This window comes from Salmo salar, chromosome 05 (assembly GCF_965601325.2).
Source record: "Salmo salar chromosome 05, fSalSal1, whole genome shotgun sequence".
NCBI classification, from domain to species: domain Eukaryota; kingdom Metazoa; phylum Chordata; class Actinopteri; order Salmoniformes; family Salmonidae; genus Salmo; species Salmo salar.
Window position 1 is genome coordinate 12,785,690 of NC_138295.1, and position 72,089 is coordinate 12,857,778.

Consider the following 72,089-nt stretch of genomic DNA (forward strand, 5'->3'; position numbering starts at 1 on the left):
ATTTTTGTTGTTATTCTGTCTCTCACTGTTCAAATAAACCTACCATTAAAATGATAGACTGATCCTTTCTTTGTCAGTGGGCAAACGTACAAAATCAGCAGGGGATCAAATACTTTTTTCCACCACTGTAGGACAGACACTTCAAAAACGTATTCCTTATTCTTTTTATATCTAGGAGATATTAATCCTTATTTTTGTTGGCACAAAACAATACCTCCATACTTCCATTCATTTTTATGGGTTACCTTCAGACGAGTCCCGTGACACTTGTGGGGGTCGTAGAGCAGAACGGAGAACACCATCGTGTTTGTGATATTAGTTTGTAGGCCAAACAGTTTGGACGTTACAGATAGAAATTGGCACATCAGCGTTACCGACTTCAGACGAGTCCCGTGGGGTTTGTAGGGGACGTAGTGTTTGTGAGAGTCTCATCTTTCGGAGGCTACAAACGTTTTTGTGAGAAGACCGATTTCGGGATGTCTCATGGTTTGACAAACACCACTGTTGCTAGGCCACCTTGCACCGCTGTTGCTAGGCCACCTTGCACCGCAGATGCGGAAGGGCGATATCAGCGGATTGAAACGCAGCCCATGCTGCACGTCATTCCTCATCTGGATTCATTTTAATTCAGACCTGAATTAAACTGACAATTAGCCCCATGGTCCCACTATATAGAGAATCAGCCCTATGGCCCCACTATATAGAGAATCAGCCCTATGGCCCCACTATATAGAGAATCAGCCCTATGGCCCCAATATATAGAGAATCAGCCCTATGGCCCCACTATATAGAGAATCAGCCCTATGGAACCACTATATAGAGAATCAGCCCTATGGCCCCACTATATAGAGAATCAGCCCCATGGCCCCACTATATAGAGAATCAGCCCTATGGCCCCACTATATAGAGAATCAGCCGCATGGCCCCACTATATAGAGAATCAGCCCTATGGCCCCACTATATAGAGAATCAGCCCCATGGTCCCACTATATAGAGAATCAGCCCTATGGCCCCAATATATAGAGAATCAGCCGCATGGCCCCACTATATAGAGAATCAGCCCTATGGCCCCAATATATAGAGAATCAGCCCCATGGCCCCACTATATAGAGAATCAGCCGCATGGCCCCACTATATAGAGAATCAGCCCTATGGAACCACTATATAGAGAATCAGCCCTATGGCCCCACTATATAGAGAATCAGCCCTATGGCCCCACTATATAGAGAATCAGCCCCATGGCCCCACTATATAGAGAATCAGCCCTATGGCCCCACTATATAGAGAATCAGCCCTATGGCCCCACTATATAGAGAATCAGCCCTATGGAACCACTATATAGAGAATCAGCCCTATGGAACCACTATATAGAGAATCAGCCCTATGGAACCACTATATAGAGAATCAGCCCTATGGAACCACTATATAGAGAATCAGCCCTATGGAACCACTATATAGAGAATCAGCCCTATGGCCCCACTATATAGAGAATCAGCCCTATGGAACCACTATATAGAGAATCAGCCCTATGGAACCACTATATAGAGAATCAGCCCTATGGCCCCACTATATAGAGAATCAGCCCTATGGAACCACTATATAGAGAATCAGCCCTATGGAACCACTATATAGAGAATCAGCCCTATGGCCCCACTATATAGAGAATCAGCCCTATGGCCCCACTATATAGAGAATCAGCCCTATGGAACCACTATATAGAGAATCAGCCCTATGGCCCCACTATATAGAGAATCAGCCGCATGGCCCCACTATATAGAGAATCAGCCCCATGGCCCCACTATATAGAGAATCAGCCGCATGGCCCCACTATATAGAGAATCAGCCCTATGGCCCCACTATATAGATAATCAGCCCTATGGGTCTATATCGGGGATAGGGTGCCATTTGGTACACAACCAGAGTCACACTATACACCGAATGTACAAAACATTAACAACACCTTCCTAATATCTTTTGCCCTCAGAAAAGCCTCAATTTGTTGGGGCATGGACTGTCGAAAGTATTGAAAGGGTTCCACAAGGATGCTGGTCCATGTTGACTCCAACACTTCCAACAGTTGTGTTAAGTTGACTGGATGTCCTTTAGGTGGTGGACCATTCTTGATACACACGGGAAACTGAGTGTGAAAAACCCAGCAGCATTGCAGTTCTTGACACAAACCGGTGCACCTGACACATACTGCCATACCCAGTTCATAGGCACTTAAATGGCACATACACAATCCATGTCTCAATTGTCTCAAGGTTAAAACATCCTTCTTTAACCTGACTCCTCCCCTTCATCTACTCTGATTGAAGTGGATTTAACAGTTACATCAATACGGGATCATAGCTTTCACCTGGATTCACCTGGTCAGTCTGTCATGGAAAGAGCAGGTGTTCTTAATGTTTTGTACACTCAGTGTACAGTTTGGTGGTGTTGATATAACTGGTAGCTTTAAGAATTGGCTTCCTATTTCTCAACAAAGCATCCTTCACTCATGCTGCCAAACATACCCTCGTAAAACTGACCATCCTACCGATCCTCGACTTTGGCGATGTCATTTACAAAATAGCCTCCAATACACTACTCAACAAACTGGATGCAGTCTATCACAGTGCCATCCGTTTTGTCACCAAAGCCCCATATATTACCCACCACTGCGACCTGTACGCTCTCGTTGGCTGGCCTTCGCTTCATAATCGTCGCCAAACCCACTGGCTCCAGGTCATCTACAAGACTCTGCTATGTAAAGTCCCCCCTTATCTCTGCTCACTGGTCACCATAGCAGCACCCACCTGTAGCACGCGCTCCAGCAGGTATATCTCTCTGGTCACCCCCAAAGCCAATTCCTCCTTTGGCCGTCTCTCTTTCCAGTTCTCTGCTGCCAATGACTGGAACGAACTACAAAAATCTCTGAAACTGGAAACACTTATCTCCCTCACTAGCTATAAGCACCAGCTGTCAGAGCAGCTCACAGATCACTGCACCTGTACATAGCCCATTTATAATTTAGCCCAAACAACTACCTCTTCCCCTACTGTATTTATTTATTTTATTTATTTTATCCTTTGCACCCCATCTCCTTTGCACCCCATTATCTCTATTTCGACTTTGCACTTTCTTCTACTACAAATCTACCATTCCAGTGTTTTACTTTCTATATTGTATTTACTTTGCCACCATGGCCTTTTTTGCCTTTACCTCCCTTATCTCACATCATTTGCTCACATTGTACATAGACTTATTTTTCTACTGTATTATTGACTGTATATTTGTTTTACTCCATGTGTAACTCTGTGTTGTTGTATGTTGTTGAACTGCTTTGCTTTATCTTGGCCAGGTCGCAATTGTAAATGAGAACTTGTTCTCAACTTGCCTACCTGGTTAAATAAAGGTGAAATAAAAAATAAAAATAAATATAACTGGTAGTTTCAGTCTGAGATGATATAACTGGTAGTTTCAGTCTGAGATGATATAACTGGTAGTTTCAGTCTGAGATGATATAACTGGTAGTTTCAGTCTGAGATGATATAACTGGTAGCTTTAGTCTGAGATGATATAACTGGTAGCTTTAGTCTGAGATGATATAACTGGTAGCTTTAGTCTGAGATGATATAACTGGTAGTTTCAGTCTGAGATGATATAACTGGTAGTTTCAGTCTGAGTTGATATAACTGGTAGTTTCAGTCTGAGATGATATAACTGGTAGCTTTAGTCTGAGATGATATAACTGGTAGTTTCAGTCTGAGATGATATAACTGGTAGCTTTAGTCTGAGATGATATAACTGGTAGTTTCAGTCTGAGATGATATAACTGGTAGTTTCAGTCTGAGATGATATAACTGGTAGCTTTAGTCTGAGATGATATAACTGGTAGTTTCAGTCTGAGATGATATAACTGGTAGTTTCAGTCTGAGATGATATAACTGGTAGCTTTAGTCTGAGATGATATAACTGGTAGCTTTAGACTGAGATGATATAACTGGTAGCTTTAGTCTGAGATGATATAACTGGTAGTTTCAGTCTGAGATGATATAACTGGTAGTTTCAGTCTGAGATGATATAACTGGTAGTTTCAGTCTGAGATGATATAACTGGTAGTTTCAGTCTGAGATGATATAACTGGTAGTTTCAGTCTGAGATGATATAACTGGTAGTTTCAGTCTGAGATGATATAACTGGTAGTTTCAGTCTGAGATGATATAACTGGTAGCTTTAGTCTGAGATGATATAACTGGTAGTTTCAGTCTGAGATGATATAACTGGTAGCTTTAGTCTGAGATGATATAACTGGTAGTTTCAGTCTGAGATGATATAACTGGTAGTTTCAGTCTGAGATGATATAACTGGTAGCTTTAGTCTGAGTTTTGGTTTTGTCACATGTATTTCAAACACTTTATATTAGCAACTGTAGCATTGTAGAGACATCTATACAACTAAAACACTATTATCATAAAACACCAATCAAAATCAGTAGATATGACGTGTTAGAGGTTCATTCATTGGATCGCACAGTCCAGTGATCTCTTGATTCATTTCTTCAGAGAATAGGGTTTATTTGAGTATTCTGCATTATTGAGTGTAGTGTATAAATTATATCTGTAGTATTGTACTGTGTAGTGTATAATTCAATCTGTAGTATTTTCTGTGGTGTATAATTATATATGTAGTATTGTGTGTAGTGTATAATTACATATGTAGTATTGTGTGTAGTGTATAATTATGTAGTATTGTGTGTAGTGTATAATTATATTTGTAGTATTGTGTGTGGTGTCTAATTATATATGTAGTATTCTGCTGTGGGGTATATAATTATATCTGTACTATTGTGCTGTGTAATGTATAATTATATCTGCAGTATTGTGTGTAATGTATAATTATATATGTATACTGCTCATATATAACTACAAGTCAATCACACTTCTGTGAAATCAAACTGTCCACTTAGGAAGCAACACTGATTGACAATACATTTCACATGCTGTTGTGTAAATGGAATAGACAACAGGTGGAAATTATAGGCAATTAGCAAGACACCCCCAATAAAGGAGTGGTTCTGCAGGTGGTAACCACAGACCACTTCTCAGAACCTCTACTTCCTGGCTGATGTTTTGGTCACTTTTGAATGCTGGCGGTGCTTTCAGTCTAGTGGTAGCATGAGACGGAGTCTACAACCCACAGCTCATCCAGGATGGCACATCAATGCGAGCTGTGGCAAGAAGGTTTGCTGTGTCTGTCAGCGTAGTGTCCAGAGCATGGAGGCGCTACCAGGAGACAGGCCCGTACATCAGGAGACGTGGAGGAGGCCGTAGGAGGGCAACAACCCAGCAGCAGGACCGCTACCTCCACCTTTGTGCAAGGAGGAGCAGGAGGAGCACTGCCAGAGCCCTGCAAAATGACCTCCAGCAGGCCACAAATGTGCATGTGTCTGCTCAAACGGTCAGAAACAGACTCCATGAGGGTGGTATGAGGGCCCGATGTCCACAGGTGGGGGTTGTGCTTACAGCCCAACACCGTGCAGGACGTTTGGCATTTGCCAGAGAACACCAAGATTGGCAAATTCGCCACTGGCGCCCTGTGCTCTTCACAGATGAAAGCAGGTTCACACTGAGCACGTGACAGACGTGACAGTCTGGAGACGCCGTGGAGAACGTTCTGCTGCCTGCAACATCCTCCAGCATGACTGGTTTGGCGGTGGGTCAGTCATGGTGTGGGGTGGCATTTCTTTGGGGGGCCGCACAGCCCTCCATGTGCTCGCCAGAGGTAGCCTGACTGCCATTAGGTACCGAGATGAGATCCTCAGACCCCTTGTGAGACCATATGCTGGTGCAGTTGGCCCTGGGTTCCTCCTAATGCAAGACAATGCTAGACCTCATGTGACTGGAGTGTGTCAGCAGTTCCTGCAAGAGGAAGGCATTGATGCTATGGACTAGCCCGCCCGTTCCCCAGACCTGAATCCAATTGAGCACATCCGGGACATCATGTCTCGCTCCATCCACCAACGCCACGTTGCACCACAGACTGTCCAGGAGTTGGCGGATGCTTTAGTCCAGGTCTGGGAGGAGATCCCTCAGGAGACCATCCGCCACCTCATCAGGAGCATGCCCAGGCGTTGTAGGGAGGTCATACAGGCACGTGGAGGCCACACACACTACTGAGCCTCATTTTGACTTGTTTTAAGGACATTACATCAAAGTTGGATCAGCCTGTAGTGTGGTTTTCCACTTTAATTTTGAGTGTGACTCCAAATCCAGACCTCCATGGGTTGATAAATTGGATTTCCATTGATTATTTTGTGTGATTTTGTTGTCAGCACATTCAACTATGTAAAGAAAAAAGTATTTAATAAGATTATTTCATTCATTCAGATCTAGGATGTGTTATTTTAGTGTTCCCTTTATTTTTTTGAGCAGTGTAGTATTCTGTTGTGGGGTGTGTAATTATATCTGTAGTATTGTGTGTAGTGTATAATTATATATGTAATATTCTGCTGTGCAGTGTATAATTATAGATGTAATATTGTGCTGTGTAATGTATAATTATATATGTAATCGTTTGCTGTGTAGTTTATAATTTTATATGCAGTATTGTGTGAAGTGTATATATCTGCAGTGGGACTGTAATACTTATTCAGAAGGAGCACTGCTTGGTCAGCAGATATACTCTGTATGTAAACACACAGCTATGTGGCTGGAGACTGGCCTGTCTGTGGTCTTCACACTCACACCTACAGACATGAACATGTTCAAACATTAACATAAACATGCACACACACATAGATCTATGATGTACCGCACACAGATCCATGATGTACCACACACACACACACACACACACACACACACACACACACACACACACACACACACACACACACACACACACACACACACACACACACACACACACACACACACACACACACACACACACAGATCCATGATGTACCACACACACACACACACACACACACACACACAGGTCTATGATGTACCACACACACACACACACACACACACAGATCTGTGATGTACCACACACACACACACACACACACACACAGATCTATGATGTACCACACACACAGCTCTATGATGTACCACACACACAGATCTATGATGTACCACACACACACACAGATCTATGATGTACCACACACACAGATCTATGATGTACCACACACACAGATCTATGATGTACCACACACACACACAGATCTATGATGTACCACACACACAGATCTATGATGTACCACACACACACACAGATCTATGATGTACCACACACAGATCTATGATGTACCACACACACAGATCTATGATGTACCACACACACAGATCTATGATGTACCACACACACACACAGATCTATGATGTACCACACACACAGATCTATGATGTACCACACACACAGATCTATGAGGTACCACACACACACACAGATCTATGATGTACCACACACACAGATCTATGATGTACCACACACACAAATCTATGAGGTACCACACACACAGATCTATGAGGTACCACACACAGATACAAACATTGCCTCAGTGGCCATAACAATCTAGTTACATCTCCTCCCACCACATGTACATGCATGGCAGAAAGTGGACAGATCTCTTGAGTTCGGGCCACCATGGTTGATGTGACTTGATTTCTTATCACTGGTATGAGCATGCATGGCAACCAATGATAAGCCTCTTATAATTGTTTGAATTAGTTTGATAAACCTCCTGAGTACCCTGTTTGTGGTTGGGAACTAATCAAACAGCAGATCAGGATAACACAATCTTTGCAAATAGTGCATTTCAGTTTTTATTTATTTGTGTCCCGGATAGAGCGACATGCCACTTGATTTAGGAATCCACAGTGCGGAAAATCCACAATCTGTTGTCTATCCACTATTTGTCTTCTATCTACTATCTGTCTTCTACCTACTATCTGTCTTCTACCTACTATCTGTCTTCTACCTACTATCTGTCTTCTACAGTGCCTTGCAAAAGTATTCACTCCCCTTGGCATTTTTCCTATTTTGTTGCATTACAACGTGTAATTGAAATAGATTTTTATTCGGATTTCATGTAATGGACATACACAAAATAGTCCTTGTTTCCAAAAATTCAAAAAAATTACAAACGGAAAAGTGGTGCGTGTGTATGTATTCACCCCAGTTGCTATGAAGTCCCTAAATAAGATCTGGTGCAACCAAATACCTTCAGAAGTGACATAATTACTTAAATAAAGTGCACCTGTGTGCAATCTAAGTGTCACATGATCTCAGTATATATATACACCTGTTCTGAAAGGCCCCAGAGTCTGCAACACAACTAAGCAAGGGGCACCACCAAGCAAGCGGCACTATGAAGACCAAGGAGCTCTCCAAACAAGTCAGGGACAAAGTTGTGAAGAAGTACAGATCAGGGTTGAGTTATAAAAAGATATCTGAAACTTTGAACATCCCACGGAGCACCATTAAATCCATTATAAGAAAATGGAAAGAATATGGCACCACAACAAACCTGCCAAGAGAAGGCCACCCACCAAAACTCATGGACCAGGCAAGGAGGGCATTAATCAGAGAGGCAACAAAGAGACCAAAGATAACCCTGAAGGAGCTGCAAAACTCCACAGCGGAGATTGGAGTATCTTTCCATAGGACCACTTTAAGCCATACACTCGAGCTGGGCTTTACAGTAGAGTAGCCAGAAAAAAAGCCATTGCTTAAGGAAAAAAATAAGCAAACACGTTTGATGTTCGCCAAAAGGCATGTGGGAGACTCCCCAAACATATGGAAGAAGTTACTCTGGTTAGATGAGACTAAAATTGAGCTTTTGGGCCATCAAGGAAAACGCTATGTCTGGCACAAACCCAATACCTCGCACCACCCCGGGAACACCATCCCCACAGTGAAGCATGGTGGTGGCAGCATCATGCTGTGGGTATGTTGTCGGCAGGGACTGGGAAACTGGTCAGAATTGAAGGAATGACGGATGGTGCTAAATACAGGGAAATTGTTGAGGGAAACCTGTTTCAGTCTTCAAGAGATTTGAGACTGGGACGGAGGTTCACCTTCCAGCAGGACAATGACCCTAAGCATACTGCTAAAGCAACACTCGAGTGGTTTAAGGGGAAACATGTAGATGTCTTGGAATGGCCTAGTCAAAGCCCAGACCTCAATCCAATTGAGAATCTGTGGTATGACTTAAAGATTGATGTACACCAGCGGAACCCATCCGACTTGAAGGAGCTGGAGCAGTTTTGCCTTGAAGAATGGGCAAAAATCCCAGTGGCTAGATGTGCCAAGCTTATCGAGACATACCCCAAGAGACTTGCAGCTGTAATTGCTGCAAAAGGTGGCTCTACAAAGTATTGACTTTGGGAGGGTGAATAGTTATGCACACTCAAGTTTTCCGTTTTCCTGTCTTATTTCTTGTTTGTTTCACAAGAAAAAATATTTTGCGTCTTCAAAGTGATAGGCATGTTGTGTAAATCAAATGATACAAACCCCCTAAAAAAATTTATTCCAGGTTGTAAGGCAACAAAATAGGGAAAATGCCAAGGGTTGAATACTTCACAAGCCACTGTATTCTCTATCTGTATTCTACCTACTATCTGTATTCTATCCACTATCTGTCTTCTATTCACTTTCTGTCTTCTATCCACTATCTGTCTTTTATTCACTTTCTGTCTTCTATCCACTATCTGTCTTCTATCCACTATCTGTCTTCTATCGACTTGCTATCTTCTATCCACTATCTGTCTACTATCTGTCTTCTATCCACTATCTGTCTACTATCTGTCTTCTATTCTGTCTTCTATCCACTATCTGTCTTCTATCCTGTCTTCTGTCCACTATCTGTCTACTGTACTATCTGTCTTCTATCCACTATCTGTCTACTATCTATCTTCTATCCACTCTCTGTCTACTATCTATCTTCTATCCACTATCTGTCTACTGTACTATCTGTCTTCTATCCACTCTCTGTCTTCTATCCACTATCTGTCTACTATCTATCTTCTATCCACTATCTGTCTTCTATCCTGTCTTCTATCCACTATCTGTCTACTGTACTATCTGTCTTCTATCCACTCTCTGTCTACTATCTATCTTCTATCCACTCTCTGTCTACTATCTGTCTTCTATCCACTATCTGTCTACTGTACTATCTGTCTTCTATCCACTCTCTGTCTTCTATCCACTATCTGTCTACTATCTATCTTCTATCCACTATCTGTCTTCTATCCTGTCTTCTATCCACTATCTGTCTACTGTACTATCTGTCTTCTATCCACTCTCTGTCTACTATCTGTCTTCTATCCACTCTCTGTCTACTATCTGTCTTCTATCCACTATCTGTCTACTATCTATCTTCTATCCACTATCTGTCTTATATCCTGTCTTTTATCCACTATCTGTCTACTGTACTATCTGTCTTCTATCCACTCTCTGTCTACTATCTGTCTTCTATCCACTCTCTGTCTACTATCTGTCTTCTATCCACTCTCTGTCTACTATCTGTCTTCTATCCACTTTCTGTCTACTATCTGTCTTCTATCCACTCTCTGTCTACTATCTATCTTCTATCCACTATCTGTTTTCTATCCTGTCTTCTATCCACTATCTGTCTACTGTACTATCTGTCTTCTATCCACTATCTGTCTACTGTACTATCTGTCTTCTATCCACTCTCTGTCTACTATCTGTCTTCTATCCACTCTCTGTCTACTATCTGTCTTCTATCCACTCTCTGTCTACTATCTGTCTTCTATCCACTATCTGTCTACGATCTATCTTCTATCCACTATCTGTCTTATATCCTGTCTTTTATCCACTATCTGTCTACTGTACTATCTGTCTTCTATCCACTCTCTGTCTACTATCTGTCTTCTATCCACTCTCTGTCTACTATCTGTCTTCTATCCACTCTCTGTCTACTATCTGCCTCTTACTAAGATCTCATCTTCTTCCAGGCATTGGGCGTTATTATTTTTGGTGTAATGGCTCTATTCAGCCTGAAATTTGCTATGAGTTTTATTGGAAACCTAAGCCTTTCTGCGAAGTGCTGTTGTTTTACTTTGATCTGAAGTCTCTGTGGTTTTTTCTTTAAAAAAAATGTAACTAGGCAAGTCAGTTAAGAAAAATTCTTATTTACAATGACGAACTACCGGGGAAAAGTGGGCTAACTGCCTTGTTCATGGGCAAAATGACAGATTTCTAGAAAACTGTGCTCTAAAAACTCTGTTATGATTCTCAGAGTTCCGCTTCAACCCGCCTCTACCCCTGAGCATCAAGAGAAAGAAGAAAAATGTGCAATCAATCAATTGTTTAAATCCTTCATTATCTGAGCACATAAGTTCATTAAAGCCGGCAATCAGCTGAAATTACTCCTCAAGTTCACTCATGTATTTAAGGAATTAGCTTCTGTAATGGGTGGGTTTTTCCTAAACACAGAACCATTGTCACCAAGCAGGGAATGGCTTGAGGACTTGAGGGCTTGATATGATCACACAGAATGAGGAGGAAATATGTTTTATAGTCATATCAGCCTGTTTTCAAGTTTAGGCTTTAATGTTGGTTTCTCCCTAAGTAATTAGCGCCTGTTTATGCTAATTGAGTAATTCCAATAGAAAGATCCAATCCATTAACTCACAGTGGGTGCGTTTGGCATCCTATTCCCTAGTGCACAACTCGTAGAGCTCTGGTCAAAAGTAGTGCACTATATAGGGAATAGGGTGCCATTTGGAACACAAACCGTTTTGGAGTGAAAACAATGTCCCTTTCATTATTAAACACTGCACAGCAGCTCTGCGTGTGAACACGGCTGTATGCACAACACATTTCTACAGTAACATAACCCACTCTTATTGTATAGAGCTGTTGCTTCTGTCATTGTGGTTGTTGTGAATTATTGTATAGTATAGTTAAGGTACACCACATGACCAAAAGTATGTGGATACCTGCTCGTCAAACAGCTCATTCAAAAATCATGGGCATTAATATGGAGTTGGTCCCCCTTTTGCTGCTATAACAGCCTCCACTCTTCTGGGAAGGCTTTCCACTAGATGTTGGAACATTGCTGTGGGGACTTGCTTCCATTAGTGAGGTCGGACACTGATGTTGGGCAATTAGGCCTGACTCGCAGTTGGCGTTCCAATTCATCCCAATGGTGTTCGATGCGGTCTAGGTCAGGGCTCTGTGCAGGCCAGTCAAGTTCTTCCACTGCGATTTCAACAAACCATTTCTGTATGGACCTCACTTTGTGCATGGGGGCATTGTCAAAGTTGGAAGCACATAATCATCTAGAATGTCATTGTATGCTGCAGTGTTAAGATTTCCCTTCACTGAAAATAAGGGGCCAAGCCCGAACCATGAAAAACAGCCCTAGACCATTATTCCTCCTCCACCAAACTTTACAGTTGGCACTATGCATTGGGGCAGGTAGCATTCTCCTGGCATTCGCCAAACACATATTTGTCCATCGGACTTCACCAGATGGTGAAGCGTAGGCTTGTGTGAAGCTGCTCGGCCATGGAAACCCATTTCATGAAGAACCAGACGAACAGATTATTTTTCCATGTTACGTGCTTCAGCACCCGGCGGTCCCTTTCTGTGAGCTTGTGTGGCCTACCACTTTGTGGCGGAGCAATTGTTGCTCCTAGACGTTTCCACTTCACAATAAGAGCACTTACAGTTGAACTGGGCAGCTCTAGCAAGGCAGAAATTTGATGAACTGACTTGTTGGAAAGGTTGCGTCCTATGACGTTACCACATTGAAGGCCACTGAGCTCTTCAGTATGGCCATTTTACTGCCAATGTTTGTCTATGGAGATTGCATGGCTGTGTGCTCGATTTTATACACCTGTCAGCAACGGTTGTGCCTGAAATAGCTGAATCTCCTGATTTGAAGGGGTGTCCACATACTTTTGTATATATATAGTGTACGTTTTTATTAACAGATACTGTAACAAGCTCCCTTCCAACCTTGAACAATCAAAACTCCTCCAGCAACATTACTATTGTACTGCATTTTGCATCACCTCATACAATATCACTTCTCTCCACTCTCTCTCTCTCTCTCTCTCTCTCTCTCTCTCTCTCTCTCTCTCCCACTCTCTCTCTCTCTCTCTCTCTCCCACTCTCTCTCTCTCTCTCTCTCTCTCTCTCTCCCACTCTCTCTCTCTCTCCACTCTCTCTCTCTCTCTCTCTCGCTCTCTCTCTCCACTCTCTCTCTCTCTCTCTCTCTCTCTCCCACTCTCCTTTCCTCCGTTCCCATGTGTGTGTGAATGATAATCCTTCCTTTATAACTGGAGGTGAAAATGTGCCTGACACCGAGCAGGCACCGTTATCATCCCCACCAGTGTTCTTCCTCTGAGAGGAGCCAAGAGGAAACCCAAAGAAGAGGCAGGCAGGGTATTGATAAGGTACTTTCTCTCTCTAATTCCCACCACAGCCATTTACAGTCCCTTGAAATCAAAGGAAGGTTTCTGTATGAAAGGAAGGTTTCTGTATGAAACAGGAAAGACCATGTTTTGGGCCAGAGTGCTGTCTACAAACTTTTCATTCAGGCAGCTCCCAAGAGCACAATTGCTTTGGAATAAAAAGTGTTCCTCATTTCTGGCCTTTTCTTTTGTTCGCACATTCTATTGAGTGTCTGCCTGCCTGTCTACGTGTGTGTGTGTGTGTGTGTGTGTGTGTGTGTGTGTGTGTGTGTGTGTGTGTGTGTGTGTGTGTGTGTGTGGTGTGTGTGTGTGTGTGTGTGTGTGTGTGTGTGTGTGTGTGTGTGTGTGCGTGTGTGTGTGTGTCACACAAATTAGCCTACCCTCTGTGTGTGATTTTCAGGGCAGTTATTAGTGTTGTAGAATGCACGATCAGCTAGGAGTGAGTCCCTAGCGAGGTTACTTAGGATCTTAATTTGATCACCCTGTTGCTGTAGAACTTTCCTGCAATGCAGGACATTTTGTAGTGTGTTTGAGGTTTAAAAATGCTTTTAGCCCTACCCTCACGGAAAATATATCAACTCCTAAAGAATTTCCATGAATTATAATCCACATAATAATTCACCTTTCTTGATGCTGCAGGATTATTTTCATGCTGTAGCAAACTGGCTCAAATGAAGATCCTACATCTGCAAGCACACACACATAGCGGACACTTCAGAGAAGTCTATAACCCTCAGAGCGGCTGTGGGCAGACAACTAGAACATAATAGAGGTGTTACATCTACACTGGATACATACCCCCTAGCATGACTCTGTACACACATTACATCCAATCACATCTAAAGCCTAGTTAAGAGATCTAGCCAACGGATGTGCTGTTGTAAAACTGTGTCTTATGAAACCGAATGTCCTCACTAAGACATGCAGGTGAAAATAGAGATGGAGAGGGATTGTCGTTGTGTGTGTTGATAGAGACCTTGGATGGTTCCCTCCTCTCTCTCTTCCTTCCTTCCTTCCTTCCTTCCTTCCTTCCTTCCTTCCTTCCTTCCTTCCTTCCCTTCCTTCCTTCCTTCCTTCCTTCCTTCCTTCCTTCCTTCCTTCCTTCCTTCCTTCCTTCCTGTGCAGAGGAGTGCACAGTGTTGTCTCAGAGATCCCACAGGGAACATATAGGTGTGTGTGTGTGTGTGTGTGTGTGTGTGTGTGTGTGTGTGTGTGTGTGTGTGGGAGACCAGACCTGCACCACTTTTAATAAACACCACAATTACCGCAGCGTGACAATTATTATCACTGAATCTTTCTCTGGAGGAAGCTCTGCAGAGTGGTCAGTGTCTGGCACAGCCACAAACCATAACCTTAACCCTAACTCTAACCTTAACCACACTGCTAACCCTAATGGCTAACCCTAACCTTAAATTAAGATTAAAAAGCTTTTTATTTTCTATAATTTTTACGATGGCCCTTCTACCGGAAATCGCTCAGTCCTGCCTGCAGGGCAATATTCATGACAATAAACATCAACCTGCACAATTACCCCTTCTGCATTCCATTTCTATAACTGAGTTATTGATTCCGGGGAGAGAGGGAATGAGAGAGGATAGAGAGAGTGAGAGAGGAGGAAGTGGAGGTGAGTGAGGCGGGATAGTGAGAGTGAGAGAGGAGGGAGAGAGAGCGGAGGGAGAGTGAGTGAGAGAGGGTGAGTGAGAGAGAGAGGAAGGAGAGTGAGAGAGGGGGGAGAGTGAGAATGGAGGGTGAGTGAGAGAGGGTGAGTGAGAGAGGGTGAGTGAGTGAGAGATGAGGGATAGTGAGAGAGGAGGGATAGTGAGAGAGGAGGGAGAGTGAGTGAGAGAGGAGGGAGAGTGAGTGAGAGAGGGTGAGTGAAAGAGGAAGGAGAGATGAGGGAGAGTGAGAATGGAGGGTGAGTGAGAGAGGGTGAGTGAGTGATGAGGGATAGTGAGAGAGGAGAGTGAGAGAGAGAGGAGGGAGAGCCATATGATCAATCTCCCTGCTGTGTTTAACCATGCTGGGACAGGTTCCCCTTCTCTGAATGTAACTCTCTCCACCTCTTCGTCTCTCCCTCTCTCCCCATCTTCTTCTCTCCCTCTTCTTCTCTCCCTCTCCCCTTCTTCTTCTCTCCCTCTCTCAATAATATTGAGTGAGAGGATCTGCAGTGAGAAATGGCGGGAGGGAGAGAATAAGAAGGGGAGAGGGAGAGAAGAAGGGGAAAGAGGGAGAGAAGAAGAAGGGGAAAGAGGGAGAGAAGAAGAAGGGGAGAGAGGGAGAGAAGAAGAAGGGGAGAGGGAGAGAAGAAGGGGAAAGAGGGAGAGAAGAAGAAGGGGAAAGAGGGAGAGAAGAAGAAGGGGAGAGAGGGAGAGAAGAAGGGGAGAGGGAGAGAAGAAGGGGAAAGAGGGAGAGAAGAAGAAGGGGAGAGAGGGAGAGAAGAAGAAGGGGGAGAGGGAGAGAGGGGGGAGAGGCAGAGAGAGAGAGTGAGAGAAAGAGGGAGAAAGGAAGAAAGAGAGGGGGACGGAGAGGCAGAGGGGGGGATTATGGTAATAAAAAATAATCACGGCCCTCCCTCATTAATTTTCATTCATGAGAACCCACTCTTCCAATGTCATCACGTCAAAACACAATTGATTTGTGTAGCTAAATCTCTCTCTCCCTTATCTGTCTCCCAGCCACTCTCTCTGTCTGTGTCCCTCTCTCTTCCTCTCTCCCCTCTATATCGCTCTCATTGTCCCCCCTCACTCCCTCTGTCTCTACCCCATCTATCCCTCTCAATCTCAATCCTCTCTCTCTCCCCTCACTCCCTCTCGCTCTCCCTTCTCCCTCCTTATCTCATTAAATTGCATAACCTGCTGTTAAATTCAAAACCAACAAGGTTGAATGAAAGAGATCATGCTTGGAGGTTGCTGTGATTCATACAGTCTAAATATAGGGATAAATCATGTTGACACAATGTCAGTTTAAGCTCGTGTCCCAAATGGCATCCTATGCCTTACATAGTGCATTACTTTTAACCAAGTTCCACAGGGCTCTGGTTAAAAGTAGTGCACTGTGTAGGGAATAAGGTGCCATTTGGGACGTATCCTGAAACCCTCAGACACAGCAGTAATGGCAGACGCCACTCAGATGAACCAAGGCACGATGGGACAGGGCGAGACACACACACACACACACACACCCACACACACACACACCTTGGCCCTGTATGGCTGTGTTCTGCTATAGCCCAGTCTAATCCAGCCATGGTACTATAGAGCCACCCAGCTTGTTCAGCAGACAGCCCTGCTGGAACAACACTGGAACTCATTGTTATTTCTCTAACCTTTTTACTCAATTCCATCTCTCTGGTTCTCTGCCCATTCCTCTCTCTCATCTCTCTGGTTCTCTGCCCATTCCCCTCTCTCATCTCTCTGGTTCTCTGCCCATTCCTCTCTCTCATCTCTCTGGTTCTCTGCCCATTCCTCTCTCATCTCTCTGGTTCTCTGCCCATTCCCCTCTCTCATCTCTCTGGTTCTCTGCCCATTCCCCTCTCTCATCTCTCTGGTTCTCTGCCCATTCCTCTCTCATCTCTCTGGTTCTCTGCCCATTCCCCTCTCTCATCTCTCTGGTTCTCTGCCCATTCCCCTCTCTCATCTCTCTGGTTCTCTGCCCATTCCCCTCTCTCATCTCTCTGGTTCTCTGCCCATTCCTCTCTCATCTCTCTGGTTCTCTGCCCATTCCCCTCTCTCATCTCTCTGGTTCTCTGCCCAATCCCCTTTCTCATCTCTCTGGTTCTCTGCCCATTCCCCTCTCTCATCTCTCTGGTTCTCTGCCCATTCCCCTCTCTCATCTCTCTGGTTCTCTGCCCATTCCTCTCTCATCTCTCTGGTTCTCTGCCCAATCCCCTTTCTCATCTCTCTGGTTCTCTGCCCATTCCTCTCTCATCTCTCTGGTTCTCTGTCCATTCCTCTCCTTTCTCTACCCTGTATCTATCTCTCCTTCCCTCTCTCCCAAGCTCAATATAGGCTTACCCTGGACCCATTCCTGACTAGGGGGTCATATGTATCAAGCGCCTCAGAGTAAGAGTGCTGATCTAGGATCAGGTTTCAACTTTTAAGTTTTAATGTCAAGTGCACAAGTACAGTGAAATGCCTTTCTTGCAAGCTCTAAACCCAACAATGTAGTAATCAATAACAATGTAATACAAAAAAATAAGATATGGTAGAAAAATAACAGTGAGCATACTATATACAGCTCCCCCCAAGTCCATGTAGTCACATTCATTATGATCTAAAAGAATTCATTATGATCTATAGAATCAGCACTGCTACTCTGAAACACTTAATATGGCCACAGAACAGGAGCCAATCCTGTCAGGAAATTAGGTGTATGTGCAGTGATTTTCCACTGGGCAAATCAATATTTTCTCTGGTAGGCACGACCTACCTGGCAGGTCAAAACCGTTACATGTTTCCTCAATCCACAAATGCTGCCAACAGACCTATACACACACGCACACACACACACGTTTACACTCAGCATATGCTGTTGCTGTTCTTCATTTTACTCTTATTATCTGTCCTGATGCTTAGTCACTTTACTCTGCCTTTATGTACATTTCTACCTCAAATACCTCGTACCCCTGCACATTGACCTGGTACTGCTTCTCCCTGTCACAGGAGGCTACAGAGGGGAGGACGGCCGTGTGTTTTATGTATGTTACCATTTTACTCATTCCGCTCCAGCCATTACCATGAGTCCATCCTCCCCAATTAAGGTGAGAACCAACCTCCCGTGCTCCCTGTATATAACGTCATTCTTGCGCACCGATTTCCTCGTGTTAATAGTTACATTTTTTGTCATTGGGAAGGGTCGTAATTTCAAGGTAAAGCCATACACCTGTTGTATTCATCACACGCTGATGGGGGTACGGGAGTTGGGCTGTTGGGGGTACTGGAAGATTGGGAGTTGGGCTGATGGGGGTACTGGAGGACTGGAGTTGGGCTGATGGGGGTACTGGAGGATTGGAGTTGGGCTGATGGGGATACTGGAGGACTAGACGTGGGCTGTTGGGTGTACTGTAGGACTAGAGTTGGGCTGTTGGGTGTACTGGAGGACTAGAGTTGGGCTGTTGGGGATACTGTAGGACTGGAGTTGGGCTGTTGGGTGTACTGTAGGACTGGAGTAGGGGCCAGTTTTGGACCTGGTCCTTGAATCCGGGAACTGGACTATAACTAGGAATTACTTGAGAGCTAATCAAATGCTAATCTGCCATATAGCAGCAGCCCTCTTGTGTCTATTCAAGTGTTTTTTATTTGAAATATTATAGGTGTTCTTAAATGGTTTATATTCATTGAATTCATGGTCAAATGAAATGACTATCTCCATCCTGGGTTACACACTGGTCAGTTCCTTGGCCATTCCCGCCCAGTTAGGCTTCTAGTAAACATGGATCATCAAAGTATAAATGTACTTATGGAGTGCACATCATCATCAGGAAATTAAAAGTGAATTAATGGAATGATTAGGATGAAGATTACTGAATCCTCCTCTGGGTGAGTTGTTAATATCTGACACTAATTACACAAGACTAACACAAAAGGTGTATTTTATTATCACATGTTTATAACTTGGAAGGTATACATTTCAGTTTAATAAAGACTGTCGTTAGTATTTACACATATAACATTTATGTAAAATTTCATTGTTCAATACCATAAAATACAATTCATACATTTATGCCTAACAAATTTAAAAAAAAACAGTTAGTTGAAAGTTCCACGAATACCATAATTGATATCAAAATAATTCATCTTTTATATTTCTTGTAACAGTGATGTAAGTGTAATGTTCTATCAGTGTTACATCACCGTCCCAAAGAGAAATCTAAAGTTCTTTACTCTTTTTAGAACACTTGTGTTTCTTTAGATTTCCTGACTGACTGAAGCTCCTCCCACACTGAGAGCAGTGAAACGGCTTCTCTCCTGTGTGAATGCGCTGGTGTGTCTTTAAGTCTCCTGACTGACTGAAGCTCTTCCCACACTGAGAGCAGTGAAACGGCTTCTCTCCTGTGTGAATGCGCTGGTGTGTCTTTAAGTCTCCTGACTGACTGAAGCTCCTCCCACACTGAGAGCAGTGAAACGGCTTCTCTCCTGTGTGAATGCGCTGGTGTGTCTTTAAGTCTCCTGACTGACTGAAGCTCCTCCCACACTGAGAGCAGTGAAACGGCTTCTCTCCTGTGTGAATGCGCTGGTGTGTCTTTAGAGGCTCCTGACCGACTGAAGCTCCTCCCACACTGAGAGCAGTGAAACGGCTTCTCTCCTGTGTGAATGCGCTGGTGTGTCTTTAGAGGTCCTGACCGACTGAAGCTCCTCCCACACTGAGAGCAGTGAAACGGCTTCTCTCCTGTGTGAATGCGCTGGTGTTTCTTTAGATGTCCTGACTGACTGAAGCTCCTCCCACACTGAGAGCAGTGAAACGGCTTCTCTCCTGTGTGAATGCGCTGGTGTATGATGAGATTTCTCCCTGTTGTGAAGCTCTTCCCACACTGAGAACAACGGTGTGGTCGTGGCTTGTCCGTCTCTCTCTGTTTCCTGGTGGGAGCTGGGTTGAATGAACCTGTAGTGCTTCCATGGTGTTGTGAGCTGCTGGAGGACATGAGATTCTCTGATCTGATCTCTCCACTCCTCAACAGTCTGACATACTCATCATGGTGACATCTCTTTATGTGCTTGAGGAGGAAGATCTGAGAGGTGAAGGAGAGCGGACAGCCAGAGCACGAGAAGATCTGGAAAGACTCAACGTTCACATCTGTGAGAGATGGAGGGGAGAGAGAAATAGTAATTAAATCAAGTTCACAACGTGCATAATCATTATTTTTCTAACACACCTGACATGAACAGAGAACTCAGGACCAGTATGATAATACACAACACAAAATATATTTAACATCAATGATGAGTTTCAATTGAGAAATAAGTAATAATTATGTAATATGAAGTAAATAAAATGAATGTAAGAGGAGTGAACTGAGGAGGATGTAGCAAGGGCAGTGCTCGTGTTGTTCCAGAGGAAGAGAGAAGGGGATGAAGAGAGGAGGTTAAGGGGAGAGAGTAAAGTACCTTTAGCAGAGCTCTTTTTGTCCCAGAGGTAGTCGAAGACAATGCCCAGGTCTCTGGCGTACTCCCCTCCGTACCAAACCAACAGCTCCTCTCCAACAGCTATGGGCTTACAGCAGCGGTACAGAATCCCTCCTCTGTACTGGAAGGCCACCAGATTCTGTTCTTCTTCACTACGAGCACAGTTCACATACCTGAGAGAGAAGTAGAGGGTTAATAATGTTCAAGAAATACATTAAGATTATCAGCTATCAAATAGAGACAGGTAGGTAGGTACAGAAACAGAAGGAGGAAGAGGACCGTGAGACTTCCTCCGTACTTAGAGAGAAACAAGAGGAAGAGGACTGTGAGACTTCCTCTGCGCTTCAGTGTTGCTCACCTCATCCAATTGGAGTGAGTGTCTCTCCCAGCATCAATGTAGTCGTCCCAGTGTCTGCTCTTGTAGATCTGAGGAAAACAACAATTCATATTTACAGTTTTGATCAGGTTGGGAAAAATGTAAGCACAGTGCAATGACACACACACTCCTCTCACCACCCAGGAGTATCCACTCTCCATGGCCTGGTCCTTGTCTGTGATCTCTCCTTCATAAGGTCCATAGTGGGCTCCTGCAGGCACAGTGTTTCCTTGGTTGAACACACCCAGTCCTGCTTCAGGGATGCCGGATGTCCTGACCTCCAGGCCGGATGGCAGGGTGAGTCTGGCCCTATCAGGGGCTCCTAAGGGGACAGGGATGTCAGGGACGAAGAAGGCAGGACCATGAAGCTCACACTCCTCCATGAAAAAAGACTTGCAGTCCTCACAGTCTGAGAGAGAGAAAGATAAACAGAACATGTTAAACATCAGTTATCATGATGATGAAGACGCATTCAAAATGTAAAACACCAGAGTGGTTGAGAGAGAAAGATTACATGACTCACAGAGGTAGTGGTCATCTTTGGGGACCTCCTCCTCTGTGTAAGTGATTCTTGGTCTGTCTCTCAGGTTTCTACCGCGCTTGTATGTGTTTAGTGCTTTCTGCCTTTCCAGCCACTCTCTCTTAGACAGACCTGGTGCAGACAATGCACACGCACACTTAAGTCAATGTGCCCCATCTTTTCTCTCAGACCAAATAAAATCTTAATATCAAACTCTTAACAGTCTATTCATGTCTGTCCCTGTTACCTGAGGTTGATGGTTTGGGGTGCAACAAGGGAGTCCCCCTCTGAGTGAGAGCTGGGGTGTCTGCCCCTCCTCCCTGAGTGGAACGCTCTGTCTCCCCTCCACTGGTGCTGGAGGTTGCTTCACTCTGACCCTCCTGGAAAGAGAGGAGGGTTCAAACTGACCACTGGGTCTGTGTGTCATCACTTGGCCTTTGTTTTGTAGCATCATTAATGAAAAGATTGTGTGTTGTGTTGTGTGTATGACAGTAACACACACCTTGTCTCCTAGCCCCTCCTGTTCTCCACTGTGTGTGTCTGCTGTGCTGCCGTCTCTGAGGAAGACCACTTTTTCAGTCAGCTCCTCCAGGAATGGCTGGGGTGGTTCTGTCCCCATATTACTGGGTCCTGCCTCCTCACCACTGAGGGGCTGGGCGTTATGACAAATATCACAATGATAACTAGACAGAGCCGGCAACCCTCTTCATCTACAGTGTGGCAATTTCCTACAGAACCTGATACACAGTGTAAGTACTCACACCCCTTGCCTTTTTCCACATTTGACACACACACACACACACACACACACACACACACACACACACACACACACACACACACACACACACACACACACACACACACACACACACACACACACACACACACACACACACAAAATACCCCATAACGTTAAGGTTTTTGAACATGTTCACAAATTAATTAAAAATGAAAAGCTGAAATGTCTTAAGTATTCAACCCCTTTGTTACGGGAAGCTTAAATAAGTTCAGGAGTAAAAATGTGCTTAACAAGTCACAGAAGTTGCATGGTGGTAGAATAAGTGTTTAACATGATTTTTGAATTAGTACCGCATCTCTTTACCCCACACATACAGATAATTGTAAGGTCCCTCAGTCGAGCAGTGAATTGCAAATACAGCTTCAACCACAAACACCAGCGAGGTTTTCCAGTGCCTCGCAAAGAAGCGCACCTATTGGTAGATGGGTAAAAAAAAATAAGACATTGAATATCCCTTTGTGCATGGTGAAGTTATTAATTACACTTTGGATGGTGTAGCTATACACCCAGTCACTACAAAGACAGGCATCCTTCCTAACTCAGTTGCCAGAGGGGATGGAAACATTTCACAGCTTAGAAATGTTCCATACGCACAAAAAGCTGATTTCTCTCAAATGTTGTGCACAAATTTGTTTACACCCGTTTGTGAGCATTTTACCCTTTGTCAAGATAATCCATCCACGTCACAGGTGTGGCATATCAAGAAGTGAGTTAAACAGCATAATCATTACACAGGTCCACCTTGTGCTGGGGACAACAAAAAGGCCACTCTAAATGCGCCGTCGTGTCACAACACAATGCCACAGATGTGTCAAGCTTTGAGAGAGCATGCAATTGGCATGCTGACTGTAGGAATATCCATCAGCACTGTTGCCAGAGAATTTGATGTTCATTTGAAGAGTATTTATGTTTGTAATAAAGCCCTTTTGTGGTGAAAAACTAATTCTGATTGGGTGGGCCTGGCTGCCAAGTGGGTGGACCTATGCCCTCCCAGGCCCACACTAGGCTGCGCCCCTGCCCAGCCATGTAAAATCCATAGATTAAGGACTAATTTATACATTTTAATTGACTGATTTCCTTATATGAACTGTCATTCTGCAAAATGTTTGAAACTGTTGCATGTTTATATTTTTGTTCAATATAGTTACTCCACAATACTAACCTAAATGACAGAGAAAATACGGAAGCCTCTACAGAATAAAAAAAAAAGATTCCAAAACATCCAACATGGCATTAAAGTAAGAGTAATATGGCAAATAAATGTACTTCATGTCCTGAATACAAAGCGTTATGTCTGTTATTCGAACTCAATCAGCATGACAGAGTGATCTCCAGCCTTGTCCTCGCCAACACTCACACCTGTGTTAACTTTTTTAGGATAGGGGGCAGCATTTGGAATTTTGGATGAAAAGCGTGCCCAAAGTACACTGCCTGCTACTCAGGCCCAGAAGCTAGGATATGCATATAATTGGTAGATTTGGATAGAAAACTCTAAAGTTTCTAAAACTGTTAAAAATAATGTCTGTGAGAATAACTGAATTTATTTGGCAGGCGAAACCCCGAGGACAAACCATCCAGGATTTTTTTTGTTATTGAGGTGACAGTATTTTCAATGGGTTTTCTATGTGGATCTAGATTTCAGGTAACTTATTAGATATTTTGTAGTCATGTTGCGCGAGTTGGAACCGGTGTTTTTCTGAATCAAACGCGCCAAATAAATGGACATTTTGGAGATATAACGACGGAATTTATCGAACAAAAGGACCATTTATGATGTTTATGGGACATATTGTGTCAGAAGAAGATCTTCAAAAGTAAGGCATGAATAATATCGTTATTTCTGAGTTTTGTGTCGCGCCTGGCGGGTTGAATTATGATTGTCATGTGTTTGTTTGATGGGGTGCTGTCCTCAGATAATAGCATGGTTTGCTTTCGCCCTAAAGCCTTTTTAAAATCTGACATGGTGGCTAGATTAACAAGAAGTTAAGCTTTAATTTGGTGTATTACACTTGTGAATGTATGAAAGTTAAAAATGTCTAATATTTATTTTTTTATTTTCGCGCTCTGCCATTTCACCGGATGTTGTCGAAACGTTCTGCTTGCGGAACCCCTAGCCGTAAAAGGTTAACGAGAGAGTCACTGACATGATGTCAGCTGGTCCTTTTGTGGCAGGGCTGAAATGCAGTGGAAATGTTTTTCGGGGGGATTCAGTTCATTTGCACGGCATAGAGGGACTTGGCAATTAATTGCAAATCATCTGATCACGCTTCATAACATTCTGGAGTATATGCAAATTGCCATCATACAAACTGAGGCAGCAGACTTTGTGAAAATTAATATTTGTTATTCTCAAAACTTTTGGCCACGACTGTAGAGCACCCGCCCAGCACTCTAACATCCATGGGAACAGAGAGGGGTTGAGTGGGGATGCCCAGCTCGGATGCCAGGGTAACATCCATTAGACTCATATCGGCCACCCGAGTCGATGAGTATCTGGAGAGACTTGGACTGGTCGCCCCACAGCAGGGTGGCATGGAGAGGGGGGCGAGTAGGGGGAGAAGCAACATTATCTTTAAGACCCACCAGAGTACTCAATCCTACCCATGAGCTAGGTCTCTTGAAGGGACTGGTAGACACAATGACCGGCAGTACCGCAACACAGACAACTCTGGGTGTTAAGTGTGCGTACGCATTCGGCTGGAGACAGCCTAGCCCGGCCGAGCTGCTGCGGCTCGGGAAAGGGCAAATTGGCAGTCTTCGGAGGCTCTTGGAGGAACTCGGGTAAGCTCTGATCCTCTCGGGGACTCCCGGAGTTCATCAGATGCAAATGGGATCCTTGAGTGAGCAATTGGCACTGCAATCGAATACCTCCAGACTGAGGCAGATGGCGGATTGTTGCTCCCACACCACCGTGGCCCAGGGGAGTGCCCTCCCGCACATCAGCGTAATAATGTACGCCATCTTCGAGCGGACCGAGGGGAACAAAGGTGGCTGCAGCTCGAAAACGAGGGAGCACTGGGAGAGAAAGGCCCAGCAGGTTCTGGAATCTCCATCGTAGCGCTCCAGGGGAGGTAAGCGGGATTCCCGGGAAACCGGGGTGATGGCGCTGTTACCAGCTGGGTTACTGAGGGGCTGGGAGGTTACTGTCGTGGTAGGCAACCCACGGAATTGCTCCCGCAAAGCGTCCAATGCTAGGTCGTGACGGTCGGCCACGTCCTGGAACCCTTCCATCAGACCACAAAGCAACTCCTCGTGTCTACCAATGAGGGCTCCTTGGGAGGTGATGGCGTTGCAGAGCTGGTCTGCTGGGTCAGTCATGGCCAGTTTGTACTATCAGGTTTCAGGTAAGACCGAAGTGCAGGCTGTGTTGAAGTAACAATGTTTATTGCAACAGGGGCAGGCAAACGACAGGCCAAGTCAGGGGTCAATAATCCAGAGTAGTGGGGCCAAGGTACAGGACGGCAGACAGGCCCAGGGTCAGTACAGGCAAGGGTCAAAACCAGGAGGACGAGAAAAAGAGACACTGGGGAAAAGCAGGAGCGGAGACAAAACGCTGGTTGACTTGAACAAACAAGATGAACTGGCACACAGACAGAAAACACCGGTATAAATACCCAGGGGATAAGTGGGGAAGAAGGGCGACACCTGGAGGGGGGTGGAGACAAGCACAAGGACAGGTGAAACAGATCAGGGCGTCACAAAATCTAAACTGGATTTGCTTACCAAAACATTGAATGTTCCAGTGGCCTAGTTAGTTTTGACTTTTAAAAAAAAGGCTTGAAAAATCTATGTCAAGACTTGGAAATGGCTGTCTAGCAATGATCAACAATCAAATTGACAGAATTTAAGAATGGGCAAATATAGTACAATCCAGGTATGCAAAGCTCTTAGACACTTACCCAGAAAGACTCACAGCTGTGAATCCTTATGTAAATGGAATATTTCGGTTTCCCTTTTCAATACATTTGCTAACATTTCTAAAAACATGTTTTCACTTCATCATTAAGGGATATTGTGTGTAGATGGGTAAGAAAAAAATATATTTAATCAATTTTGAATTAAGGCTATAAAACAACAAAATGTGGAATAAGTGAAGGGGAATGAATACTTTCTGAAGGCATCATAATTTAATTCATTGGTTCACACTTCATAGCGCCTTGAGAGCACAAGTATCTGCTAGTGTAGTGCTGAAGAGAAACAAAAACTCACCAGATATAATAGTATGCACCTGTGCAGGTATTTTAAAAAACAGTTACCTGTGCAGGTATTTTTTACAAAACACTTACCTGTACTGAAGGTGTAGCAGGATTGTCAGGCTGAGGTACTCCCCGAGACACTGCTGGTCTCCTGGTTGGGGGTCGGAAGCTCCGTGGTGCTGTGGGGACAGATCAGAGAACTAATATAAGCCTTACCTGGCCACTAACAGACCTCTTCTATTAGGGACGTCTAACGTTCAGCTTGCAGCAGATCCTTTGGACGCTCTAGTCTAAAGCGCCAGGTTAAATTGTGTTCAGGAAAACATGTTTTAACTCTAAAATGGTTAAACTAGTGAGAAATGTGATTACTGAACAAATCTGTGAGTTTGCTTCATTACTATCATCCTAACATCAGATATTGAACCATTTTGCCATATCTAATTAATGTATGTTACACTACTTTTTATGAAGAGGTTACTACTTTACACCCCACATTTTAACATCAAATTGGGGGAAAATACACTTCCTTTTTACCTCAGATTGGTAATGTTAGTATAAATGTTTACAGTCCACACAATGACAAAAGATCATGTATTTGATCAAATATATAACAGATTAATATCTTTGGTTTTATACTGTTGATTTTGTTAATACACGCTGGGGTCGTTACCATTTTCTTTCTCAAATGGCACTGATAATTCGTGGAATTCTTTTAAAATGTTGCTGGCCACAGTCTAGATAGAAGCTTTGTACAGGTTCTCAGCTAACCAATATATATACAGTGGGGAGAACAAGTATTTGATAACCTGCAAAATCGGCAGTGTTTCCTACTTACAAAGCATGTAGAGGTCTGTAATTTGTATCATAGGTAGACTTCAACTGTGAGAGAAGGAATCTACAACAAAAATCCAGAAAGTCACATTGTATGATTTTTAAGTAATTAATTTGCATTTTATTGCATGACATAAGTATTTGATCACCTACCAACCAGTAAGAATTCCGGCTCTCACAGACCTGTTAGTTTTTCTTTAAGAAGCCCTCCTGTTCTCCACTCATTACCTGTATTAACTGCACCCGTTTGAACTCATTACCTGTATAAAAGACACCTGTCCACACACTCAATCAAACAGACTCCAACCTCTCCACAATGGCCAAGACCAGAGAGCTGTGTAAGGACATCAGGGATAAAATTGTAGACCTGCACAAGGCTGGGATGGGCTACAGGACAATAGGCAAGCAGCTTGGTGAGAAGGCAAGAACTGTTGGCGCAATTATTAGAAAATGGAAGAAGTTCAAGATGATGGTCAATCACCTTCGGTCTGGGGCTCCATGCAAGATCTCACCTAATGGGGCATCAATGATCATGAGGAAGTTGAGGGATCAGCCCAGAACTACACGGCAGGACCTGGTCAATGACCTGAAGAGAGCTGGGACCACAGTCTCAAAGAAAACCATCAGTAACACACTAGGCCGTCAAGGATTAAAATCCTGCAGCGCATGCAAGGTCCCCCTGCTCAAGCCAGCGCATGTCCAGGCCCGTCTTAAATTTCCCTGCTCAAGCCAGCGCATGTCCAGGCCCATCTGAAGTTTCTCCTCTGGACCATCTGGATGATCCAGAGGAGGAATGGGAGAAGGTCATGTGGTCTGATGAGAAAAAAATTGAGCTTTTTGGTTTAAACTACACTCGCCGTGTTTGGAGGAAGAAGAAAGATGAGTACAACCCCAAGAACATCATCCCAACCGTGAAGCATGGAGGTGGAAACATCATTCTTTGGGGATGCTTTTCTGCAAAGGGGACAGGACGACTGCACCGTATTGAGGGGAGGATGGATGGGGCCATGTATCGCGAGATCTTGGCCAACAACCTCCTTCCCTCAGTAAGAGCATTGAAGATGGGTCGTGGCTGGGTCTTCCAGCATGACAACGACCCGAAACACACTGCCAGGGAAACTAAAGAGTGGCTCCGTAAGAAGCATCTCAAGGTCCTGGAGTGGCCTAGCCAGTCTCCAGACCTGAACCCAATAGAAAATCTTTGGAGGGAGCTGGAAGTCCGTATTGCCCAGCGACAGCCACGAAACCTGAAGGATCTGGAGAAGGTCTGTATGGAGGAGTGGGCCAAAATCCCTGCTGCAGTGTGTGCAAGCCTGGTCAAGAACTACAGGAAACGTACGATCTCTGTAATTGCAAACAAAGGTTTCTATACCAAATATGAAGTTCTGCTTTTCTGATGTATCAAATACTTATGTCATGCAATAAAATGCAAATTAATTACTTAAAAATCATACAATGTGATTTTCTGGATTTTTGTTTTAGATTCCGTCTCTCACTGTTGAAGTGTACCTATGATAAAAATTACAGACCTCTACATGCTTTGTAAGTAGGAAAACCTGCAAAATCGGCAGTGTATCAAATACTTGTTCTCCCCACTGTATATAAAATGTGATTACTGAACAAATCTGTGAGTTTGCTTCATTACTTTCATCCTAACATACTTCAAATAATATTTTTGCAGGAATCTCCTTGCGAATGATTTTGCCGAAGATTGTATCTTCGCCGGGCTGGGCAACCCGAGCTTTTGCTATATATATATGCACACACATATACACACACACGGGGTCATTTAGCAGACACTCTTATCCGGAGCGACTTACAGGAACAATTAGGGTAGTGCCTTGCTCAAGAGCACAGAGAGATTTTTCACGTAGTTGGCTTGTGGACTTGAACCAGCAACCTTTCAGTTATTGGCCCCACACTCTTATTAACCTTTTATGGATAGGGGGCAGTATTTTCACAGCCGGATAAAAAACGTACCCGATTTAATCTGATTATTACTCCTGCCCAGAAACTAGAATATGCATATAATTATTAGCTTTGGATAGAAAACACTCCAAAGTTTCTAAAACTGTTTGAATGGTGTCTGTGAGTATAACAGAACTCATTTGGCAGGCCAAAACCTGAGAAGATTCTGTACAGGAAGTACCCTGTCTGACCATTTCTTGGCCTTCTTGATCATCTCTATCCAAAACAGGGGATCTCTGCTGTTACGTGACACTTCCTACGGCTCCCATAGGCTCTCAGAAGGCGGTAAAAAGCTGAATGGTGGCTTTGCAGGCCCTGGCTGAAAAACATTAGCGCATTTTGATAGTGGTCGATCAGAGAACAGAGACTGGAGGCGCATGCACGAGGCGACCCCATGTTTTTATTCTTTCGTCTTTGAACGAAAACCACGACTCCCGGTCGGAATATTATCGCTTTTTTAATTGATTGATTTAAAAAATGTAAAAAATTGATTTTAAACAGCGGTTGACATGCTTCGAAGTACAGTAATGGAATATTTCGAATTTTTTTGTCACGAAACGCGTCGGGCGCGTAACCCTTCGTCACCCTTGGATAGTGTCTTGAACGCACGAACAAAACGCCGCTATTTGGATATAACTATGGATTATTTTGAACCAAACCAACATTTGTTATTGAAGTAGAAGTTCTGGGAGTGCATTCTGACAAAGAACAGGAAAGGTAATCAAACTTTTCTAATAGTAAATCTGAGTTTGATGAGGGTCAAACTTGGTGGGTGTCAAAATAGCTAGCCTGTGATGGCGTGCTATCTACTCAGAATATTGCAAAATGTGCTTTCACCGAAAAGCTATTTTAAAATCGGACATAGCGAGTGCATAAAGGAGTTCTGTATCTATAATTCTTAAAATAATTGTTATGTTTTTTGTGAACGTTTATCGTGAGTAATTTAGTAAATTCACCGGAAGTGTTCGGTGGGAATGCTAGTTCTGAACGTCACATGCTAATGTAAAAAACGGGTTTTTGATATAAATATGAACTTGATTGAACAAAACATGCATGTATTGTATAACATAATGTCCTAGGCGTGTCATCTGATGAAGATCATCAAAGGTTAGTGCTGCATTTAGCTGTGGTTTTGTTTTTTGTGACATTATATGCTAGCTTGAAAAATGGGTGTCTGATTATTTCTGGCTGGGTACTCTGCTGACATAATGTAATGTTTTGCTTTCGCTGTAAATCCTTTTTGAAATCGGACAGTGTGGTTAGATAAAGGAGAGTCTTGTCTTTAAAATGGTGTAAAATAGTCATATGTTTGAAAAATTGAAGTTTTTGGATTTTTGACGAATTTGTAATTCGCGCCACGCCTATCATTGGATATTGGAGCAGGTGTTCCGCTAGCGGAATGTCTAGATGTAAGAGGTTAACAGCTAGGCTACCTGCAAAGTTTCCATGTGGACTTTGAATAGTGTTACTTTTAACAATGCTACAACCCAAGAGTTTGCCCCTTTTTCTATTTATTTCAGCATGATATCGATGAAAGTGATTAACAAAAAAAGCATTATGTTACACTTACCGTGTTGGCGACCCACTTTAATAAAAATGTAGCTAGCTGTCTTCTACAAATTGTCTAACCAGTGATATACACATTATTCCCAGATGCAATGTTTTTGAGCTGTGTTAGTTTTAACAGGAAGTGCACGTCACACCCTGATCTGTTTCACCTGTCGTTGTGATTGTCTCCACCCCCCTCCAGGTGTCGCCCATCTTCCCCTGTGTATTTATACCTGTGTTCTCTGTTTGTCTGTTGCCAGTTCGTCTTGTTTGTCAAGTCAACCAGCGGGTTTGTGTCAGTGCATGCTTTTCCCCAGTCTTTGTCCCCCCTTGTTCTCCTGGTTTTTGACTCTGTACCTGACCACTCTGCCTGCCCTTGAGCATGCCTGCCGTCCTGTACCTTTGCCCCGGTTGCTGTAATAAACATTGTTACTTCGACACGGTCTGCATCTGGGTCTTACCTTGATACCTGATAGTGCAACCTCATTAGAGGTCGACCGATTAATCGGAGTGGCCGATTAATTAGGGCCGATTTCAAGTTTTCATAACAATCGGTAATCGGTATTTTTGGCCACCGATTTAAAAATATATATACATATTTTTTTACACCGTTATTTAACTAGGCAAGTCAGATTAAGAACACATTCTTATGTTCAATGACGGCCTATGAACGGGGGTTAACCGCCTTGTTCAGGGGGGATTCGTTTTTGCAACCTTCTGGTTACTAGTCCAACGCTCTAACCACCTGCCTTACATTGCACTCCACGAGGAGCCTGCATGGCAGGCTGACTACCTGTTATGCAAGGGCAGCGAGAAGCCAAGGTAAGTTGCTAGCTAGCATTAAACTTATGTTATAAAAAACTAGCAATCTTAACATAATCACTAGTTAACTACACATGGTTGATGATATTACTAGTTTATCTAACGTGTCCTGCGTTGCATATAATCAATGCAGTGCCTGTTAATTTCTCATCGAATCACAGCCTACTTCGACAAACGGGTGATGATTTAACAAGCGCATTTGCGAAAAAAGCACTGTCGTTGCACCAATGTACCTAACCATAAACATCAATGCCTTTCTTCAAAATCAATACACAAGTATATATTTTTAAACCTGCATATTTAGTTACTATTGCCTGCTAACATGAAATTGTGTCACTGCTCTTGCGTTCATTGCCTGGCTCATTGTGAACTAATTTGCCAGAATTTTACATAATTATGACATACCATTGAAGGTTGTGCAATGTAACAGGAATATTTAGACTTAGGGATGCCACCCGTTAGATGAAATACGGACCGGTTCCGTATTTCACTGAAAGAAAAAAAAAAGTGTTTTCGAGATGATAGTTTCCGGACACACTATTCAACAGCCAGTGAAATAGCAGGGTGCCAAATTCAAAACAACAAAAATCTCATAATTAAAATTTCTCACACATACAAGTATTATACACCATTTTAAAGATAAGACTCTTGTTAATCCAACCACATGGTCCGATTTCAAAAAGGCTTTACGGCGAAAGCATAACATTAGATTATGTTAGGACATCAACTTCACAAGAAAAAACCACACAGCCATTTTCCAAGCAATGAGAGGCATCACAAAAACCAAAAATACAGCTAAAATTAATCACTAACCTTTGACGATCTTCATCAGATGACACTCCCAGGACTCAATGTTACACAATGCATGTATGTTTTGTTCGATAAAGTTCATATTTATATCCAAAAACCCCATTTTACATTGGCACGTGATGTTCAGAAAATGTATTGCCACCAAAACGTCCGGTGAATGAGGACATCAATTTACAAAATTACTCATCAAAACATCGATAAACTTTACAACAGTAATTGAAAGAATTATAAATATACTACTCCTTAATGCAACCGCTGTGTCAGATTTCAAAATAGCTTTACGGCGAAAGCACATTTTTCAATATTCTGAGTACAGAGCTCAGCCATCAATGCAAGCTATACAGTTACCCGCCAAGTTCTGGAGTCAAAAAGTCAGAAATAGTATTATAAATCTTCACTTACCTTTGCTGATCTTTGTCGGAATGCACTCCCAGGACTCCCACTTCCACAATAAATGTTTGTTTTGTTCGATAAACTCCATATTTATGTCCAAATACCTCATTTTTGTTTGCGCGTTCAGACGAGTTATCCAAATGCGCCATGCTCACGCATTTTGTTGAGACGAAAAGTCCAAAAAGTTATACTACAGTTTGTAGAAACATGTCAAACGATGTATAGCATCAATCTTTAGGATGTTTTTATCATACATCTTTGATAATATTCCAACCGGACAAATCCTTTGTCTTCAGAAAGGAAAAACAAAGCACCTCCCGCTGACGGCCAGGTCACAGTAGAAGCCTGTAACAGCGTTCTAAAGACTGTTGACATCTAGTGGAAGCCTTAGGAACTGCAAAATGACCCCTAAGTCACTGTAGTTTGAATAGGGAATCAATTTAAAAAACTACAAGCCTCAGATTTTCAACTTCCTAGTTGGATTTTTCTCAGGGTTTTGCCTGCCATATGAGTTCTGTTATACTCACAGACATCATTCAAACAGTTTTAGAAACTTCAGAGTGTTTTCTACAAGCCTCAGAAGATTATGTACAGGAAGTGCCCTCTCTGACCATTCCTTGAGCTTCTTGACTCTGTTTATTGAAGACTGAGGATCTTTGCTGTAACGTGACTCTTCCTATGGCTCCCATAGGCTCTCAGGAGGTGGGAAAAAGCTGAATGATGTAATTCCAGCCCCAGGCTGAAACACATTAGCGCTTTTGGCAAGTGCTCTATCAGAGGACAATGGGCTGAGGCGCATGCACAAGTCGACCCCATGTTTTTATTTTCTTTCGTCTTTGAACCTAAACACAGATTCCCGGTCGGAATATTATCGCTTTTTTACGAGAAAAATTGCATAAAAATTGATTTTAAACAGCGGTTGACATGCTTCGAAGTACGGTAATGGAATATTTAGAAATGTTTTTGTCACGAAATGCGTCGTGCGCATCACCCTTATTTACCATTCGGATAGTGTCTTGAACGCACTAACAAAACAGAGGATATTTGAACATAACTATGGATTATTTTGAACCAAACCAACATTTGTTATTGAAGTAGAAGTCCTGGGAGTGCATTCTGACGAAGACAGCAAAGGTAATAACATTTTTCTTATAGTAAATCTGTGTGTGCTAAACTTGGTGGGTGTCTAAATAGCTAGCCCTGTGATGCCTGGGCTATCTACTGAGAATATTGCAAAATGTGCTTCATCCGAAAAGCTATTTTAAAATCGGACATATCGAGTGCATAAAGGAGTTCTGTATCTATAATTCTTAAAATAATTGTTATGTTTTTTGTGAACGTTTATCGTGAGTAATTTAGTAAATTGTTAGCGAATTCCCCGGAAGTTTGCGGGGGGTATGCTAGTTCTGAACGTCACATGCTAATGTAAAAAGCTGGTTTTTGATATAAATATGAACTTGATTGAACAAAACATGCATGTATTGTATAACATAATGTCCTAGGGTTGTCATCTGATGAAGATCATCAAAGGTTAGTGCTGCATTTAGCTGTCTTCTGGGTTTTTGTGACATTATATGCTAGCTTGAAAAATGGGTGTCTGATTATTTCTGGCTTGGTACTCTGCTGACATAATCTAATGTTTTGCTTTCGTTGTAAAGCCTTTTTGAAATCGGACAGTGTGGTTAGATTAACGAGAGTCTTGTCTTTAAATAGCTGTAAAATAGTCATATGTTTGAGAAATTGAAGTAATAGTATTTCAAAGGTTTTGAAAATCGCGCCACAGGATTCAACTGGCTGTTACGTAGGTGGGACGACTTCGTCCTGCCTAGCCCAGAGAGGTTAAGAATTATAGATACAGAACTCCTCTATGCACTCGATATGTCCGATTTTAAAATAGCTTTTCGGATGAAGCACATTTTGCAATATTCTAAGTACATAGCCCGGCATCACAGGGCTAGCTATTTAGACACCCAGCAAGTTTAGCATTCACCATAATCAGATTTACTATAAGAAAAATGGTCTTACCTTTCCTGTTCTTCGTCAGAATGCACTCCCAGGACTTCTACTTCAATAACAAATGTTGGTTTGGTCCCAAATAATCCATCGTTATATCCGAATAGCGGCGTTTTGTTCGTGCGTTCCAGAAACTATCCGAAATGGTAAATAACGGTCGCACGCATGGCGCATTTCGTTAAAAAAAAATTCTAAATATTCCTTTACCGTACTTCGAAGCATGTCAACCGCTGTTTAAATTCAATTTTTACGCCATTTTTCTCGTAGAAAAGCGATAATATTCCGACCGGGAATCTCCTTTTCGGCAAACAGAGGAAAAAAATCTCAAAGACGGGGGCGGCCAGGTCACGCGCCTAAGCCCACAGTCCCTTGATCGGCCACTTGAGAAAGGCGATAATGTGTTTCAGCCTGGGGCTGGGATGACGACATTCCGTTTTTTCCCGGGCTCTGAGCGCCTATGGAAGACGGTAGGAAGTGTCACGTTAGAGCAGAGATCCTTTGTAAAAGATAGAGATGGCAAAGAAGTTCCAGAAATGGTCAGACAGGCCACTTCCTGTAAAGGAATCTCTCAGGTTTTGACCTGCCATTTGAGTTCTGTTATACTCACAGACACCATTCAAACAGTTTTAGAAACTTTAGGGTGTTTTCTATCCATATATAATAAGTATATGCATATTCTAGTTACTGGGTAGGATTAGTAACCAGATTAAATCGGGTACGTTTTTTATCCAGCCGTGAAAATACTGCCCCCTAGCCCCAACAGGTTAAGCAGCAACAGCATCATTTTAAGTTTTAGTAATATAAATGGAACTTTCAACATTAATTTCCAATGGTATAGAACTTAATCAGGTAAAAACCACTGAACGACTCCACATACCAGACATCACCAAAATGGGTTTGCCCTAGCAGTAACACAGACAATTTCACTTATTTTAGCATACCTTACACTCCTTTAGCCCTACCTGTCTACTAACCTAGTGGTATCTGGGTAGGTCCTACCAGTCTACTAACCTAGTGGTATCTGTGTAGGTCCTACCCGTCTACTAGCCTAGTGGTATCTGGGTAGGTCCTACCTGTCTACTAGCCTAGTGGTACCTGGGTAGGTCCTACCAGTCTACTACCCTAGCCTAGTGGTATCTGGGTAGGTCCTACCAGTCTACTAGCCTAGTGGTATCTGGGTAGGTCCTACCTGTCTACTAGTCTAGTGGTATCTGGTTAGGTCCTACCTGTCAACTAGCTTAGTGGTATCTGGGTAGGTCCTACCAGTCTAGCGGTATCTGGGTAGGTCTTACCAGTCTACTAACATGATACTTCTAATAACATCCACATTTACTACTACAGCTCTACCTGGTGGGCATCTCTCCTGCCGAGGGGTCCACTCATCCTCCTCGGAGTCACTGGGTGCGAGAAGCGGAGCATTGTTCACTAGTTTAGGTCTGCCTCTCCTCATAAAAGCAGGTACTGGGGAGTTCAGCCCTGAGGGACACATTCGCACACACAGCAGAGATACTGCTCAATACAACACATAGTAGAGGCACTGCTCAATACAACACACAGTAGACACTGCTCAATACACGAGGAAGTTCCATCATTTAATGATGACAGCCCAAAACGCAACAAAACTATACCGACTATAGAACAATGTCACACTTTTGAGCAGAGCCAAGAGAGACCCAATTTAAGAAACTCAACTCAAATTCACCCCAAAAAGGAAACCTCTATATTACAGGTATTTCACAGCTTAGAAATATTACAGTAGTAGAGACACTGCTCAATACAACACACAGTAGAGACATGACGCAATACAGGAGTAGGACAGGAGTAAAAAACAAAGTAATAGTGATGAATCTAAAATCAGTCAGAAGAGGGTAACACAGACACATCACAGGGGCTATAATTCTGAAGCATCTGTTTAGAACATTTTTCTCACAACCAAATATGGTTGTTATAGGAAGTCGAGTCTAGAAGGAGAGGATTGAATGAGGTGAAAAACTAGGCCCACATTCTGCTCATTTACTCATCGACGAAACATCTGATCTCAATAAATGTTTCTGTTCCCAAAACTTTAATCTGTTACAAACACAGTGCACTTAAGTTTTATAGACCTGATGCTTTGACCATTTTTTTTTTTAAAGTACATTGTTTAGGAGTGCAAAGTCTAATTGAGTTTGTACACACCAGAAATTCACAGTCATTCCCTAACAGAAATATGCAAATAAATGCAACAATAAGCCAATAAGACCTCGCTAGCTCTTGCTTGGCTTTGCCCACCTCCTTGCTTGTTCTGGCCACTATGCTCAGGGTTGCCATGTCTGCAATTTCCCTGTAAAACTATGTCGCAGGTGAAAATGTATTGGCCGCGGGTTGCGTTTATTTGGGCTCCTTCTAAATTTCCACATGGCCGCCATTGTGTTTCTCTTAAAAAATATATATATATATTCACTGTGACCTGCAGCTGCTGACGATCAGGCAGTGCGGCAGGCTGTTACTGGTGAGTGGTGGGGAGGGGGAGAGCCGGAGGGGTGTGTGTGTTGAGAGCACTGGTTGAGAGTCACAACTTTTTACCAGTTGTAGGCAGACTATTTAGATTGGGCAAATGCATTCTAATGTCGACTTTTCTTATGGAAAACTGTATCAAGAGAAGCAAAGGGTTTCAGGCGGTCACGTCCTGACCATGGTAAGCTGTTATTTTCTATGGTAGAGTAGGTCAGGGCGTGACAGGGGGGGTTTATTCTATGTGTTCTATTTCTATGTTCTTAGGTTCTTGTTTTTGTATTTCTATGTTGGTTTGTTTGGGATGATCTCCAATTAGAGGCAGCTGGTCATCGTTGTCTCTAATTGGAGATCATACTTAAGTAGGGGTTTTTCTTCCTGGGTTTTGTGGGTGATTATTTTTGAGTAGTTTGTTTCTCCTCTGCGTCACGGTTTGTTGTTTTGTCTATTCAGTTATTTGATGTATTGCATAGTTTCACAGAGTAAATAAAATGTGGAACTACACACACGCTGCACCTTGGTCCTCTCCTTTTGACAGCCGTGACACAGGCATTCTCAGTTCTTGGGTCTCGAGCACTGCACGAGTGGAAATTTGAAATGGAAATGATGGAACTCCCTCGCGTCCTTCTGTTATGGGAAAAAGTCCACATTGAGATTGACATTAAATGTGGAGAATTATATATTTGCATCTGTTGGCCATCAAGTAGCCTATTACTTTTGATGCCATGTAGGCTACTGTATCCTACCATTTGATAAAATACATATGTTGAAATGACTATCACTGGAATCATACCAAATCAATTTGTGCCACTTGTGTAGCCTACCTGGAGCTGGCAAATGGATAGATAACAAATAGTATATCACTTCAGTTTGTTGTTGTAGCCTTGTGTTATTATGCAATTATGAATGTGTTAGGCTCAGGCGTCGTAGTGAGGAATCAAACGCAGGAAGCAGCGAGCACAGGGTAGTGGCTTATAATAGTTGCAACAGGCGAGCACACACAAGCCACCCCAAACAGCGAAATAATGCGCACACAAAATAATGTGTCCCAAACACAGGGGAAATAACATGCGGCGCAAAAAACAAACGCACAAGTGTAAACCCAAGCACAACAGGAAAATAATCCCACACAATGAACAAGCGGACCAGCTAACACTAATAGCCCCGCTAAGAACAGGTGCACACAATCACAAACAGGGGGAAAACAAAAAAGGGAAACAGTGGCAGCTAATAGGCCGGTGACGACGACCGCCGAGCGCCACCCGAGCAGGAGGGGGCGCCACCGTCGGTGGGAATCGTGACAGAATGCCCATGTTTAGTTAATTAAATTGGAAGTTATCAATCGTGACCAAGGTTACAGCTCTATTGCAAATGTATCATTCTCCACATTTAATGTCAATGTCATTGTGGACTTTCCCCTGAAATTAGTTATCCTATCTGGGACTATAGGCTACCTGCATCTAGCTCAGAAAACCATGGCAACGTTGAATTGTAATTATAAACACAGATTTTTGTCAGTAGCCATGCCTATTGAAATAACAAGTCAATCTCGCAAATATGCCATTTATAATGGTTTTTAGTCTTAACATCTGGCACATAATAACAGCACAATTGCCAGAAAATAGCCTAACATTTGTTTTTTGAAGTGTTTTCGTGCAGAGATTTCGAGATCCTATGTCCAACTTCATCACTCAAACTCTCCTGTCGGATTTATCTAGTTGTGCATATGCGTAAATTTGAATTATTTACAATTATAAACTGGGTGGTTCAAGCCCTGAACATTTATTTTTACTGGTCTAATTACATTGGTAACCAGTTTATAATAGCAATAAGGCACCTCAGGGGTTTGTGGTATATGGCCAATATACCACAGCTAAGGGCTGTATCCAGGCACTCTGCGTTGCGTCGCGCTAAGAACAACCCTTAGCCGTGGCCTTATTGCTTAATTATAAACTGGATGGTTTGAACCTTAAATGCTAATTTGTGAAAGCAGTGGTATATCAGACCGTGTACCACGGGTATGACAAAACAATTATTTTTACTGTTCTAATTACATTGGTAACCAGTTTATAATAGCATTAATATTGACAGCTGCTGGAGCCAGTTCACAGGGCACTGGTTGAGAGAATGCCAAGAGTGTGCAAAGCTGTCATCAAGGCAAAGAGTGGCTACTTTGAAAAATCTCAAATATAAAATATATTTTGATTTGTTTAACACTTTTTTGGTTACTACATGATCCCGTATGTGTTATTTCATAGTTTTGATGTCTCCACTATTATTCTACAATGTAGAAAATAGTAAAAAAATAAAGAAAAACCCTTGAATGAGTAGGTGTATCCAATTTTTGTTGACTGGTACTGTGTATGCGATGGGTGTATAGACATTGTGGACAGTATGTTGTTAGAATATATAGTATATCTGGAGACTACATGCCTAGAATATGGCTGGACTCGCAGAAAAATCATGGGGCAGCAACAGCAAAAACTGTCATCTTTCCGCCTGGGCAGAGCCCTCCAGAAGGCGAATAAAATTCCCACCCACTCCACCCTGAATTCCAGCTCCTTCCCTCTGGCCACAGGTACAGACTACATAAGGTAAAAAAAATAGGGCCAAGTACTCTTTTATTCCAAATGCAATTCTGCAGCTTAGTAAAATGTTGGACTAATTACCCTTCATCACTTGCACTTTAAGTATGGAATTGCACTTACCCAGCCTACTTGCTTGTAAACATCCTTTGCTATTTTTTTGTTGTTGTTTTTTTAATATGTGATATGTTTTATGACTGCTGCAAAATGAATTGCCTCTCTGAGGACATTAAAGTTTTCTGAATCTGAATAAGGCACTTTAGGGGTTTGTGGTATATGGCCAATATGCCATGGCTAAGGGATATGTCCTAAGAACAGCAGTTACCCGTTGTATATTGGCCATATAACACACCTCCTCAGGCCTTATTGCTTAATAATCGTAGCAGTGAAAACAAGTTAAATTGACATCCATTGTTGGAAAATGATCTGGTGAGTTTAATAAGGGCAAATTATATTTTCTCTTGCCACCTATTCTTAACCTCACAATAATTATTATTTTGATGGAAAACATAATTTGTTTCTTAGCCTACGTCGTTACATATCACATTGATATTCCTTCTTAATTCGCTTGATAACATTATGTAAAAAGGGTTTATTGGATACATATGGTATGTCCTCCCTTGCTGCAAAAAAAAATCATTTTTAGCCTGCTTTTCAGCCCTTGTGGGTTTTGAGTGTTCATTGGGCAAGAAATTTCAGCTTGACCTGGCAACCCTGACTAGGCTTCATTTGCTCCCACTATAAGCGACACAGATAAACTATTGTGGGTTAAGTTATAATATCTTAGCTAAAATGTAATTTTGTCACTGTTCAGCTATATCTGGGACACTTACCTATAGTAAGCATAGCCAGGTGGTTCCTCTTCAAGTTTCTGTACCGAACTTTCTCACATTTCACAAGATGGGTCCATTCAATCTTTGAGAAATAGGTCTTCAAATCATGGAAATCATCCTAGTGGGAGTGTGCAGGTGTAGCTATAACGTTGGCTCAGTTACAAATGACACAAGCAGAAACCACCTGAACATATCAGATACAGTAGCTACGTAGCTAGATGGCTAAATTGTATCTCTCTATTTTAAAGTGGTCCCATCTAGAGGTTGACATGGGAGTGAAAATTAATTCCTGTCCCGTCTTGTCCTGTAATTTGTTTTCCTGTGCTGTCCTGATCCTGCAACAGTTCTATATCTCTGGAATATTACTGTCCCTTCCCGATAAAGATCATTCCCATACCGTGTTCATTTTTTAACGCAGAAATGTGTATTGAGAATAATTTCAGTAATGCAATATGCGACTGTGATATGTGGTTGTCTTACCTATTTTAGCTAAATGCGCTGATTGTAGGCCTATGACGTATTCTATAAATTACGTAAATGTAGATAGACTAAGGCTGGAGGATGAGGACAGAAACCCCAGCAGGATGGTCTGCTAAGCACAGGCATACAACTGTAGCCTGCAGATGAGCAGTGCACACATATTAACATTTACAACACATTGACATTTACAACATGAAAATAAAAAATAAATAACCGAGCAGCAGTACTGCATAAGTCAATCTATTTTTATTTCACTCTTCACCTCAGATGGCTCGGTTTGGTTAAATACTCGAACAATTGAGCTTGACAGTAAAGTTGTTAGGAAGTAGAGCAGCTAACATTACAGTATGCCGCTTCAGGCTGCTTGTTCCTCTCCGCTCTCTGCTTGATAGCCTATTTGATTAAACTTCAGCATTTTTTACAAGCCATGTATTTGGTTCCTTTGTTGTCAAAGACAACTGAACTCCATCAAATTTAGCTAAAACATATTTTTGGGGGTTTAATATTAATGTTAGTGATGGGTCCTTGGCTGCAACTGAAGTAGGTTGGCAATTTACAACTGGAGCGAACGGGGAGAGGGGAAATAACCATTTATTTTGTTATCGATTTCTATGAAGTAAACTATATTAGGCATAGCCTACACTATTGTTTTTCTTTTATGAAATACTCCACACATTACATATTTCCGCCCAAAAAACTAAGTTTATAACTATTAAAGTTATTGTACTGCCCTTTCCTGAGGACTGTTTGATCCTGTCTGGAACGTGACTAGAATTTGAATCTCATTCCTGACAGAAACCCGCAGGATCCGGCGAAAGAGCCGTGGGAGTCCTGTTCTCTTGTCAACCTTTAGTCCCATCATCAGTATCTTTGTCTATGCTACCTAGCTACCTTTAGCTGATAAACTAGCTAGGCATTTTTCAACTTACCTCTTCCGAAGAACTCATTTTAGCTGTCTTCCCTCGAAGTTCTTTGCATTTAAGAACTTGTAGCTACAACTTCGAATTATAGGGAAGTTAGTTAATATCATTATCAACTGTTAATTTGCCAACAGGTAGCTAATTTCACTATTTTGGTTAACTAGCTAACGTTAGCGTTAGTATTTTAGCTAGCTAACTCCCACTAGGTAGGTGCATACATAGTAGCTAACACAGTAGCTAGCTAGCTACGTTACAGTACGTTACTGTACTGTAATTTAGCAGTAAAACGTGTTGATTACCAGAGCTAACAAGTTATTCTCAATGTTTTACTAGTTATAGCTTGGTATTCTAGCTAGCTAGCTAAATTACCTGCCTTTGTAATCCGATCATCCACAGCTCAGTCACTCTAAACTGAGGTAAATTTCGCGAACAATCGAGCAAACTCACTGGTCCGCGAGACCTATTTCTGGCGCCAAACATACAACGGCGGGAAAGAGGATGGAAAATAACTGACTGCCCAGTTGCCACTTGCCAGTGTTGCTGTTGTTGCAGTCTGTTCATGGTCATGAACAGTCCAGCCAGTCTGTCTCTTCATGTGAGGTTGTGCTGGTAAAATTTAACCTACTGGTTAAATTCGTGACTTTTCGCACGAATTAAGTAGGACATAAATTAGTGTCTTTTCTCACGATTTAAATCACGCAAAAAAATGCACAAAAAAGAACGAAATCTGCTGAAATAGAATATGTACATATATGCACGAATTGAATGTGAGTTTGGGCTGCTGATAGAGCTCAATGGTTCACTGTTTCTTTCTATGTAGAATTATACATTTAGTCTAAACTGCCAACTCTCAAGCATATGCTGTGAGTCATACGCATTTGACCCTCTTCTCACCCTCTCAAGGCATTATATCTCACGCATTAAAAAGTACAACGCGTTAACCTTTTAACTGTGCTCCAAATCTATGGGATTATAATGACAGAACTACATGAGTTTGTATTTTGAATTTCGTTGTAGTACATTGACATTCGTGCTTACAAGTACCATTGCAAATGTGTAATTCAATTTTGCAAGCTGGTATCATGATATGTGAAAGATTTAATAATGGTTGCAAACTTGTAACGTGACATTTGAATAAATTCAATAAGATTTGCAAGTATAATCTATTTTATTTTCAGTCCATTTATGAGTATGAATATTTTGCTGTGAATCAAAAATACACTTGCAGATTTTGAATCTGGCGCACACAGAGTTCTGTAGCTGTTGTCATGTTACCAAGAGATTCATAAACTTATAAAATGTTTTGTACATTTTTAGAAAGATATTTGCAAGTAAAAATTTGATTTATGCAGCTCTGTGGGCAGGACCTTTTACTCCTGACCAATCAGTTCCCTCTGTTAAAACCACAACCGCCTAACCATTGGCTGGATTGTTCCATCGATCAAATCTCAGGAAGTAGCTCCCCACATGAGCAAGAGAGGATAAGGTAAATAAAACCAAAACGATCTGTTTGAAAGTTATTGTCTCTTTTATCTGTGTTCCGTTTTTCTTTTGTGAAAAGCCATGACAGTAGTTTGCTTATCATGTGAAATTTAACAGTACATTTCAGATAAATTCCAGACCAGCCATTGCATTGACAGCCGCTATTGCCTTAGCTAGCTGGCCTCTGGCATTCATTCTAGCTTTACAATTAACTAGCTAGCTTTATCAGGCAGCTTTACATGCGCGGGGAAAATTTATATATTTGCTAGTTAGTTAACCATCTGATTGACAAAGTTGACCATAAATGCCATTAGCTAGCTAGATAGCTAAATTGACTACTAGAGGAAAGCTAGCTAACTCCCACCATCACTGCAGTGTAGCTAATGTTAGCTAGGTATATATGTATGTATATACATATATATTTGAAGCTATTTATATTTGAAGCTATATTTTAAAGACTTGTTACTGACTTTTGAACACTTGTCAAACTACTTCATTCCACTGCATGTTTATTGATTAATTGGTGACTGAAAAAGTTGGCTATAAAAATGCCTCCCCAAATGTCATTGCAAATAGACTATTAGGCTGGTTGGGTATCAATTGGCTGATGTGCACATTTACATCAGTGTTTAATTAGCCAAGTTACTGACTGACTAGGATTATTGTTATTCATGTTTTTGTTGTTATTGCATTTCAGGTGGAGAGGGAGTAAGATCACTAGAAAGCCGCATGCTGCCAGACCACCAAAGGACCCTAGAGGTATTACAGTCAATACTTATAAACTGGATATTGTATTTGAAGTGCCCATTTATAATCAATGACACTTATAAAATGTTTGGATTGTTCAGCAATGTGCTAACGCGGCTTTGCTGGTGAAACGTACATAATGTATTTATTGTCATCTCCCTATCAGGCCACTGCATGCTGTGACAAGGGCCTGGATGGGACTTGTTACTGACTTTTGAACACTTGTCAAACTACATTCCACTGCCTGTTTATTTATTAATTGGTGACTGAAAGTAGGCAAATGCCCCTCTTAGTTTCACAGCGAAAATAGATAACCTAGCTAAAATTAAACTGGTGACAACTTGATCAAGCTTATGAATATGTAAAACGGTTTACAAAATGATGGCACATTAAAGTTGAGGTTCTCAGCAACTTAAACCAGCACTGAAATGTGACCAGTGAGGTTAATTTGTTCCCCACTCTCTGCTCTTTTCCTCAGGTTGAAGAACATCCCCAACACCCAGACTGACCTAAAGAACTTGGGAACCTCCCAGACACCAGGAGAATCATCTTGTTCTTGGTGTTTATTCACAAGGTCAGATAGAAATAGATCCAAACATGTTATTCTATATCATGTAGAATTGTAGCTAAACTTTTAACTTGGGAAGCTCATTCAATAACACAGACGTGGGTGATTTCTGTCCCAGGGGACTGAACTGTGAGCAAGCTTTTGTTTAATTTAGACCACAATTAGTTGAATGAGGTGTTAGTGAAGTGCTGGAACAAAAACCTGTACACTCCTGTGACTGTCATGACTTCCATTGACTAAATACAGTTTCCACTTTCTTTTGTTAATCTATGCAGGTTTGTCATGATTTCCAGGAGCCTAGTGGAGTTGGATACAACATACTCCAAGGCAGGACATTTCCCTGCATCCAGGTTAAGGTCTGCTACCAGCAGGAACATGGAGCACTCCATGTCAGTAATCATATACACTACCGTTCAAAAGTTTGGGGTCACTTAGAATTGTCCTTGTTTTTGAAAGAGGAGCAATTTTTTTCTCTCTATTAAAATAACATCAAATTGATCAGAAATACAGTGTAGACACTGTTAATGTTGTAAATGACTTGTAGCTGGAAACGGCAGATTTTTTTTATGGAATATCTACATAGCCGTACAGAGACCCATTATCAGCAACCATCACTCCTGTGTTCCAATGGCACTTTGTGTTAGCTAATCCAAGTTTATCATTTTAAAAGGCTAATTGATCATTAGAAAACCCTTTTGCAATTATGTTAGCACAGCTGAAAACTGTTGTCCTGATTTAAAGAAGCAATAAAACTCGCCTTCTTTAGACTAGTTGAGTATCTGGAGCATTAGCATTTGTGGGTTCGATTACAGGCTCAAAATGGCCAGAAACAAAGACCTTTTTTATGAAACTCGTCAGTCTATTCTTGTTCTGAGAAATTAAGGGTATTCCATGTGAGAAATTGCCAAGAAACTGAAGATCTCGTACAACGCTGTGTACTACTCCCTTCACAGAACAGCGCAAACTGTCTCTAACCAGAATAGAAAGAGGAGTGGGAGGCCCCGGTGCACAACTGAGCAAGAGGAAAAGTACATTAGTGTCTAGTTTGAGAAACAGACGCCTCACAAGTCCTTAACTGGCAGCTTCATTAAATAGTACCCGCAAAACACTAGTCTCAACGTGAAGAGGCGACTCCTGGATGCAGGCCTTCTAGGCAGAGTTGCAACGAAAAACCATATCTCAGACTGGCCAATAAAAGATTGATGTGCAAAAGAACATAGACACTGGACAGAGGAACTATGCCTAGAAGGCCAGTGCCCATCACTATGCTAAGGATCCTGGGACTGAACACCTCCCTCTGCAACTGGATGGTGCCAGGACAACAACCTCTTCCGCCAATGTGGGCAAGACAAAGGTGGCTGAAGATGCCCCCGTTCACATCGACCGGGCTATAGTGGAGCAGGTTGAGAGCTTCAAGTTCCTCTGTGTCCACATCACTGAGGATGTATCATGGTCCAAACACACCAACACAGTTGTAAACAGGGCATGACAACGCCTCTTCCCCCTCAGGAGGCTGTAAAGATTTGGCCCTCAGATCTTCAAGGTATGGCAACTGCTCATCATCCGACCGCAAGGCGCTACAGAGGGTAGTGCATACGGCCCAGTACATCACTGGGGCCAAACTCCCTGCCATCCAGGACCTCTATACCAGGCGGTGTCAGAGGAAAGCCCCCCAAAAATGTCAAAGAATCCAGCCACTCAAGTCATAGTCTGTTCTTTCTGCTACCAAAAGGCTCCTGAACAGCTTCTACCCACAAGCCATAAGACTGTTGAACAGCTAATCAAATGGCTACCCGGACTATTTACTATACATTGACTCTGTTAGCAGTTGATGTTATTCTTCAATAACACAGACCCCAAGTTAAATCAGGGGGAGGAAAATAGGTTTATTCAAAGAGAACAGATCATGCGGGGAGGTAGATGGTAGATTTTCATGCTCCCTTGTCCTCAGTGATTCTCTCCAGTGATTCTCTCCGCAGAACAAAGGGACAGGATGTAGTTTTATAACCCAGCCCTAGTCTGTGGTTGACCAATTAGAATTCCCTGCAATAAAACTGGGCCAATGTCCAATTAACAAGTATTCTGCTCCAGACTCAGATCAATGAAAACATAGTACACTTAGCTATGAGTTCAGGACTGACATTCCTAACAGATTCTAAACAGATGTTGAACTGGAAAACAACTATTTCCATTGATTGTTAATTCTAGTCCTCTCATCCTCTGCATTGTGTATTTATCTTCGACATTCTTACAACTCCCTTTACTATTTATTTTTTTATTGTAATTTTTTTTGTTGCACTTTTTTACTTTCTTGCACTGGCTCTATGCACACGCATACAATTACCTGTAAGGTCCCTCAGTGGAGCAGTAAAAATTTGAAAAGCAGACATTGAATATCCCTTTGAGCATGGTGAAGTTATTAATTACGCTGTGGATGGTGTATCAATACACCCAGTCACTACAACGATACAGGCGTCCTTCCTAACTCAGTTGCCGGAGAGGAAGGAAACCACTCACCAGGAGGTCAATGGTGTCTTTTAAAACAGTTACAGAGTTGTATAGCTGTGATAGGAGAAAACTGAGGATGGATCAACAACATTGTAGTTACTACAGAAAACTAATATAATTGACAGTGAAAAGAAGGAAGCCTGTAGAGAAAAAAAAATCATCCTGTTTGCAACAAGGCACTAAAGTAATACTGCAAAAAATGTGGCAAAGCAATTCATTTTTTGTCCTGAATATAAGGTGTTATGTTTGGGGAAAATCCAATACAACACATTATTTAGTCCTACTCTCCATATTGTTTTTCTTGTGTTACTATCTCCTTTTTTATTTATAAAATATTAGTCTTTTTAATTCTGCATTGTTGGGAATGAGCTCATAAGTAAGCATTTCACTTTAAAGTCTTCACCTGTTGTATTCGGCACATGTGACCAATACAATTTGATTTGATCCCTCCTGGAGAGCAAGCAGGATTTTCTTCCAGACCTATTTTAAAGAGAGAGTTCACCCAAATGACAAAATGTTTGTGTCCTTACCTTGAAAGCAGTCTATGGACAAGGAGACTGGTGGTCACCCACTGCCATCAACCATTAATATTTCCTGTGCAGAGCCTTGGTGTAGTGGTAACACTTTCTCGGCATGTGCTGCATACAACTTTCCACCTGAGAACAGAGATCAATCCCTGCTTCCAACCTTCCCACTGTTTCTAGCCTTTGCCTATCTCATTTCATTACGGTCTGAATAAAGTGTCAAACCACCTAAGAAATTAGCATACTTAAACCCCCCCCCCCCCCCCTCAAAGAAAAATCCCAAAGTAACAAAGTTGTCCAATTTTGAGTGTTCATTTAATGTTCAAAGCATCCTGAATACACCTGACGTGTGGTTTTTATTATTTTTATTTTCCACCCTGGTGATAGGCCTAAGCCATGTCAAAAAACATAGAATTGCAGGAAATGACTTTAAAACAGTAACATTTTCTCCCGTCTAAGGGTTGTTCCAGGGGGGAATGAAATTCACATAGCAAATCTCACTCCAAGCTTCCGTCAAACAATTTTCAGCCCTGTTATTAGTTATACCCACAATGATCTAAGATAGGTTTGTTGTTGTTCATTCAGGCTTTTAAATCTGAAACTAAATCTGAAATGAATGACCAGATATGCAGATATAAATCCATTGCTTTTACGCTATAGGCTACTGGCCAGATTTGTCTCTGCACCAAGACACGGAGGGAGGGAAAGAGAGGGTGGTGGACAGAGAGGGAGCGATGGAAAGATGGAGATGGGAAGAAAGAGAGGAAGGTAGACAGACGGGGAGAGAGATAAAGACGGTGAGGGGAAGAAAGAGGGTGGTAGAGAGACAGACAGGGAGAGAGAGAAAGACAGGGAAGGGAAGAAAGTGTGGGTGGTGAACAGACAGGAAGAGATAGAAAGACGGGGAAGGGAAGAAAGAAGAGCACAGAGTAAAGAGATTGATAAAGAGAGATGCTGCAGGGAGACAGATGTGAAAAGAGAGAGAGGAGGGCCTTTCCAGGGTGTATCCATCAGGTGTGGCAGTAGGTTGGAAGGATGAATGGATGGATCAGGGTACGCTCCCTGAGGGGCAGAAGAGGTCTTCACTCCCACTGACACAGCACTCACACACACAGACACACACACACACAAATAGACACACACACGCACAAATACAGACACACATGCACGCACAAATACAGATACACATGCACACACAAATACAGACACACATGCACACACAAATACAGACACACACACACAAATACAGACACGCACACACACAAACACAGACACACAAATACAGACACACATGCACACGCATACAGAAACACACACACACAGAGGCACAAACCCACACAGAGGCACAAACACACACAAAAGGAGGGATAGAGAGAAAGGGAGAGAGCGAGGAGAGTCATAGAGCGAGAGAAAGTGATGAGAAGTTGGTGTAAGAGCAGCGAGCGTGGGACAGGCCCAGCCCTGTAGGCAGAAAGGCAATATCCGTCACCATGGCATTAATTATAGTCTGTGTTCATTAGAGTGGCCCCCCGGGGCCCGGGTTATTAGACAGGCCCCAATTAGGTCTGCGGTGAGCTAACGACGCTGGTATCTCAGCCTGGGACGGACACGGAGCGATGGGAGAAATACGGAAGTGTACTGGGATAAAATGCCTTCATCAGCCCTTTTCTTTGGGATGGGGGGATGTAGGGAGGAAAGGGGAATAGAGAGATGAAAGGATACTAAAGAGAAATGTAATCTTCCAAGTCATATCCTGTATTTTTCCTCAGGATTTGGAAAGTTGTATCTTTCCTTGCATGGGTCAGGAGGATTATGTTACTGTGATGTGAATGGGGGCCGTAATGTATTACTGTGATGTGAATGGGGGCCGTAATGTATTACTGTGATGTGAATGGGGGCCGTAATGTATTACTGTGATGTGAATGGGGGCCGTAATGTATTACTGTGATGTGAATGGGGCCGTAATGTATTACTGTGATGTGAATGGGGCCGTAATGTATTACTGTGATGTGAATGGGGCCGTAATGTATTACTGTGATGTGAATGGGGCCGTAATGTATTACTGTGATGTCAATGGGGGCCCTGTAATCTGGTACTGTGGTGTGAATAGGGGCAGTGTAATCTGGTACTGTGATGTGAATGGGGCAGTCAGTGTAATCTGGTACTGTGATGTCAATGGGGCAGTCAGTGTAATCTGGTACTGTGATGTGAATGGGGCAGTCAGTGTAATCTGGTACTGTGATGTGAATGGGGGCAGTGTAAACTGGTACTATGATGTGAATGGGGGCAGTGTAAACTGGTACTATGATGTGAATGGGGGCAGTGTAAACTGGTACTATGATGGGAATGGGGGCAGTGTAAACTGGTACTATGATGGGAATGGGGGCAGTGTAAACTGGTACTATGATGGGAATGGGGGCAGTGTAAACTGGTACTATGATGTGAATGGGGGCAGTGTAAACTGGTACTATGATGTGAATGGGGGCAGTGTTGTCTTGATCTGTGCCGTCCCCTCTGGTAGGTTGAGGTACTACAGGGAGGAAGGGACGGTAGTGCAGGAACCAAGGTAGAGAAAGATTGTCAGGGAAGGCCAGGGTTCTTGTGTGTCTGATCTTCATGTATCTACAGGCAGATTAATGACCGGGGCCCTTGAGAACCAAGACCTAAAACCCAGACCAGAGCCCACTGGACACTAGGTCTTGATATGGATACTCCATCTCTAGTTTCAGATGACAGAAGGTAAGGGGGGTGGGGGTGTCCTCATTTAAACCCAGTGTCCATTCATATCACAGAAATTGTAGAAATATCTGTCATTGAGCCAAATTCATGAGTCCCTTGAATGACAATGACATCTACCTATTGCTCATCTTTACAGTCCCAGCAGACAAAAACAATAAAAGAGAAATTGAGAATTTGATTTGATCCAGTGTAACAGATGTCCAGCAAAGACAAGAAGACTGGTCTTGGCACCAGTGTAACAGATGTCCAGCAAAGACAAGAAGACTGGTCTTGGCACCAGTGTAACAGATGTCCAGCAAAGACAAGAAGACTGGTCTTGGCACCAGTGTAACAGATGTCCAGCAAAGACAAGAAGACTGGTCTTGGCACCAGTGTAACACTGCAACTTCATCTCAGAGCATTTCATATTATTCTGTACGTAAATCAGAGAAATACGATTCAGTATGATATGTTACGTTTCATATGGTAAGTATTAATTTGTGGATGTCCATCAATCATTTTGTATGATATGTTACACATTTCAATTCCTACAATATGTTACGAATTTGCAAAAGGTATGATATGTTACGAATTCCAATTTGTTGTTAACGTTAGCTAGGCTAGGGGTTAAGGTTAGGAGTTAAGTTAAAGAATTAAGGTTAGGGTTAGGGAAAGGTTTAACTAGGGAAAGGGTTAACTAGAAGGCTTAAGGTTAGGGGAAGGGTTAGCTAAAAGGGTTTGGCCCATAGGGCTCTGGTCAGAAGTCGTGCACTACATAGGGAATAGGGTTCCATCTGGGACTTACTCACTTAGTAAACTCCATCCGTGCATTATCTTTATTGCATCAATGGAGAATTGTGAAACACTGTTTGACCTTGTAATATATATGTAAATATACAATTTAACGCAAGATTTAGGAATAACAAAGCCATTTTTTCTAAATGAAAAGGGATGACTTTGGGGGAATACATGCTGTCCTGTATTCTAATGTTTGTGATGTTTAAGGGTATACTGTAATGGTGGTACTTTTTATCCCATACAGATACACAGTGCTGATCCTGCATATCCTAGTTCCTTTTGTAATACAGTAGTGTAACGGAGACGCTGAGAGTCAAGAAGCAGGTGAAACGTTTAATAAACCATGGAACGAGACAACATAACAATAGCGTCTACACATAAACACAGGAACAATGCTGACTGGGGAAAACCTAAGGGAGTGCCAGATTAAGGGGAGGTAATAAGTGAGGTAATGGAGTCCAGGTGTACCTTCACCGCCAAGAGCACTCGATCACCGATATCGTAATTCCTCTCTGCAGGGGACAGTTTCTTAAAGTAATATGCACACGGATACAATTTCTCTGGATTACCCTGTCGTTGAGACAGAACTGCCCCCACACCCACCTCTGAAGCGTCCACCTCCACCACAAAGGATATCATGGGATCTGGGTGTTTGAGCAATGAGGCGGAGGTGAAACGGCCCTTGAGTAAACGGAAGGCCTCGTTGGCTGCTGGGCTCCACACGAACCTACGGGGACCACCATTGAGGTGAGAGCGGCGGCGACGGAGCTGAAGTTCCTGATGAAACGGCGGTAGAAGTTGGCAAACCCCAAAAACCGTTGTAACCCCTTTATGGTGGTTGGGACTGGCCATGACCTGACCGCATCTACCTTCTTGTCGTCCATCCTCACTCCCTGCGGGCTGATTTGGTAGCCTAAAAAGGAGACAGCCTTCTGATGAAATTGGTACTTCTCAGCCTTGACAAACAGGAGGCGTTCCAGGACTGCTCGAACGTGAGTGAAGTGAGGAGGAAGACAGGTGGCATGGGTCTTGGAGAACACTCCCGCAGGTCCTGGTATACCTCCGGGATGTTGGGCTGAAGGGCAACCAAAGGACTCTCAACCGACGTGAAACCACAGGGGATGGGAAAGCAGGTCCTCCTTCATTTGGGTGACCTGTCTGTGATTCTCATCCTCGTCCATGAAATGGTGGGGTTAGGGCGTTGAAGCCAAGGGAGGCCGAGGATAATCTGGTGCACTGGTGGTGAAGAAGGGGATGTTCTCCTGATGAACGGACTCCACGGTGAGGGTGAGTGGTTGTGTGATGTGTGGGATTGTTCCGGATCCTAGTGGCCGATTATCGAGGGCTTGAACAGGGAGAGGAGGCAAGGTTCTGGTCAGTGAAGTTCCCAGTGGCACCGGAATCCACTAATGCTGTAGACAGTACATGAGGGACAGTCAACTGGTGTGATGGACACCAAAAAGAGAAAGTGATGAAGATGGAATAATCACTCCTGCCCCAGGAGGTGGAAAATCGGATTAGGAACTGCCGGACACCGCTGGAGCTGGTGCCCTCCTTGACCACAATACAGACAGAGCACCAACTGTCTACGTCTGCAGCACTCCGCCGCGGGGAGGCGTGTGACCCTTACCTCCATGGGTTCATGCTATGATCCAGAGTGTTCACTGAGAGAGGGAGAAAAGCTATGAGAGTACCGACGCTCCTGAACTTATCCAGATGGATGGCCATCGCCAGTTCCGTCTGGACCACCTCGCGCAGACCTCTTCTGAATAGTGTACGAAGCGCCGGCTCGTTCCATCCGCTGGATGCTGCTACTGTCCTGATAGTTGAGTGCGTACTCCAATTACGGCAGAAGGACCAGACGGCTGCCGAGTACACGCTCACCTATCAGGACAGTAGCAGCATCCAGCGGATGGAACGAGCTGGCACTTTGTACAATATTCAGAAGAGGTCTGCGCGAGGTGGTCCAGACGGAACTGGCCTGTCGAGACGACAACCTCTCCTTGGACGCACTCATTGCGATGGCAACCTCCCTCTCTGCCCTCCGGGGGATGATCGAAGACGCATTTGAACAGAGTCATGAACCCCTCATATGAATCTAGCTCCTCCTCTCTCCCAGACAGCCGTGACCCATTCCAACGCCCGCCCAGTCAGCAGAGAAATAACCATGGCAACCTTAGACCTCTCATGGTGGGGGCTCCCATCTGGTACATAAAGTAGAGGGAGAACTGAAGTAGGAAGCCAAGGCATTTAGATGGGGTGGCATCATATTTATCCGGGAGAGACAAACGGGCATCGTTGACCTGAGCGTGTTGCTGAATGGGCGGTTGTGCTGGCTCGCTGGTTGTAGACTGTCCTCCGCTAGTTGACGGCAACGCCTCCCGGGTATGTTTGAGACTTTGCACACTGTGAAGAACCTCTTCCATAGCCGTCCCCAGTTGTGCCAGCTGGTCATGGTGTTGACATAGAAGGTATGCCTGCTCGTCGACCGTCTGGGAGATATTCTGTTTTCCTGCCGCTTCCATTGTTGGAGTCAGTATTCTGTAACGGAGACGCCGAGAGTCGAGAAGCAGGTGAAACGTTTAATGAAACATCAAACATGGAACGAGACAACATAACAGCAGATTCTACACATAAACACAGGAACAATACTGACTGGGGAAAAAACCTAAGGGAGTGCCAGATAAAGGGGAGGTAATAAGGGAGGTAATGGAGTCCAGGTGTGCATAATGATGGATCCCAGGACCGGTGGTTAGTATAACGGCGACGTCGAACGCCTGCATATCCTAGTTCCTCTCATCATACAGTAGGCATATCCTAGTTCCTCTCATCATACAGTAGGCAAACAGCACTCTACTGACCCTGCATATCCTAGTTCCTCTCATCATACAGTAGGCAAACAGCACTCTCTCAAATCAAATAAAAGTGTATTGGTCGCGTACACGGTTTATGTTACTAGCTCCTAACAATGCAGTCAAATGTCAAACAGCTAAAATGTAAAGAAAAATACAAAAAAAGACAGGCAAAAAATCTAATCCAATTAACAACCCAAATAACACTTTAGCAGTATTAAAATGTAATCTCTACGTATGTACACCGGGGGAATTTACACAAGATGAGCAGTAGATATATTGAGTGAGCTATGTCAAGAATCCAGTATATAAATAAATATGCGGTGTGCACAGAAATACAATGTACAGTAGTCAAAATATAAAAATAAGCCATGTTGGGGATACAGTATTGCTGTGAATCAATGCTTGACTTCACATTGAGAAACGTTATTATATTTTCGGAGGGTCAGATCAATGAAATGCACATATCCATCCTATAGTAGCATAGACGGTATGCTCTCATCTCTTTTAATATCCTTTCATACTATCTCTCCTTCATGCTAAGACAGAAAGAGGGGATGGGGCATCTTCAGTCCAGATCATCAACTAGATTCAGCCGCAGGATGGTCGGGGGGCCAGAACATAATTACAAATCATTTGTAGACTGCAAATTAACTGCAAGAAGCCCAAACAGATATAATGTTTGACTAAAACATAATCATTTCAAACCTGGCTTACATTTATATACGATCACATGTCTATTATGCATGAGAACACTTGGGAACAGATTTCTTCAATAAAAATCACTTGATTTCCCGGTATTTTTACAGTCTTATGTCCAACAATAATAATAATAAAAATATATATTTAAAAAAAAATGTTGCTCAGAAAACTTGGGGGGCCAAATAAAACTACCTGTACCCTGAGATACAGTATGCGCTCATCTCATTTAATATCCTTTCATACTATCTCTCCTTAAAGCCAAGACAGAGAGGGGCATCTCCAGTCCAGGTAAAGGCAAATTCATTGTTTTTGTTGGAGACAGTCTGAATCCGTCTACGCACTTCCTTAACTGCGTCCCAAATTGCACCATATTCCCTACGTAGTGCACTACATTTGACCTGGGCTCTGTCAAAAGTAGTAAACTAGGGAATAGAGTGCCATTTGGGGTGCACTGGGCTGATTAAACCCATTGACTGGTCTGTCAGGGAAGTGGAGGGATAGCCCACCGCAGTCAACAACACACTGAAACACATCTCTTCCTCTCCTTTCCCTCTCAACCTATTCACCACATCACCATCAGCTCCTCCTGTCTCCTATATTCTTCACCTTTCTATCTCTCATCCTCTCCACGTCATCTCCTCACATGGCCAATGGCTTGAATACAAACACCAGAGATACACTGCAGGGTTCAGTAAACTCTCCTCAATTTTGTAGTCAAACATTTCATGATTGTTATCCTTCCTAGAATATCCTAACTAGACTCCTAACTTACCTGGAACTTTCAGTGTACACATGGAGTTCCGTTGACATTCCACCCTCAGTGGGTTTCTGCTGAACTATGTAATACTGTACATGGAAGGCTCTGTGGTTACACAACCACTAGCTGATTATGAAGTGTTTCCCCTCAACCATATCCCGCTAACGATCCAGGGATTTCATATTTATTCAACTCAGTTCTCCCATGTAACATCCTGTGGACCCTGGTCAAAAGTAGTGCACTATATAGGGTGCTATTGGAGAAGCAGGCCATGTTTTCAGATTCCACTGTATACTCATGAATGATCCGACTGAAGTGTCCCACCACAGCTTCCGACTGAAGTGTCCCACCACAGCTTCCGACTGAAGTGTCCCACCACAGCTTCCGACTGAAGTGTCCCACCACAGCTTCCGACTGAAGTGTCCCACCACAGCTTCCGACTGAAGTGTCCCACCACAGCTTCCGACTGAAGTGTCCCACCACAGCTTCCGACTGAAGTGTCCCACCACAGCTTCCGACTGAAGTGTCCCACCACAGCTTCCGACTGAAGTGTCCCACCACAGCTTCCGACTGAAGTGTCCCACCACAGCTTCCGACTGAAGTGTCCCACCACAGCTTCCGACTGAAGTGTCCCACCACAGCTTCTGCTCTCGCCGTGAAAGCTCAGGTGGCTGTCGGTTTCACTTCACACATAGTAGGCCTACCATATTTAGACAGTCTCCTTTCACCTCTGAAATATGTGTTGCCTGGTTTGTTTATTGTTTGTTTGTGGTACTGAGTGAACTCTGAGAACAGCCTGCTCTTCCATCAGGTTCAGAATAACGACCAAAGCATGAGGAAATCACATTAACATTCATTAACGTCATCTCATATATCTGCCCTAACTTCTGAATGTTTTTTAGTCCATATGGAAGAATGACAAAGATTCTCTCTCTCCCGAGGGAGGGCAGAGGAGCCATCCAGGCTTCACTGCCCTGGCTACACACACACACTCTCCTCACAGAGAGATGGGTTGATTAGTATGTTTGTTGTGGGCCTGGTCTCCACGTTAATTGAACCCATTGATTCTGTCAGACTGACCTAAAGCACACAGGTCAAAGCCATAGCTGTCTACTCTGGATGTATAATCGTCCTTTAGGGCTCAGGTCAGATCCCTGCGCCATACATCAACATACACAATACAGGCACACACACATTACACAGGCAGCGGAGTCCTGCTTCGCTCCCGGGAATGGCAACACGCTGTTCTGAAAATGACCGGAATGGTAATTTCTGTGTTTTCAGAGTGTATTCTCTGCGCTGTATAGTCTCATGGGGGAGAGCATGGAGCAGAAAGAGGCAGCCAGTGGACATGATGTATTATACTATTAACACAGCAAAGATTACCTCTGAGATGGAAGGCTTGGGAAGGAAAAGGAGGAGGGGGGTGGAAACAGGAGAGGAGGGGTCATGTTGACTGGGTCAAGGATGTGATTTGTCAGTCACAGTCAGTTTGTGGTCTATAGATCTGCCTAAGAATGTTTCCCCACACTAACCCTTGACCTCTATGGTTGATAATGTCAGGTCTTTTCAAATCCATTTGGTCCATGAGGCGTGTCTAATGCTACCCATTGTACAGTATGTACCTGTACCCAGCCACCTGTAGATTACTGTATATAAAGCATACTTCCTGAACATGCATTCATGTATGGAGCAACTTCATTCAGAGATGATACTGCATGTATGGACCAACCTCATTCAGAGATGGTACTGCATGTATGGACCAACCTCATTCAGAGAGTGTACTGCCTGTATGGACCAACCTCATTCAGAGAGTGTACTGCCTGTATGGACCAACCTCATTCAGAGAATGTACTGCCTGTATGGACCAACCTCATTCAGAGAATGTACTGCCTGTATGGACCAACCTCATTCAGAGAATGTACTGCTTGTATGGACCAACCTCATTCAGAGAATGTACTGCCTGTGCTGACATATTGGTATGGGAGAATGATTCCACTTCTTCAAATGAAGGACTTTATTGGCTTGGGAAACATTGCCAAAGCAAGTGAAATAGATAATAAACAAAGGTGAGAGAGAAAAGAATCTCTCACTCTCTCTCCCTCTTTCTATCTCTCCCTTCTCCCTCTCTCTCCCTTTCTTCCTTTCTCCCTCGCTCTCTCTCTCCACATCTCCCCCTCTCTCCCCATATCAATTCAATAAAAGGGCTTTATTGGCATGGGAAACATGTTAACATTGCCAAAGCAAGTAAAGTAGATAATAAATAAAAGTGAAATAAACAATAAAAATGAACAGTAAACATTACACTCACAAAAGTTCCAAAAGAATAAAGACATATCAAATGTCATATTATGTGCAAATAGTTAAAGTACAAAAGGGAAATAAATAAATATGGGCAACAGGTCACAAATCTTGCTGCTGTGATGGCACACTGTGGTATTTCACCCAGTAGGTATGGGAGTTTATAAAAATTGTGTTTGTTTTCGAATTCTTTGTGGATCTGTGTAATCTGAAGGAAATATGTGTCTCTAATATGGTCATACATTTGACAGGAGGTTAGAAAGTGCAGCTCAGTTTCCACCTCATTTTGTGGGCAGTGTGCACATAGCCTGTCTTCTCTTGAGAGCCAGGCCTGCCTACGGCGGCCTTTCTCAATAACAAGGCTATGCTCACTGAGTCTGTACATAGTCAAAGCTTTGCTTAAGTTTGGGTCAGTCACAGTGGTCAGGTATTCTGCCACTGTGAACTCTCTGTTTAGTGTCAAATAGCATTCTATTTGCTCAGTTTTTTTGTAAATTCCTTCCAATGTGTCAAGTAATTATCTTTTTGTTTTCTTATGATTTGGTTGGGTCTAATTGTGTTGCTGTCCTGGGGCTCTGTGGGGTCTGTTTGTTTTTGTGAACAGAGCCCCAGGACCAGCTGCTTAAGAGACTCCTACAGCTTCATCTCTCAGTAGGTGATGGCTTTGTTATGGAAGGTTTGGGAATTGCTTTCTTTTAGGTGGTTGTAGAATTTAATGGCTCTTTTGTGGATTTTGATAAATAGCTGGTATCGGCCTAATTCTGCACTGCATGCATAATTTGGTGTTTTACACAGAGGATATTTTTGCAGAATTCTGCATGCAGAGTCTCAATTTGGTGTTTGTCCCATTTTGTGAATTATTGGTTGGTGAGCAGAGCCCAGACCTCACAACCATAAAGGGTAATGGGTTCTATAACTGATTCAAGTATTTTTAGCCAGATCATAATTGGTCAAATCAAATTTTATTTGTCACATGCGCCGAATATAACAGGTGTAGACCTTACAGTGAAATGCTTACTTACAAGCCTTGAACCAACAATGCAGTTTTAAGAAAATACAAAAAATAAGAATAACAAATGATTAAAAATCAGCAGTAAATAACAATAGCGAGGCTATATACAGGGGGTACCGGTACAGAGTCAATGTGCGGGGCACCGGTGTCGAGGTAATTGAGGTAATATGTACATGTAGGTAGAGTTATTAAAGTGACGATGCATAGATATAACAGAGAGTAGCAGCAGTGTTCCAGAGGGGAGGGCAATGCAAATAGTCTGCGTAGCCATTTGATTGGCTGTTCATGATTCTTATGGCTTGGGTAGAAGCTATTTAGGAGCCTCTTGGACCTAGACTTGGCGCTCTTGTACTGCTTGCCGTGTGGTAGCAGAGACAACAGTCTATGACTAGGGTGGCTGGAGTCTTTGACAATTTTTAGGGCCTTCCTCTGATACCACCTGGTATAGAGGTCCTGGATGGCAGGAAGCTTGGCCCCAGTGATGTACTGGGCCGTTCACACTACCCTCTGTAGTGTCTTGCAGTCGGAGGCCAAGTAGTTACCATGCCAGGCAGTGATGCAACCCGTCAGGATACTCTCGATGGTGCAGCTGTAAAACCTTTTGAGGATCTGAGGACCCATGCCAAATCTTTTCAGTCTCCTGAGGGGGAATAGGTTTTGTCGTGCCCTCTTCATGACTGTCTTGATGTGCTTGGACCATGTTAGTTTGTTGGTGATGTGGACGCCAAGAAACTTGGAGCTCTCAACCTGCTCCACTACAGCCCCATCGATGAGAATGGGGGCGTGCTCGGTCCTCCTTATCCTGTAGTCCACAATCATCTCCTTTGTCTTAATCACGTTGAGGGAGAGATTATTGTCCTTGCAGCACACAGTCAGGTCTCTGACCTCCTCCCTATAGGCTGTCTCATCATTGTCGGTGATCAGACCTACCACTGTTGTGTCATCAGCAAACTTAATGATGGTGTTGGAGTTGTGCCTGGCCATGCAGTCATGCGTGAACAGTGAGTATAGGAGGGGACTGAGCACGCACCCCTGAGGGGCCCCAGTGTTGAGGATCAGCGTGGCAGATGTGTTATTACCTACCCTTACCACCTGGGAGCGGCCTGTCAGGAAGTCCAGGATCCAGTTGCAGAGGGAGGTGTTTAGTCCCAGGGTCCTTAGCTTAGTGATGTGCTTTGAGGACACTATGGTGTTGAACGCTGAGTTGTAGTAAATGAATAGAATTCTCACATAGGTGCTCCTTTTGTCCAGGTTTGAAGGGGCAGTTTGGAGTGCAATAGAGATTGCATCATCTGTGGATCTGTTGGTGCGGTATGCAAATTGGAGTGGGTCTAGGGTTTCTGGGAAAATGGTGTTGATATGAGCCATGACCAGCCTTTCAAAGCATTTCATAGCTACAGACGTAAGTGCTACGGGTCGGTAGTCATTTAGGCAGGTTACCTTAGTGTTCTTGGGCACAGGGACTATGGTGGCCTGCTTGAAACATGTTGGTATTACAGACTCAGACAGGGAGAGGTTGAAAATGTCAGTGAAGACACTTGCCAGTTGGTCAGCAGATGCTCGGTGTACACGTCCTGGTAATCCGTCTGGCCCTGCGGCTTTGTGAATGTTGACCTGTTTAGAGGTCTTACTCACATTGGCTGCGGAGAGCGTGATCACACAGTCATCTGGAACATCTGATGCTCTCATGCATGTTTTAGTGTTACTTGCCTCTAAGCGAGCATAGAAGTTATTTAGCTCGTCTGGTAGGCTTGTGTCTCTGGGAAGCTCTCGGCTGTGCTTCCCTTTGTAGTCTGTCATAGTTTGCTAGCCCTGCCGCATCTGAGGAGCGTCAGAGCCGGTGTAATACGATTCGATCTTAGTCCTGTATTGACGCATTGCCTGTTTGATGGTTCGTTTGAGGGTATAGCGGAATTTCTTATAAGCTTCCGGGTTAGAGTCCCCCTGCCTTGAAAGATTTTCTTTTCTCCCTCTGGTTGCACATTTAACATGCTGATAGAAATTTGGTAAAACTGATTTAAGTTTCTCTGCATTAAAGTCCCCGTCCACTAGGAGCACCGCCTCTGGACTAGCGTTTTCCTGTTTGCTTATGGCGGTATACAGCTCATTGAGTGCGGTATGTCAAATGTTATGTTCCTTTTGATGGCATAGAAGACCCTTCTTGCCTTGTCTCTCAGCTTGTTCACAGCTTTGTGGAAGTTACCTGTGGCGCTGATGTTTAGGCCAAGGTACGTACCGTTTTTTGTGTGCTCTAGGGCAACGGTGTCTAGATGGAATTTGTATTTGTGGACCTTTTTTGGAACACCTTTTTCTTACTGAGATTTACTGTCAGGACCCATGTCTGACAGAATCTGTGCAGAATATCTAGGTGCTGCTGTAGGCCCTCCTTGGTTGGGGACAGAAGCACCAGATCATCAGCAAAACAGTAGACATTTGACTTCAGATTCTAGTAGGGTGAGGCCGGGTGCTGCAGACTGTTCTAGTGCCCTCATATCTCCCTCTCCCCCTCTCTCCCCATATCTCCCTCTCCCCCTTTCTCCCTCAACTCCTTCTCTCCGTCAGTGCCCTGATTAGAGTGCAGAGAGATGTGGGAAACCCCCACCCCCTTCCCCTCCCAGGTAGCACCCTATTCCCTTTATAGTGCACTACTTTTGACCAGGGCCCATGGGGAATAGGGTGCCACTTGGGATGCTGAGTAATGAGTCTTAGCCTAGTGAAAGCCCCATGTTAATGATCAATGTAGGGTCATATGAATGGAGGCATTAAAAAGCTCAGTTAATGGAGAACAGTGAGTGTTTGTGATTAACCCTTAACCCTTAACCTATAATTAACCCTTAAAACCCTTAACCTGGAATTAACCCTTAAAACCCTTAACCTGGAATTAACCCTTAACCTAGAATTACCCTTAAAACCCTTAACCTGGAATTAACCCTGAAAACCCTTAACCTGGAATTAACCCTTAAAACCCTTAACCTGGAATTAACCCTTAACCTAGAATTACCCTGAAAACCCTTAACCTGGAATGAACCCTTAACCTAGAATTACCCTTAAAACCCTTAACCTGGAATTAACCCTTAAAACCCTTAACCTGGAATTAACCCTTAACCTAGAATTAACCCTTAAAACCCTTAACCTGGAATTAACCCTGAAAACCCTTAACCTGGAATTAACCCTTAAAACTCTTAACCTGGAATTAACCCTGAAAACCCTTAACCTAGAATTAACCCTTAAAACCCGTAACCTGGAATTAACCCTGAAAACCCTTAACCTGGAATTAACCCTTAACCTGGAATTAACCCTGCAAATCCTTAACCTGGAATTAACCCTTAACCTGGAATTAATCCTTAACCTAGAATTAACCCTTAACCTAGAATTACCCTTAAAACCCTTAACCTGGAATTAACCCTTAAAACCCTTAACCTGGAATTAACCCTTAACCTAGAATTAACCCTTAAAACCCTTAACCTGGAATTAACCCTGAAAACCCTTAACCTGGAATTAACCCTTAAAACTCTTAACCTGGAATTAACCCTGAAAACCCTTAACCTAGAATTAACCCTTAAAACCCGTAACCTGGAATTAACCCTTAACCTGGAATTAACCCAGCAAATCCTTAACCTGGAATTAACCCTTAACCTGGAATTAATCCTTAACCTAGAATTAACCCTTAACCTAGAATTACCCTTAAAACCCTTAACCTGGAATTAACCCTTAACCTAGAATTACCCTTAAAACCCTTAACCTGGAATTAACCCTGAAAACCCTTAACCTGGAATGAACCCTTAACCTAGAATTACCCTTAAAACCCTTAACCTGGAATTAACCCTGAAAACCCTTAACCTGGAATTAACACTTAACCTGGAATTAACCCTTAACCTGTAATTAATAGAGAAAGATTGTCACATTAACACCCTTCTGACCCCGTTGTGGCCCTCCCTCCACACTGCAGTACAGCTCTACTGACCCTGTTGTGGCCCTCCCTCCACACTGCAGTACAGCTCTACTGACCCCGTTGTGGCCCTCCCTCCACACTGCAGTACAGCTCCACTGACCCCGTTGTGGCCCTCCCTCCACACTGCAGTACAGCTCTAATGACCCCGTTGTGGCCCTCCCTCCACACTGCAGTACAGCTCTACTGACCCCGTTGTGGCCCTCCCTCCACACTGCAGTACAGCTCTACTGACCCCGTTGTGACCCTCCCTCCACACTGCAGTACAGCTCTACTGACCCCGTTGTGGCCCTCCCTCCACACTGCAGTACAGCTTTACTGACCCCGTTGTGGCCCTCCCTCCACACTGCAGTACAGCTCTACTGACCCCGTTGTGGCCCTCCCTCCACACTGCAGTACAGCTCTACTGACCCCGTTGTGGCCCTCCCTCCACACTGCAGTACAGCTCTACTGACCCCGTTGTGGCCCTCCCTCCACACTGCAGTACAGCTCTACTGACCCCGTTGTGACCCTCCCTCCACACTGCAGTACAGCTCTACTGACCCCGTTGTGGCCCTCCCTCCACACTGCAGTACAGCTCTACAGGACACTGAGGTACTGCATAGAGGACTCATAGGGACTGATATACTAACTATTCACCCCAGTACAAATGAACTGTACTCAACACAAATTCAACATAAACTCATATTAAAAAGCAACTCTAATGCAAAATGTGATTATTTTTCAAAGAGTAAATACAGTATTGAAAAGAAAGAGCCAAAGGCAGGAGTTTTAGTAATTCTGGCTTGAGAAGAACAGGACCAGCCGGAGGTACACTCTACTCTAAATGGATTATGGTTTTAGCAACACTCAAATTAAATAGGTGAGTAGCAGAAAATTGCCCTTGTAATGAGAAAAACACTCAACCTATTGTGTCACTTGTGTTGCCATTGAGGTACAGTAGTGTACACTGTAATGGTTTCCATTGAGGTACTGTAGTGTATACTGTAATGGTTTCCATTGAGGTACTGTAGTGTATACTGTAATGGTTTCCATTGAGGTACTGTAGTGTATACTGTAATGGTTTCCATTGAGGTACTGTAGTGTATACTGTAATGGTTTCCATTGAGGTACAGTAGTGTGTACTGTAATGGTCTCCATTGAGGTACTGTAGTGTATACTGTAATGGTTTCCATTGAGGTACTGTAGTGTATACTGTAATGGTCTCCATTGAGGTACTGTAGTGTATACTGTAATGGTTTCCATTGAGGTACAGTAGTGTGTACTGTAATGGTCTCCATTGAGGTACTGTAGTGTATACTGTAATGGTCTCCATTGAGGTACAGTAGTGTGTACTGTAATGGTCTCCATTGAGGTACTGGAGTGTATACTGTAATGGTCTCCATTGAGGTACTGTAGTGTATACTGTAATGGTTTCCATTGAGGTACAGTAGTGTATACTGTAATGGTTTCCATTGAGGTACAGTAGTGTGTACTGTAATGGTCTCCATTGAGGTACTGTAGTGTATACTGTAATGGTTTCCATTGAGGTACTGTAGTGTATACTGTAATGGTTTCCATTGAGGTACAGTAGTGTATACTGTAATGGTTTCCATTGAGGTACTGTAGTGTATACTGTAATGGTCTCCATTGAGGTACTGTAGTGTATACTGTAATGGTCTCCATTGAGGTACTGTTGTGTACACTGTAATGGTTTCCATTGAGGTACTGTAGTGTATACTGTAATGGTCTCCATTGAGGTACTGTAGTGTATACTGTAATGGTCTCCATTGAGGTACTGTAGTGTACACTGTAATGGTTTCCATTGAGGTACAGTAGTGTATACTGTAATGGTTTCCATTGAGGTACTGTAGTGTATACTGTAATGGTTTCCATTGAGGTACAGTAGTGTATACTGTAATGGTTTCCATTGAGGTACAGTAGTGTACACTGTAATGGTTTCCATTGAGGTACAGTAGTGTATACTGTAATGGTCTCCATTGAGGTACTGTAGTGTATACTGTAATGGTTTCCATTGAGGTACTGTAGTGTATACTGTAATGGTTTCCATTGAGGTACTGTAGTGTATATTGTAATGGTTTCCATTGAGGTACTGTAGTGTGTACTGTAATGGTTTCCATTGAGGTACTGTTGTGTACACTGTAATGGTCTCCATTGAGGTACTGTAGTGTATACTGTAATGGTCTCCATTGAGGTACTGTAGTGTATACTGTAATGGTCTCCATTGAGGTACTGTAGTGTATACTGTAATGGTCTCCATTGAGGTACTGGAGTGTATACTGTAATGGTCTCCATTGAGGTACTGTAGTGTATACTGTAATGGTCTCCATTGAGGTACTGTAGTGTATACTGTAATGGTCTCCATTGAGGTACTGGAGAGTATACTGTAATGGTCTCCATTGAGGTACTGTAGTGTGTACTGTAATGGTCTCCATTGAGGTACTGTTGTGTATACTGTAATGGTCTCCATTGAGGTACTGTAGTGTATACTGTAATGGTCTCCATTGAGGTACTGTAGTGTATACTGTAATAGTTTCCATTGAGGTACAGTAGTGTATACTGTAATGGTCTCCATTGAGGTACTGTTGTGTATACTGTAATGGTTTCCATTGAGGTACAGTAGTGTGTACTGTAATGGTCTCCATTGAGGTACTGTAGTGTATACTGTAATGGTCTCCATTGAGGTACTGTTGTGTATACTGTAATGGTCTCCATTGAGGTACTGTAGTGTATACTGTAATGGTCTCCATTGAGGTACTGTTGTGTATACTGTAATGGTTTCCATTGAGGTACTGTTGTGTATACTGTAATGGTTTCCATTGAGGTACTGTTGTGTATACTGTAATGGTTTCCATTGAGGTACAGTAGTGTATACTGTAATGGTTTCCATTGAGGTACTGTAGTGTGTACTGTAATGGTCTCCATTGAGGTACTGTAGTGTATACTGTAATAGTCTCCATTGAGGTACTGTAGTGTATATTGTAATGGTTTCCATTGAGGTACTGTAGTGTATACTGTAATGGTTTCCATTGAGGTACAGTAGTGTATACTGTAATGGTTTCCATTGAGGTACTGTTGTGTATACTGTAATGGTCTCCATTGAGGTACTGTAGTGTATACTGTAATGGTCTCCATTGAGGTACTGTTGTGTATACTGTAATGGTCTCCATTGAGGTACTGTAGTGTATACTGTAATGGTTTCCATTGAGGTACTGTAGTGTATACTGTAATGGTTTCCATTGAGGTACTGTTGTGTATACTGTAATGGTTTCCATTGAGGTACTGTAGTGTATACTGTAGAGGTACTTCTGGGTCTGTGAGGATTGTGTCACACTAGAGAGCATCACCTGAGATCAGTTTACAGTGTTGATGTAACTATCTTACTATTGTGTATTACCTGTCTGTCAACCTGCCTGTCTACCAGTCTACCTGTCTACCTGTCTGTATACCTGTCTGTCTACCTGCCTGTCTACCAGTCTACCTGTAGGTATACCAGCCTGTCTACCGGTCTACCTGTCTGTCTACCTGCCTGTCTACCGGTCTACCTGTCTGTCTACCGGTCTACCTGCCTGTCTACCGGTCTACCTGTCTGTATACCTGCCTATCTACCGGTCTACCTGTAGGTATACCATCCTGTCTACCGGTCTACCTGTCTGTCTACCTGCCTGTCTACCGGTCTACCTGCCTGTCTACCGGTCTACCTGTCTGTATACCTGCCTGTCGACCTGCCTGTATACCTGTCTGTCTACCGGTCTACCTGTCTGTATACCTGCCTGTCTACCGGTCTACCTGTAGGTATACCAGCCTGTCTACTGGTCTACCTGCCTGTCTACCGGTCTACCTGTCTGTCTACCTGCCTGTCTACCGGTCTACCAGTCTACCTGTCTGTATACATTTTACATTTACATTTTAGTCATTTAGCAGACGCTCTTATCCAGAGCGACTTACAGCTCGTTCCATCTCATCCCACAGATGCTCAATTAGATTGAGATCTGGTAACTGGGCAGGCCACTGCAGTAAGCTGAATTCACTGTCATGTTCGTGCAACCATCCCTGATAGTCCTACCCTGTAGGTCAACCATTCAGTCATAGACCATAGTATCTCACCATCCCTCTCTCCTGCCCTCTCTCTCCCCTTCCCTCTCTCTCTCCTGCCCTCTCTCCCCAGCTCTCACTCCTGTCCTTTGTCTCTCCCATGCCCTCTTTCTCTCCCCTGCCCTCTCTCTCCCCCGTCCTCTCCTCTCTCCTTCCCTCTCTCCCCTGCCCTCACTCCTGCCGTCTCTCTTGCCCTCTCTCTCACTCATGCCCTCTCTCTCCCCTCCCCTCTCTCCTGCCCTCTCTCTCTCCCATGACCTTACTCCTGCCCTCTCTCTCTCCCCTGCCCTCACTCCTGCCCTCTTTCTCTCTCCCCTGTCCTCCCTCTCCCTGCCCTCACTCCTGCCCTCTCTCTCTCCCCTCCCCTGCCCTCACTCCTTCCCTCTCCCCTGCCCTCTCTGTCCCCTGCCCTCACTCCTGCCCTCTCTCTCTCCCCTGCCCTCACTCCTTCCCTCTCCCCTGCCCTCTCTGTCCCCTGCCCTCACTCCTGCCATCTCTCTCCCCTGCCCTCACTCCTTCCCTCTCCCCTGCCCTCTCTGTCCCCTGCCCCCACTCCTGCCATCTCTCTCCCTTGCCCTCTCTTTCTCTCCTGCCCTCTGTCTTGCCCTCTTACACTGATCCATCTCTTTTTCTCTTTGTCTCTACATACGTCTCTTTCTTTCAATCTTTCATCTCTCCCTGTCTCTCTCTCACTCCTTCTTTCTCTCCCTCCCTCTCATATCTCTCTTGCTCTCTCTCTGACTATGACGAACAAACAGACACATTAAAACAAAATCTTTATTACTTGAACCGAGTGGTGTTAGAAAGTAAAGGAACTGATGCCCTGTTTAACAGAAGGGCCAGAGTGTGGTCATTTGTCCCATTCTAGGCTTTACGATTAGAGCTACAATAACATATTGACTGCATCCCATATGTCCCCCTATTTCATGTAAAGGGATTAGGTTGATATTTGACATGTAGCCATTGATGAGGACATTACAGTCAGTCATTAAAACAGACAATTCGTTCCCTATTTCTTCTTTTAAATGTAGATTGTTTTTCCCGTTGCTGTCAGTGTTCTCCAGTAGGCCTATTTCTCAAGGTGAACGGTCTAACACCCTCCCCACGCTCCACCCTGCGTGCATGTGTCCAGCTCCAAACCTGTTACAGGTCATTACATTCTCAGACAAGAGGCTAATCTCCTATTAGTCCTGCCTGCCGGTCTATGAATCTTCCCAACACATCTGGGATATATTGGTGCAGCAGACATATACTTAGATTAGGAATACATTTTGATTAAGATATAACAAGGCTTAGCCTGAATAACCAACACTTAATTATTAACAATCCCTCAATACAGATGATTGTTTTCCTGGTGTAGCATATGATTGGTCCATTAACCTAGAATATGGTGTTGTTTACTAGAGATGGAACTGACAAGCAAGTATAACCTGACCTTCAATCACTACCTAGTTTACATACAGTACACATTAATGTATCTATATGCTATTACACTGAACAAAAATATAAACGCAACATGTGAAGTGTTGGTCTCATGTTTCATGAGCTGAAATAAAAGATCCAAGAAATGTTCCATACGCACAAAAGGCTTATTTCTCTCAGATTTTGTGCACAAATTTGTTTACATCCCTGTTAGTGAGCATTCCTCCTTTGCCAAGATAGTGCATCCACCTGATAGGCGTGGCATATCAAGAAGCTGATCATGATCATTACACAGGTGCACCTTGTGCTAGGGACAATAAAAGGCTACTCTAAAATGTGCAGTTTTGTCACACAACACAATGCAACAGATGTCTCAAGTTTTGATAAAGAGTGCAATTGGCATGCTGACTGCAGGAATGTCCACCAGAGCTGTTGCCAGAGAATTTAATGTTAATTTCTCTACCATAAGCCGCCTCCAATGTTGTTTTAGAGAATTTGGCAGTACGTCCAACCGGGCCTCACAACCGCAGACCACGTGTAACCATGCCAGCCCAGGACCTCCACATCTGGCTTCTTCACCTGCGGGATCGTCTGAGACCAGCCACCCGGACAGCTGATGAAACTGTCCAGGTCCCCACAAAAGGGCTCATTCCCCAGTGGGTGGGCCTATGCCATCCGAGACTCACCCATGACTGGGACACTGCCCAGTCATGTGAAATCCATAGATTAGGGCCTAATTTATTTATTTCAATTGACCGATTTCCTTATATGAACTGTAAATTTGTAAAATAGTTTAAATTGTTGCATGTTGAGTTTATATTTGGGATACACTCCCCTACGTATTTATTTGGACAGTGAAGCTAAAACTTCTAATTTGACTAAGGGATGCTGGCCTTCTAGGCAGAGTTGCAAAGAAAAAGACATGTCAGACTGGCCAATAAAAATTAAATATTAACATGGGGAAAAGAACACAGACACTGGACAGAGGAACTCGGCCTAGAAGGCCAGCATCCCGGAGTTGCCTCTTCACTGTCGATGTTTAGACTGGTGTTTTGCGGGTACTATTTAATGGAGCTGCCAGTTGAGGACTTTTGAGGCATCTGTTTCTCAAACTAGACACTCTAATGTACTTGTCCTCTTGCTCAGTTGTGCACCGGGCCTCCCACTCCTCTTTCTATTCTTGTTAGAGACAGTTTGCGCTGTTCTGTGAAGGGAGTAGTACACAGCGTTGTATGAGATCTTCAGTTTCTTCGCAGTTTCTCGCATGGAATACCCTTCATTTCTCAGAACAAGAATAGACTGACGAGTTTCAGAAGAAAGGTCTTTGTTTCTGGCCATTTTGAGTCTGTAATCGAACCCACAACTGCTGATACCCCAGATCCTCAACTAGTCTAAAGAAAGCCAGTTTTATTGCTTCTTTAATCAGAACAACAGTTCTGATTATCAGTTAGCCTTTTAAAATGATAATCTTGGATTAGCCAACACAACGTGCCATTGGAACACAGGAGTGATGGTTGCTGATAATGGGCCTCTGTATGCTTATGTAGATATTCCATAAAAAATCTGCCGTTTACAGCTACAATAATCATTTACAACATTAACAATGTCTACAGTGTATTTCTGATCAATTTGATGTTATTTAAGTGGACAATTGCTAAATTGCTTTTCTATCAAAAACAAGTACATTTCTAAGTGACCCCAAACTGTTGAACGCTAGTGTACACATACCATAACCATTGCATAAATTCCTCACTTTTTCTGGCCATGATGAGTTGATATTCCCGAAGTAACCGTACAACAAATTACAAAGCACATCTCTCATTTAATTGGGCCTATTAGATAGGCTATTATAATTTCAATAAATACCATACATCCGACAAGCCCAGTTTATAACTTACAGTAGAATTTAACAGGTGAACAGACTGTTGGTCTTTTGTGTGTACTGTAGTTAATTTTTTTCCAGAGTAGACAATGTTTCAGGATTCGCCGGCAGTGCAGTATATTTAGGTTTGGGAAAAAATGAATGCAAAAATAGCATTCAAACGATCTGTTTATATGTCCACAATAATTTGTAATTGTTTTTGTCTTTCAGAAATGGTCAGATACAGCAAATGTCACTGCAAAAAAAAACATTCTGCCAACACCTCCAAAGACATTTGATCAAGTTGGCAGTACATTGCTATTTCCTTTACATACGGTCTTGGCCTAATTCTAATACTTCCAACGTACACAGCAAATAAGGGCGTTATTGTCACCATAAAAGGTGACTGATGGAGTCTTAATGCCCTTTCCCACACACAGTTTTACGACAGGTCTGATTTATAACGGGAAACATGCGTATTTATGGGGTGCATCAAGTTTAAAAATCTATATTTTTGTGAGTGCATAGTCTTTTTAGAAATGGCACATTCAGCTATTTAGTGTTAAATTTACACAAAGGTTATAAATGAGGCCCCTGGAGAGAAAATAAACTGGCCTCAGAACAACTCCCTACTTGGAGTCAGACAATCAACAGTGAATACATAGAATGAAGATGAGAGAATCCTTCTCTGGGTGTGAGTTGCTAATATCTGACTAGACGAACAACAAAGGAGAGGAGATGTGTATTTTATTATGATATCAAAAACATATTTAAATCTTGCCATGTTTATGATTTGAGGGGGTATACATTTTCAGTTCACAAAGATTAGTTAAATATTTACAGTTAATATACACATGCGTAAGTTACTATATTCAAATGTGAGTTCCGTGAAAATCATATCAGAATAATTCAACATTATCTATCAGAGTTGGGATCAATTCCATTTCAATTCCAGTCAATTCCAAATTTTACTAATTGAAAAACATTGGAAGAGAATTGGAATTTAAACTGTACTTTCTGAACTAACCCCAAACCTGGTATCTATGTAGAATATGAAGTTACTGAATCTCATTGTCACATTACCATCCCATTTACAAGTGAAATCTTCTTTACTTTTTAAGAACACTGGTGTGTCTTTAGATTTCGAATGAAAGTCTTCCGACACTGCGAGCAGTGGAATGGCTTCTCTCCCGTGTGAATGCGCTAGTGTATTTTTAACTTTCCTGACTTCCTGAAATGCTTCCCACACTGGGAGCAGTGGAACGGCTTCTCTCCTGTGTGAGTGAACTTGTGTCTATTGTAATCAGTCCCTGTATTGAAACTCTTCCCACACTGGGAGCAGTGGAACGGTTTCTCTCATGTGTGAATGTGCTGGTGTGTTCTGAGATTACTCTCTTGACAAACTCTTCCTACACTGGGAGCAGTGGAATGGTTTCTCTCCTGTTTGAGTGCGCTGGGTGTGCTGTTAGAACGTGTATGAAACCAAAGCTCTTCCCACACTTGGAGCAGTGAAACAGCTTCTCTCCTGGGTGAATGCGCTGGTGTATCTTGAAATTTCCTGACTTCCTGAAGCTCTTCCCACACTGGAATTGCTTCTGTCCTGTGTGAATGCGTTGGTGTGTTCTGAGATGATCTTT

At 43.0% G+C, this 72,089-nt stretch overlaps 1 protein-coding gene and 1 long non-coding RNA gene across 2 annotated transcripts; one reads left to right on the plus strand and one right to left on the minus strand.

Annotated features, from left to right (window-relative positions):
• Positions 1–19,130: 19,130 nt before the first annotated feature.
• LOC106605487 (histone-lysine N-methyltransferase PRDM9) lies at positions 19,131–42,611 on the minus strand. The gene is given in 12 exon segments (XM_082975047.1): positions 19,131–19,700; positions 19,702–20,237; positions 20,549–20,739; positions 20,925–20,992; positions 21,080–21,351; positions 21,466–21,594; positions 21,710–21,842; positions 21,965–22,114; positions 26,551–26,639; positions 36,193–36,321; positions 40,757–40,874; positions 42,166–42,611. Coding segments are annotated over 12 exon segments (2,220 nt in total). The 5' UTR covers positions 42,184–42,611; the 3' UTR covers positions 19,131–19,313.
• An 876-nt stretch (positions 42,612–43,487) lies between these two features.
• On the plus strand, positions 43,488–45,723 carry LOC106604277 (uncharacterized). Its single transcript, XR_001328641.3, has 4 exons — positions 43,488–43,642; positions 44,336–44,397; positions 44,864–44,959; positions 45,229–45,723. It is a non-coding gene; the product is annotated as an uncharacterized LOC106604277 (long non-coding RNA).
• Positions 45,724–72,089: the final 26,366 nt, after the last annotated feature.